Raw genomic sequence first — 72,089 nt, forward strand, 5'->3', positions numbered from 1 at the left:
TGACAGTGTTCATGGAAGTCTCTCTCAGCCCTGGTGGTTCAGAAAGACCCTGCAGGGTATTGAACTCCAGGCACATTTCAGTTGAAGGGGCATTGCTCAAGGCAGGTTAAGTGTTCATGGTGACATGCCAGCTCCTCTCCATCTTAGAGCCAGGCACTCCTGCTGCCATGGCCCACTGAAAGCAGAGGCCGTTTTCCAGCCTGGTCGCAGTCCCTGGTCCAGCTCCCTACTTGGCCATGTCCAGTGGAAGTGGGGTAATGGGTCAGGGACCTATGGCTGCAGCCACAACCTCTGCTGGGAAGTCACTCTGCAATGCAACCCTTCAGGAGCCAGCCAGAGCAGCCTCAGAGCTGTTAGGGAGCTTCAGAGAGCTCAGATAAAAACAGATTTCACAGCAGAGGAAGGTTAATGCTGTTTCTGCCTCTGAAAAGGGGAGAAAGAGGGACAAAGAAATTATTGAGTAGTCAGCTTATCTTGATTTCCTCTCCCAAATCTGGAGGAAATAATCAAGCAACGTGTTACCATATAAAGGAGATAAATGACAGCCAACATGGATTTGTCAATAATAAATCATGGGAAGTTTATTTCCTCCTATGACAAGGAAACAAGCCGTGTGAATTGGAGAGAGGCACTCACTGTCATCTCTTTATTACCTTCACTGCCACTACACACTCTTCACTGGCCTATATAATAGACTCATAAGTGAGTGAAATGTATACTAGCTGGAGGCATTATCAGTGGTATAGAACTGTCTGGGGAATCCATACTTAAGTAATAGCTACCCATAGTTCACAATAAACGTGGAAAGACGTATCAAGATCCCCCAAGGATCTGTCCCCCATCCAGTATTATTTAATATTTTCATTAATGACTTAGATGATGAATTAACAAGTATACTTTATTAAATTTTCAAGCAACACCAGTACTGGAAAGGCTACAAACATGCAGGAGGACAGAATTAGAATTTAAAATATTCTTGATAAATTAGGAAAATATCCTGAAAGTAATAGGCAAAAATTCAATAAGGACACTCAAATTTCTACATTTATTTCTCCACATGCAGAATGGAAAATGTCTGGCTATGCAGCAGTAATGTAGAAAAACACCAAGCTTTACAGTGAATCACAAACTGATCATGAGTCAAAAGTATCACACAGCTGCAAACCAGGCAAACAGCATCCTGGTGTACCTGAGCTAGACTTCTGTCTCTGAGCCACATGAAGGAATTCTGTTTGTACCTGGTAGCAATAAGGGTCCAGTTTTGGTTAGCACTAACTATGAAAAGTACTGGCCAACAGGAGAGGGACTGAAGGGAAATGGAGAGAATGAAAACAAGTCTAGAAAGTAGGACCTAGGCTATGCAAAGAGACTGAAGAAAATGGGGTTGTTTAGTCCAGAGAAGAGAAGGCTGAAGGGAAATGAGACCAGTTCTCAAATATATAAAAGACAGATAAAACCAGAGTATAAATAAACTCTTTTCTGTATCCATCCTGAGAAAGAGAAGCAATAATGAGTTGAAATGAAACGAATTTAGAATTACCAACAAAAACAGTAATGCAAGTAAAGTCTTGAACAGAATGCTTAATGAGAATGTAGACTGTATTTAGAGATTTTGAATGATGATTTGAACACTCATCTATTAAGAATAAAACCGGTCTGGGTCACACTGCCTGGGGCAAAGGAATGCTCTCTTGCTCTGAAAAAAATATCATAAGCTCAGCTTTCTAAGACTTTTGACTGTGGTATGGAAGTTTTCAATTAATGATGTTTGGCACAGATACAACTGGTTTGAAATATTTCTACAAAAACAGTCATCACAAGCTAAAGGAGAGAGACATTGTTCTGCTAATATCACCACAAGTATATTTAAAAAAAAAATAAAGCCCCAGTATCCCAAAATTTTGGATCTGGAATTTGAGAACAGCTAATATTTCAGTCCTCCAGCCTGGGCAATGGTGTGATCCTTACATGCCTCCTCTATCTTTTTCTCCGGAAATTTGGTGCGAGGAAGACCCAACACATTGAATAAATTCTTTCTTGTTTCTTTGTTCCCTAAGTTTATGCCGCCTTTCTAAATTTAAAGAGAGGGATATTTACCATAGTGCAACCTGAGATTTCTTCTTTTTTCTGTTACACTCAACTGAAGTCAGCAGCATCTGGAGACTTTCCTTTGCTGTTTCAAGGATCTCTCGTTGGGGAATATATTTGGATGGTCACAGTGCCCAAAATGCCATCCCTGGCAGCTGTGCAACTCCACTGCTTGTGTAGGTAAGCAATTAGATTTTTGTAAATCATTCAGTTAAGACTGAATAATCAAGGCTAGAAATGCCAGCTGTGTAAGACTCCAGGGAGATAATAGGAAAAAGCAACAAATAAGTTTCTCCTGGTCATTAAAATCAGACACTCTGAAACATGTTTGCAGGAAGCAATCTTTTTGTGCAGGGTTTATCAATGGCCTTTTTGCAAGTCCCTGCTGACCACAGCACAGGGGTAAGCTGCAGGTAAGTGCACATGTACACACACAATCCACTATGGTTCAGAGTCAGAGCAATTTTTTTAAATATCCTGCCACCCCAGTGAACTTTCACAATCAAGAAGAAAAATGGAGGTAACTGGAAGGGCAGGGACTTCTAAACCTGCTGGAGAAGCATAACTTGCCTCTCCTCTTGGGAAGCTGCTCATTTCTCACTGTGCAAGTGTCACTTCCTCAGGTAGGTCCAGGCAAAAGAAATGTCAAACAAATCCTTTCATTAAAAGCGTAAGTCTCTCTTTTCCTTAAACCACTAATCCTGTGTGAACAGAAGACAGTGGGGCAATCAGATTCTGATAATAAGTAATAATCTCTCATGTGTTTATTTATCATGACACCATACGTCTTGTCTTGCCTCTGAAAACAGGAAGAGGTTCTACTTGATGTTATTTCAGATTCATTATGTAATCCCGTCTCATCAGAATGTGATCAACAGATCAATTCCCTGCCAATACTGGTCCTATATTCAATAAGTAGTTTCTTTATTAAATTTATTTACTTTAAAACATTCACTGAAAACATCTGTCTCACAGTAACCAAGTAACTGCATTGGTCAAACTCTACCAACTTGCAAAGCTGAATAAATTCCAAAACCAAGGGCATGCCTACGTTACTTCATTTCAACATGCTCTTTTGCATACTCAACATGACACAGCATTTAATTGCAAGGTCATACAGTATTTCTTTCATGGTATTGCTGGACAACTTACTGCCCTAAATGGACAGAGATCAATTAATGAGCAATTTTATTTTGTCTTAACCAGTACGTGGCCTCTGGCACATGTCGGATCCTGACCTGAATAAAGATTTAATTTTCTCATGGATTTTCTATGAGTGCTTTCTCTTAATGCCTTAGGGTTCAATTCACCATTGCATTTAGGTGCCAAAAGTAGTCTGAGGAGCTGACTGTGGCTGTTGAAATTACTACACTTTAAAGCCTTATTTCCTGTCAGCTGGGTCACAGCACAACATAATTTCTCTTTGCCTAAATAATTTCTTACACAGATGGATTACTTTATAATTCAGGTCACCGAAAGTGCCCAGTTTTCTGTGGGAAGTTCCTAACATAAAGCAACTCCGTGAAGCATGATAAAATCACTTTACCAGGGACTTACGGAGAGAACTGAAGGGGACTTTGCAGGGACCTTTCAGGATGGGTACGGTAGGAGATGATTGGATTCACAGGTGCTTGGAGCAGACCTAAAGGGGTCTGTGGTGTGTAGAAAAGCCTCTCCAAGGGAAACTGGAAGAAGGCAGGTTAATTATCCCTAGAGTTTGGGACAGATGCTATGAGGTAAGTGGGAGTAAGGGTGTGGAGTATATTTTAGCCTCGTTAGCCAAGTACAGTAGGACTTCATCTGGAAAACACCCAGACATTTTTGAAGGGGGAGCCCATCTCTATCAGTATGCTTTATCACTTCTGCATTCACTCCCAAGCACAGCAGACTGTGGCCTCATCCTCAGTGGCAGGACTAGGTGTGCTATAATTAGGTTCAGTCACAGCTAAGTCTTTAATAAAAATTGCATTTATTAGAGAAAGCTGACCAAAAAGCTTCTTTGTTTTGAATAAGATTTAAATCTATATATTCCAATCCTAATGGAGAACTACACAGACGTGTAGATGACAGGTGCCTAGTGATTACAGTGATTACACCAGGGACCTCGAACATGTTCCCTACAAATAGGAAGATGAGTAACAGATTTCATTGTTACACACTGTGAATGCAGCCTTTCAACATGTAAGAGTGGAATTAATGGGGCATTTTGCAGTGCAACTGCATTGCAATATTTAAAATATTGGTTACAGTATTTTATAGAAGTAAGAAGTCACGACTATTACTAAAGTGCGAAGAAACCAACATATGTCATTATTTTACCTTTTGTGCAAAGAAAAAAAGGTAAGAAGCAATTGTTTAGCCCAATTGTTGTATTTGGTTGTGATTTCTATGCCTGTCAGACAGCAGTTACCAGGACTGTTAAAGTGCATTAACTCTCTGCTGGTGTTTAATGACAAACAGACATGGTCCATATTCATCAAGCAATTATTTATATCACGACCTTTTATAGAGCTGTGAATTACCCCTAAGACTTTTGCAGTGAGTGATATTTCTAATAAACTGTTAATTTTTCTCCGTAAGCTGTTCATATTTTTAAGCTGGGAAACTAAAAACTGTGAAATTAAACCTACAGTGCAAGCTGTGCAAATGTGATCTGTGAGACTAGGACACAGTTTCAGGTCACTCTAATGTGATAAAAGTGCATCATGACAACCAAGAAATTAAGGGGAGCTGCAGATATTAATATCTGCACAATAGACTTTTATGAGAATATATGTAAGTGACCTGCCAAGGTAAACAATGTACACAGATTTCTTCAATGTTGCTACCAGGACAGGCTCAGAAATGGCATCTGCCCCAGGCTTATCTTCAGATCTTCAGTTGCCTCAATTCTGTGAGACACCTTTATCCCTCATGGCTGCTCTTTCAGCTGCTTGCCATCAGGATGGAACTGACACATGCTCTGAAGTTTCCTTGTGTTAGCAAGACACTTCTCTGCAATTCAAAAAGTAGAAGGAAATTTTGTCGGTCAGGCCATGCACTTCTCAGTAAGGCCAAATGTTCTCTGATGCTAATGGAGGTGCTGTCTGAGAGAGGAGCCCAAGCTCCAGGCACACCTACTTCTTTTATTTATGTCCCAAATAAAAAACTTGTTTAGGCTTTGTTCAGTTCTGACAAGAGGCCTGATTTAACAGGTACTTCACAAACTAATGTTTCAGACAGGCGTCTGGAGAGCTTATCATGAGCATGTTTAAGCTTAATTTCCCACATTAAGACACCTAAATGCTTTAAGGGAAAAAAATATGGTCCTAAATGACCTTGAGAAACTTTTCCTCATTTTCAGAATTGATGGAGGCTCTGCAGACTGTCTGCCAGCCTGCAGAGAGTCATCTCCTTACAACTGGCTTTCCCCAAGAGCAGCCACGGAGTGCCACCAACATCCTTCAAACTACTGATTGCCACAAAGCACCACTGATGTCCAAACCCCAGCTGCAGGGTGGACCAAGCCACATGTTGTTGAAACTCAAATGGCCTCTGACTTCTAAAGCGGGGGCCACAGAGAAGAATCATAGAGCCTTTAAGGTTGGAAAAGACCTCCAAGTTCATCGAGTCCAACCTTTGACCAGATACCCCATGCTCACTAAACTATGTTGTGAAGTGCCACTACTTGTTTTTTGAACACTTTCAGGGATGGGGATTCCATGATGGAGGCTGACACTGACCATTATATCATGATGGTTGATACTGTTATACATGTTTTTCCTAAACATAATTTCCTGCTGGTAGATGTTTGGGTAATGTACTAATTTAACCAGAAATTGAGCACTTATTGTTTGGCCAAAAGCCAAATAATGGATCTTCAACTAACAAATTCCTACCTTTCTCTAATAAGAATCAAACCCAGAAGAATAAGATAACTTTTCTCCAGGACTACCATCTTTTTTGCTATATTACAACACAAAGCAATTTTTCAGGAATGAGGAGCAACTTCAAAAAAAGAGTTCAGAATAGAAACACTGATTTTACAGTTTTGAACAAGAACCTTATCATTTGCATTTCTCATGAATGTTTCATAGCTTGCCAATTTTCTGTTCCTCAGCAATGTACACCACTAGAAATCTTACCTCATTATGTGATTTCTAAATGGATTTTCCTTTTCTCCTCTATGCAGTATTGCCTCATAGCATGTGACTGATTTAGCAAAATACTTTAAAATTTGATGCAGGGCATTAAAATGTGGGTTATATTGACTCAGCAGAAACTCGTTTCTTTTGTTACCTGATGCCTTGCAGCCATGCAAATTCCAGACTAAGAATCTGCAACATTTCAACAGTACCAGGGCACTGGGACTACCTGGGTGTTGAGCTGAAATAACAAATTAATTTCGAACCCTGTGACTCCTTTTGACAATGTCCTCTGACCCCCAAAAGATGCAGCATAAAGTAGGGCTTTTATTTTACCTTGCTTGGTGCCATCTAGCACCCTGGGGAGGGATGAAACGAAGTGCCACATCAGGCAAAGTCTAAGCACATTTTATCTATGTGCAGAAAGCAACATTCAGGGAGGAAGGTAACTGACGCAAAGCACCTATTCCAGCCTCTCCAGCTCACATAATCATTTCATTCTGGCATTTATTGCTGGCAGAGCTAGCGATCACTTCTTCATTGCTAACTACACGCAACTCTGAAAATAATGATTCAGAAATATGATGTGGTTTTTTTTCAGTGTACCCACAAGGAAAAAATTAAAGTAGTACAATAAAACCTGTAAAACCAGGCTGTTATGTTTTCTAGCTGTCCACAGAGAAAAGTAAAAATCATCTTTTTTTTTTTTGAGAAAAGTGCTTTTGTATAATCTTACAATATCTCGCAACTTAATTTTGTTTCAAATTCCATCTCCCAAGAAAGTACCAATAAGAACTTAAAGAGAGTACAGTACAGACCATATTTCTGTCATGAAGAAAATTTCTAATATGTTTTCAAGGCTGTGATGATTCTAGTTTTTGGAAAGAAATGGAACAATTACATTACATGGTGTTTTGGTGGTGGGTAACTGGAAAAGATTAATACTTTTACCCTACAGTTAATGAAATGGTGTACTCCACTTGCTTAAGAATACAGTAATACTATTGAATGCATTACTACTGGTTTGTGATAACTTCTGGAAATATGAGATTAATTGACAAAGAGGGAAAAGATTTCTCACTTTGAAACACCTCAGGGTGGATGAGGAAGTATCACAACATTTTGTAACTTCAGCAACTGATGTTATTTCCATGTAACAGAGCCTTCATGGCCTTCCTGATGGTATTTTTCAGACTGTCGACAGTATAGGTGTTTGTGGACACAAATGTGAAGGTACATCGCCTTACAGTGATGAGCCTTTTTTTTTTTTTCCAGGCAATTGGCACGTAATTTTTACATCAGTTAATGAGCTATTAGGTAAGCTGTAGTCAGTTTAGCCGATCACTGCAGATAGCCTCTTCCAGATAATTTAGCAGTTGACAAGACTTAAGGCCGTCTACATTGGCTTATCATATAGGTGATCAGTTTGATATTTCACAGGCCCAGAAAGGACTTTGCTTTAGTGCTGGCTAAGAGGCCACCATTCAACAAAGACTTGTATGCCTGACTCAGGGAAGGGAGGCACCAATGTTCTAGTGAACTCAGGGGTGGATAAGGAGGATATGAGTCATAAAAAAATAGAGTAATTTAGGTTGAAAGGGCCTTCCATAGGTCATCGGATTAACCCTCCACTTGAAGAAAGAACATCTTAGATGAGACTGCTCAGAACTCATCCAGTCACACTCTGAATATCTCCAGGAGTGGAGATTTCACAGTCTCTTTGGATAGCTTGTTCCAGAGTTTGACTATCCCCGTGAGAAAATATTTTCTTCCTGCTATCTGATGGAAATATTTCTCTCTGCAATATGTGTCCCTTTCCTCTTGTCCTATCCCTGTGCACTTCTAAGAGTCAGAGCAGAGTCCAAAAAAGACAAAAATTGATAGATCACTTCGAAATAAAGATTGTTTCTGACAAGATGCCTACGTATTTACAGGGTGTATATATTTCCCTCCATCGAGGGAAATTTTTATCTCTTGGCCTTCAAAATGCCTACTACCATATGTGGTAGTTTCAGATGGTCGGGAAAACAGAGATAATGTCAATTCTGAATCTGAGCCGGTAAAAATATTTACAGTTCTAAGTCCACTAGTCATTATTACCATTCATTCTGCTCTGGCATTAGAAAAAAAACCACTATCATAAAACTTTTTCTCTGAGGTGCAAGAAACAGTTTTATTGCAGTCAAGGCCTGTACAGAGTTCACTTTCTGCCAAACCAGACTCATCTGAGAGAAATTGTAGAGACTTAGAGCAGATGATAGATAGATTTCAGAGCAGGAAAGAGAGAGAGACTAATTCACACTCTGGCAACGGTTGTATAAGGTCCAGCTCTCTGAAATGGTAGTGGATCTTTCTGAATGGAAGTGAACAAACTTCTCTCAAAAGGGGTGCATGTATGAGAAGAGGAATCTTAAGGTGAAAATTCACAGCTTCTGTTTTTTCTCTTCGGGGTGGCCAGAAAATAAGGATGACTAGATAAAAGTCTTCCTTATGTGGTATCTTCTCCTGGGTTTTGTGCTGTTCTGCTTACCACCATAGACCAAAACCAAGGAGATATCTACAGTATTTCACAGAGTCACAGAATCATTTAGGTTAGAAAATACCTCTAAGATCATCAAGTCCAACATTTGACCAATCACCACCTCGTCGACCATGGCACTAAGTACCATGTCCAGTTGTTTCTTGAACACCTCCAGGGATGGTGACTCCACCACCTTCCTGGGAAGTCAGTTCCAAAGCTAAACAACCCTTTCCATGAAGGGTTCAGTTGGAGGCTAAGTCCTCTCATCCTGTCACTTGTTACTTGTGAGAAGAGGCCAATGCCTACCTGGCTACAACCTCCTTTCAGATAGTTGTAGAGAGTGATAAGGTCACCCTTAGCCTGGTGACCAGCTAAATAACTCCAGCTCCCTCAGACACTGTTCATACCATGTACTCTCTAGACCCTTCAACACAACACACATGATTCTGAATTTGTCTTGATGTTTGGGAAGATGTCAAGACAAACAACAATGCCTCTATAATCAGGTGTTTTGTGCATTTCTACCCTTCCAAGCCTGAGTAGCAATGCCCCATCAATGCCAGCCATGAAACCTGACACAGAAGCCCCTGCAAAGCATCAGAAGTGCTTGAGGTCCTGGGAGCAGAAACACAGCCTGCAGGGAAACACTATGGAAGGTTTGGGAAGGGAACCTTACATGTGCTGTGCCCTTGCTAGTGTCAGTGGGAACAAGATTGATCAGTGTGGCCTGACTGTGATCAGACACACCAGCACAAACCAGGTAAATCATTGGGTGGCATTGTAAGAAGACAAAAATCCATTCCTAGAGGCCTCCAATTATTTGGTCCCATAATAGGATTAATAGCTATAATTGCCAGGAACAAAGACCACATGTGACTAAACATAAACATGGTCTCTTCTACAGAGACTTCATATCTCCCATAATTTCTCATAGCTGTGGGAAGAAAACAGGCTGCACTATAGGATCATGGATAGCTCTGGGTTTCTGTTCTGGCTTTCTTCAGAGGACGAGCATTTACATAATATGCACTGAAAGGCATCCAATAGCCCCTGATTTCTGTAGTCCCATGATTAGTTCTTTGAGGAGATTTGGCTATTATATATTGAAAGAAATTCTTGTCACCAGTGTTTGAATAGAATTTAACCCTTAAAACTGACTAAGCTGTGAAGTTGCTTTCAGAAAGGCCATTGCAAAAGAAATGGTGTCCTTGAAAGCTGAAGAATTCTAAGAGCATTCTATTGACAATAGAATCAGAACTGTAGCAGAAAAAAAAAGGAAAGAAAAAACCCAAAACAACTGTGGAAATCTTTATGAACAGAGACGCCCACACCTCCCCACATGTCAGACAGTATCCTGCATACTCTGTTTTATGTACTCACAAACAGAGCATGAGAGATAGGTATGAAGCCAGCTTTATGGATCCTGTGAGAAAAAGAAAAATATGGTCTTTAGTGATAGCTACTGAAGGCATATATACCTCACAACAGGAATATAGCTCTGCTTTATCTCTTGAAAATGGAGCTGTTTAAGTCGATACTGGAAATACCTTTCTTCTGAGATATTTTTCTGCCTTGAAATTGTCAGTGAACAAATTCACTCGTTAAAAACACCTGAATGTTAGTTTGTGTAGATACACTTCAGACCTGGAATTAGTTGTAAACTCTTTTCTGGCAGGATTGACTCTTGTAGCCAGATTTCAGCTTTTTAATTGAACCGGGAGCCCTCTCATCCAGTGTGTAGCTCTGTGTGCAGGTCTTGAGAAGCTTTTACTCTTTTCTGGAGTGACCAATTTTAAGAAGGAGTAACAAAGGCCAGTCTTTGAGCACTGGGCACCTGCTAGATGGCAGAATTATCCCTGACAGATTGGCACATAAAGTTTTATTCATCCTGAAGGTTTGTCTACCCAAGAGAAGGTGAGCCTTTTATAGCAACTATTTGATTAGCTGTCATTGTTGACTAGCCAGAGCTTCATATGAGAGATTACAAGTGCTCAGTGTTAATCAAACATCGTCAGTAGCACATCTTGAGAAATGACAGGCTTTATATAATATATGAAGTTGCAAAATTACATGTGCATTTTAAATCCTGTTGAGAAAATTAGCATTTGTGTTGACTGGACATTTTTCCAGAAGAAAATGTGACCTTCCTGTGACCTAGCAACAGGTAAAACATCTCATCATAAAATCACAAATGTACCATGCATTACTGGCCCAGTGCCTGTAAAGGAAGAAGAAACAAAACAGTCAAAGCATAATTATAGAATTTATAGATGTACTCATTTTGTATGAAAGGTTGTTATTTTAAATGTACTGAATTTGAGCAACCTGGTCTAGTGGGTGGTATATCTGCCCGTGGCAGGAGGTGTTGTAACTAGATGATTTTTAAGAACCCTTACAACCCAAACCATTCTATGATTTTAAATATCAGCCCTGGGAGAAAAAAAGTAGTACTACATCTATAAATTTATATATAAATGTCATGGCTTAAGTAGAAAATCATATAATCAATACAGAATGACCTGAGGCACTCAGATATGCCTCAAAAATGTCAACTCTCACAAAAACTCTGTGATATAGAGAAATACACCCTCATCTCCCTTTCACAGGGGGGCAATTGACGTCTCCAGAGTCAGGGGCCAGGATTCACCTTCCTGACCATCAGATCTTTGAGCACCATGTGACTAATGCAGAGACAGGCAGCTCCAAAATAGGAGTTGGTCTTTAAGTAAAAGGGACTTCCAGAGATGATGCTCTTGATTTAAGCAACTCATTTAGGCCCTTAATTATACCTCATGAATTTCAACCTGAAGGGCTTTCCAAAGTGATAGGAGCATGTTTTTCCAATCTCTAATACTTTATTTATTGTTGTTTCTTTCTATAAAAAAACAGATTTCTTTAGTTTCCTCTTTTTTTTTCTTAATCATGTTTCTCATCCAAATACAAAGCAGAAAAACAGATTTAGCATTTAGTTCTCCTCTGTTATTACTGTACAGACTATCTGCTGGAATTACTCGTGTGAGAGCAGAAAAATTATTTAAACGTTTGCTGTTACTAGTCTCTGACTTTTTCACAAAGTATTTGCTGTGAAGGATTTGCTACTGGCTTCTTAGAGAAAATATACTGGTCCAGAAATGGTGTTTTGTTTTCAGCTGCCAGCTCTAAAGTAAAATTCGTCAGGGTGTTGGCTTGGAAGCAGCAATGAACTGGGACCTACCTCCAGTGCATTTCAGTTCTCAAACCTGCATTTCAGACCTGCAATCAATGCATTCCTGCTTCTTCTAACAAGAAGGCCACATATGCTAAGACTGGGTACAGTTACTGCTGACCATCTCTCCATACACAGCAGGATCCCCTGGAGTCACCTTTTCAAACATCCTTGAAACATGCACATGCCATCGTCAGCATTTTAAATGTGTTTCACACTGTGATAGAATAATTCAGGTTAGAAGGAACAAGGAAGAGTGATGTTTCTCAAAGGCTTTTTCTTTCATAGATTTTTGGAAAGATATCCTGTAACAGCAGGGGAAGAGCCTACCCCAGTGTCCCTTTGGACACAATATGAACCACTCACCAGTGCAACCACTTGGCAAAGGGCCTCTGGATGAGTGTTTTTCACTAGACCTGTGGACAAGTGTTTTTCACCGTTGGCAAGGAATTGCCTTGGAGCAATTTAGTTCCCTTTCTTCTTCTATTAGGAGTAATTGCAGTGGGAGTACAGAAGCAGGAACCTCAGGTTCCACCTGAATTCCCATTCGGAGCATAGGCTTTAAACCTAACAAAAAAAATGATGGAAGGGGCATTAAACTTAATTTGCAGCACAAAAGAGCCTTCCAGGAATTTGCAATAAAACACAAAATGCCTTAGTTGCAGGGTTGCTTACAAAGCTAGGAGTGCAACAGGGAGGTAAAATGGAATTGGAATTACCTTATTCTCTTCAATAATGAAGGGTCTAAGCAGCGTGGGCATAAAATTGTGCTGCACTGCCCCATTCCCCCTTTTACAAAACCCAGCTTTGTTGCTTTGATACTATTTGTGTGAGAGTAGTTTCTTCCGCTTTTTATTCTATCTTTTTAAAACATATTTTCCTGATGAAGTACTGAGAACTGTGCACTAGAAACTGAAGCTCCCAGAAGACAAGGAGATCACAGAGTAATACATCCACAAACATATCTAACTTCTGTAAAGGGTAAGAGATTTAATATGTTTTGTGAGTTAAGAAACAAACAAGCATTCATAATCTGTGTAAATCATACTGCTTTCTAAAGGATTGATCCAAAATTCACAGACATCAGTGAAGCCTTTCCACCCAATTAGTCTAACTTGGAAATCAAGATTAAGTGCTATTATTCCTAAAATAATAGAAATAATTTGAAATAACTAAAATGAGTAATCTAAAACTGTTATGAATAATTTTGAAATAATTAGAAATATTAGGCATAATATAAATATTCCAGTTATTTTATTATATTATGAATAGTATAATTATTCCTAAGATAATAGATTTTCTAAACCACAGGAAATATATAGATATATATAGATATAATACTCCCTAAATAAGATGATATCTATAATCATTAATTATAGCCAAATGTTACCAGCTATAAACCTCTTCAAATTCTTTTCAGTCTTGTTAGGAATTCTTCCCCGCTGGTGCAAATTATGGCCTGTTTTGGGGGTAATTTTGTGGTTCACCAACTTATTTCATCTAGGCAATTCAACAGCCATCAAAAGCAGCAACAACTGAATGAAGCACATAATCCTCAAGTGAAAAGCAACACATGTCATTTTCAACCTCCTTAGCCATCTGGTCTCTCATCACCAGATTATTTTTAATATTCACAGACCACAGTAATAAAAACTGCTTGGGGAATAGAGAAAAAGGTAATTAATTATCATGACCCAAACTACTTTTTTGCTGCATGGAGGACAGTGATTGTTTAATTAACATTTTGCTTGATGGTTCTGAAAGGCTGGAGGGATTATTATCTGGACTTAATTACCAGCATTTCATAAAGCATTACATACTCCAATCATAAGTGTTTACAAATTGATGAACAAATGCAATACCTTTGTCTGGTGTATACGTTTGTTACTCCTAATTAGGCATCCCTTGAAAAAGAACGCCAAAACAAAGCTTAGGGTGGTAATGACACAGTGGGCACTCACAAGGATCGGCATAATTGCCTCTCTAAAACCAAAATGACAGAGCAATGTGCTATTTTCTGCTCCTCTGGAACCAGCACATGCAAGGCAAGTGCTCCCTCAGATGCCTAGATGGGAGCAAAGCGTGATCATATACCCATGTGTATCTGTGTGTATGTTTGTGGGTGTGTGTGTGTGCAGACCACATGTACTGCAGAATATCATGTCAAAACATCACAGGGCTGCAGAAATTGCAGGTCATAGGTGGAGTCTTGTTCTAGAAGGTCACCAGAGGGAAAAGTTGAAGGTTGGATCTGAACCAGAAGTGATTACCACGGATGAAGCAGTAGTCACTAAGGGGATATGAACATCCAGGGCCAGACAGATCACTGAAATATCTCCTGCTGGGGCTGTCGGCTGTTCCTGGACATGCACTACCTGAATGGGCACGGATCTCATCTGGCAAAAATCTTTGCATGCCTTTGCACTTACAGCCCACCATCAGATGAGGAAAAGTGACACCTGTGCTGATGCACAACCCAGGTTAGCGTTTCCTTACAGGCCAGAACATGTGTGTGCATGAAGGCAAGAAAAGGAAGGGGCGGATGTAGTAGCTCAGTAAAAAGCCATGGCACAGAGTCTGGAGAGGGCTGTCCTGAAATACCTCTGGTGCCCTGGTCAGCATATCTCATCTTTAGGACCTGAGTTGGTTTCAGGACAGGATCTGGGCACCATGATCATCTCCCTTTACCAGAGCTCCCCAGAGGTACAAAGCAGGAGGCAGCTACTCTACTCACAGCAAGCCCTCTGAACCCAAGGGGAGTTTCTTTCTGCTTCAGACTCCTCTTCATCTCCTGGAAGGCTCCAGTCTCTCCTCCATATCTTTCTCTCAACAGGACACCTTCTCCTTATCCTCCAGGCCGTGGCAGAGGTGAACTGCCCCTTGCAGAGAGTGCATCATGCTGCACAGACAGCAGTCTCTGTCCTTGGAACATTAATTGAGTCCTTGCTGAATGGTTACAGCACCCAGCCAGCAGTGCCACACTGCTGTGAGGGACACTCAGAGAGCAAGAGGCCAGATTGACAACTTGAGGGTGTGATCCTTAGAGGGCCAGATGAGAGAGAACAAGCTACAGCAGCTAGTGGGTGCTAAGATCAGAGAAGGCACCCAACCCATGGGATATGCTCTGGCAGCCTGTGGTGAGCTGCTTGGAAGGTGTATGGGCTCAACTGCATTGTCAGGAGCATGTACCACAGACACACGTACCTCCCAGCCAAGACCACACTCCAACTGTTTGCATCCAAGTAAGATCCCACGAATTTGGAGACAAAGCCTGCACAATGGAGCTGACTGTCCCTGACACTATAGATCCCTGATGTTGCCACCTCCTCTTCTGGGGCTCCTAGAACTCAGCAGCCCTCCTTGCTCCCAGCAGACACTGCACACAGCCATCACTATTTGCACAGGCTCTGCCACACCTCGGGCTCTGCCTTGCTCTTCAGAGATGGATGGGGAGAAGGGGAGGAAGAGTGGCTGTCCTCACTGGTCTCTTTCAAAATACTTTGGCAATTTTGGGGGCGAGAGCAGCCTGCAGTAAGCAAATCTGAAGTCAGATGTGTTTCTTAATGAACTCTTCCATGGCCTTAGTAAGGCACTTCTGGGAAGAACTGATTAGACATAGTAACTCAATTTCAAATACTAAGATTAGACAATGATCTAAAGATAGCTATAGTTACATGGCTCTGTGGCATATCAAAGTTAAGTAAGGCAGAAAGGATATTTTTGTTAAAAATCAATATTATGACAAAGAAGTTAACCACAAGGAGACTGACAAAAAGCTGTACAGCCCTAGGGTGCAGCGAAGTGGTTAGTAATCTGATTCCCTTCAGGGGGAAGGGAACAAAATGATTAAATGATGTTTGAAAATAGTAAGATCTATGGTCTGAATTCCTAGAATAATGTGATTAATACTTTTTCCTATTTATTATTAATATCTTCCCTGTCCTTCCCCATCCCCCCAAAAATAGATATTTTAAGCTAAAGAATATAAAATGGAGGTTAAGAGAGTACACCTGAAGGAGGGAAGGGAAGGGAAGGGAAGGGAAGGGAAGGGAAGGGAAGGGAAGGGAAGGGAAGGGAAGAGGGAAGAGGGAAGAGGGAAGAGGGAAGAGGGAAGAGGGAAGAGGGAAGAGGGAAGAGGGAAGAGGGAAGAGGGAAGAGGGAAGAGGGAAGAGGGAAGAGGGAAGAGGGAAGAGGGAAGAGGGAAGAGGGAAGAGGAAGAAAGAAAGAGAGAGAGAGAAAGAAAGACAGAAAGGAAGAAAGAAAGAAAGAAAGAAAAAGAAGGAAAGAAAGAGAGAAAGAAAGAAAGAAAGAGAGAAAGAAAGAAAGAAAGAAAGAAAGAAAGAAAGAAAGAAAGAAAGAAAGAAAGAAAAAGAAAGAAAGAAAGAGAGAAAGAAAGAAAGATTTATGAAGTGTAGAGCTGCTGAAAGCAAGCCACTCCTAGTTTTTCTCCAAAACTCCTGAATATTGCTCTCATTGCTTTCTGCTGCCAGACAAAGCCTCCTCTCTTTCACCTGGGGTAGGAAGGAGAATGGGAGCAGTTGCCTGCTAACCCTAAAGCAAGTAAGAGAAGAAGAAAGATTACAAGACCAAACAGAAGCAAAACTATATGCCCCTTAAATGCCAATAAAACAATATTTACATGCATGCAAGCATGTGTGTGTGTCTGTATACAGATATAGGTATATATACAACACATGCTTGCACACCTGTACATGTGTACACACTGAGCACAGCTAAGTGAGCGATATTGGAGGTACAGTTCTGATGTCATAGATTGCTACACAGTTCTATATATGGTCAAGTTATGTGATCACCACAAGGCTCATGGTTTTCCTTACCACCTGTTAAGAAATACAGCTTCCTCTAGAATGAAATCTCTGGTTTTGTAAACAGTCTTTCTGATGCCCCTTTCTGATAGTACAACTAATGGCTTCATTAGCACAAATAAGCCTTTATTTCTTTTTATTATGCTCTGATCAATATGTGGTCATCTGTGTTTGCAGTCTTCTGGCCTGGTTTCATCCTGTGTTTGTTCACTGTAGTGGAAGGGATATATATAAATATGTGCATATAATCCCTTCTTCACTATAGGGTTTTGATACCTGTTTACAGCAATGGTAAAGGTAGTTATCAAGCCTATATACTTAGACTCATTCAATTCTCTTCAGACTACTACACGTCTGAGAACCCCAGCTGCTGCAAACCCCTCTCTGCTTTTTTTGTTTGTTTGTTTGTTTGTTTGGGTTTGGGGTTTTTTTGTGGGGGAGTTTTGTTTGTTTGTTATTTGGGGGCGTTTTTGTGGAAAATTTATACAACTTAACGAGAACGAATCCTTCCAGAGTGGCTTTGTTCTACTCAGAAAGGAGTGACTTTGTTTACAGGCAGCTGAACAATTGCTGCACACTAAGAACATCAGTGGATCCTTTGGGCACGTTCAGACCCACACAAGGTATCTGGGAGGCTGCCATGCATTTCCCATGGCCTACAGGCACAAACACACAGTCTGGCCTTTTCTGTAGGGGATCTGAAACGCTGGGAGTCCACACCCTGCTTTACCTCACAGCACCCTGGTCGTCTGTCCCTCCCTTACCACGAGACCAGCTTAAACAGTGTAACTGTGGGAAGCAGCTTGCCCCAGTCGATCAAGGACACTGGAGAACCCATGTTATAGAGAGACAGTTTCTTAATCATGCTATCAGCACACACACAGATTTCAGTAGATATAATTAGTGATTTGTGGACAGATTTGATTGAAATTGTGCCGATTTAGGTTTAGGTCAAATATTCATGATTGGGACTAAGAGTGCCTTAAATAAAATGGAGATTCTCTACAGAGGAGACTGCAGCAAGGTAACTAAATCAGACCCAAATCACACATGGAGGCTTGCTTAACTGAGTGAAACCGAGCTGTAAAGCTGACATTAGGCTGTGATTCACACTCATTTAGCAAAAAAAATTTGCCTTTTAGTTTGCTACTTCAGTTTTCTTTTCTTCCTATTTGTATCTTCTATCTTCCTATTTTTTCCGTTCTTTGCAGCATTTTCCCCTCGGTGGCTCACTGACGGGAGAAGTGCTGTGCCAATTATCTAATAAAATGCTGGCAGAAATTCAATCACACTCACTATGCATGACATTATAAAAAAATATCTGAATTGAAAAGTCAGGAATCTGGTTATCCCAATAATGATAAAATATTAGACTTCCTTTTTTTAACACTCTCTTCTTCAGAAAGGAGTGGGAAAGGAGATGAAGGTGATTTGGGTAAATGCAATTATCCAAACACATTTATAAAAGACAGATCTTTTTCTCCCCATCACCCACCTCCTGTAAAACAGCATATCTTGGGCTCAGCTTGTCAGTACCCAGAGACTCACTGCTGACAGTGCAGATTACAGCTGTGGAACCCAAAACTGTTTTAAAGAATTCTACTCATAGAACTAAAACTGCTGGTATAACTCACTACGAGGTGCCTGACATACAGTGGTGAAGAGGAGACAACCCAAAGTTTACAGGTGGCTGTTTGTGATGATGTGATGGGCACCAGAGGGAGGGTGGGGTTTGTTCCAGAAAACACTGCATACTCAAGTATTCATTCAGAGATTGTTATTTGTACTTACAGAATACTTCAAGTAAAAATATAGCTTAAATAGACAAAAAGGGTGTGTCAAAATGGTGTGACTACCAGCCATCACAGCTTTCTGATGCTAAAGAGGTCTTTGCCTGTCCCTGTCCAGCTCTGGGTGAACCTGAGTGCAGGACTACCCTGAAAGAACCCTGTCTGGGGCCAATCAGGGAAGAGCAAACCCTTCTCCACCCCTCTGAAACCCTTATCACACCACACTAGGCAAAACATGTGGCCCCAGACAAGAAGCAGGCAGTTTTGTGGGCAGTGGAAATACATGTGGTGCTCATGAATGCTGATAGTCCACCTGGTGCAGTGGAGGGGCTTCCCACTTGCTTGTGGCAGAGCTCTAGCACGGGAACTGACAGAAGCTTCTCTGCAAAGTGTAAAGCTGTTAAGAAAATGTCAGAAAAAGACAGCTCAGTGACCACATTTTTCAATCTTAACTGGCAAATGAAAAGAAATATTAATTGTCTGTTTATGTCATCTCCTCCCACAGCTGACTGATGCAGAATACAGCTTAAGGTGGCATTAAAATGTAAGGTGGGTGTTATAATTTGCCTGAAGTACTTTAGCAGGTTTTAGGTTTTGTTCCAGAAACTGTCTAAAGATTGCCATTCTACCTATGTCCTTGTAAGTCACCTACATCCCCTGCCATTCAGGATGGGAGTGTACAGCCCCGTGATTTACGCAGCACATCCAGCAATGACAGTGCTGAGTACATGATGTTCATAGTTTTGCATAAAAAAGCATATCAGAGGTGGGCAAGTATCAGTCTGTTACTCTGCAAACCTCAGAGCCAAATTCTCCCTCGGTTTGATCAATGCCTTCCACCCACACCCTGCTTTCACCTCTGTGGTAACCATGCATAAGCAGTGATGCTCAGGCTGCAGAGGCTGGTGCCCACCATGCCTTTCTGGAAGTAGATTTCCAAATTCCTATTTAAAAACACAGGAACTTGATTGATATTCCTTAAAGAGTCATGTTTCTGGCCTCTTGGCTTAAACTGATTAGTAGAAACACAGCATCTTGCTGCTTTTTCCCCCAGCAGTGATGGGTTCTTTGCAGAATCAACACAGCTCTTCAAAACCCAAGGATGACTGTGCCTCCTCCTGCAGCACTGAGATGCTCTGGCTGAGTGCCCCAAGCTTGCCCATGCCATGGGGAGTGAGGAAGGTACAAAAGAGCAGCTTGCAGCAAACCAAATGCAAGAGTGATCTTTTCCCGTCCATGAATCACCAGTCCTGCCAGTGCTCACACAAAGGAAACAGCTGCAGCCACAAATCAGGCAACTTAATAGGTCATTGCACTCTGCAAGTATTTCCCTTCAAGCTTTTCTCTAAACAGTACAGAAAAAGGTCTGATCACATTCCCTTCATTAAGGGGCATAAACGAGTTAATCTGCCAAAATATGCCATCCACTCGCTGGGCAATGAGGTGTAACATCCAGATCCTGTTAACATCACAGTAATATCACCACCAAAAATATTCAGGTTTGTGAACTGACTGGTTTTTACAGGCAGACAGCAGGTAATGGGGGGATTTGCAAAAATCCTACTTCATGTGAGTGTGAAGTCTATTCGATCTAATTATCTCGGTGGCAATAGATTCACCACACTGTACTCAGAAAGGGGGGAGTGCTCCCCCTGAGGATCACCTGGGGCTGCCCAGTGCAGTGCTGATTAGTGGTGCTGTGCCAGCTGAACCAGCACTGATGGGCTTCATCTTTTATATTCACCCTGAAGTTGTGTAAAATTTACTTTCAGCTCCCTACTAGGCTGCTTTTCACCATTTCACTGCTGGGCCGGGAGCTGTATTGGCTTTGACAGTTCCCTGGCAAGTGAGCCTCAGGACTGTGGTCTGCCTTCAAGTAATTTGTGCTCCAGGAAATGTTGCATCATTGCCTTGTTTAATAGAATCATAGAATGGATAGGATTGGAAGGGACTTTAAAGATCATCTAGTTCCAAACCTCCTGCTACAGGCAAAAGCACTTTCCACTAGACCAGGTTGCTCAAAGATCCATCCAGTCTGGCCTTGAACACTTCCAGAGATGGGGTATCCTCAACTTCTCTGGGCAACCTGTTCCAGCATCTCACCAACTTCACAGATCTTTCTAATATCTAATTTAAATCTACTCTCTTTCAGTGTAAAACCATTACCCCTTCTCCTGTCCCTACATGCTCTTGTAAAAAGTCCATTTCCAGCTCTCATGTAGGCCCTCTTTAGGTAGTGGAAGGTGCTACAAGATGTCCCTGGAGCCTTCTATTCTTCAGGCTGAACAACGCTCTCTCTCTCAGTCTGTCCTCATAGGAGAGGTGCTCCAGCCCTCTGATCATCTTCATGGCCTCTTCTGGTAGGTTGACCCTGGCTGGATGCCAGACACCCACCAGAACCTCTCTATCACTCCCCTTCTCAGCTGGACAGGGGAGAAAAAATATAACAAAGGTTCATGAGTTGGGATAAGGTCCATGAGAGATCACTCACCAAATACTGTCATGGGCAAAACAGACTCAAATTGGGGATATTAATTGAATTTGTTACTAACAAAATCAGAGCAGGATAATGAGAAGTAAAACAAATCTTAAAAACACCATCCCCTCCCATTCCCCTCCTTCCTGAGCTCTACCTCCTCCCCCACAGTGGTGCAGGGAGACAGGAATGGGGGTTATGGTCAGTTCATCACACGTTCCTGCCACTGCTCAGGGAGAAGAATTCTTTCCATGCTCCAGAGCTGGGTCCCTCCCATGGCAGAGTCCATGAACTTCTCCAACATGAGTTCATCCCACGGGCGACGTCTCTCCATGAACTGTTGCAATGTGGATTCCTCCTCCATGGGCTGCAGTCCTTCAGCATGGGTCCCCCACAGGGCCACAAGTCCTACCAGGACACCTATGCCAGGATGGTTTCCTCTCTCCACGGGTCTTCATGTCCCTGACAGGACCCTGCTCCAGCATGGATTTCCCATGGGTTCACAGCCCTCTTTTGGGCATCCACCTGCTCCAGCATAGGTTTCCTCTGTGGTCTGCAGATAGATCTCTTCATCCCCATGATCCTCCATGGGCTGCAGGGGGATAGCCTGCTTCACAGGCTGCAGAGGAATCTCAGCTCTGGGGCCTGAAGCACCTGGTCCCCCTCCTTCTCCACTGGCCTGGGGGTACACAGAGTTGTTCCTCTCACATATTCTCACTCGACTCTTCTTTGGCTGCAATTACACCTGCACAATAACTTCTTTTTCCTTCTTAAATATGTTATCGCAGAGGCATTACCAGTATTTCTGGTTGGTCTGGCCTTGGCCAGCAGTGTGTCCATCCTGGAGCAGACTGGCATTGGCTCTGCTGGACGTGGAGTAAGCTTCTAGCAGTTTCTCAGAGAAGCCACCCCTATAGCCCTCCGCACTACCAAAACCTGGCCAAGCAAACCCAATACACCTTCTCTGGACTTGCTCCAGCAGGTCCACATCCTTCTTATGGTGGGGGCCCCAGAACAGGACACAGTACTCCAGGTGGGGTGTCATAAGAGTGGAGTAGAGGGGGAAAATCACCTCCCTTGACCTGCTGGCCATGCTGCTTTTGATGCAGCCCTGGGTACGGTTGACTTTCTGGGCTGCAAGTGCACATTGCTGGCTCATGTCGAGCTTCTCTTCCACCAACACCCCCGCATCATTCTCGCCAGAGCTAATCATGATCCATTCTCTGCCCAGCCTGTATTTGTGCTTGAGATTTCACTGACCCAGGTGCAGGACCTTGCACTTGGCCCTGTTGAACTTCATGAGGTTGCTTTTGCACAGGACCACATCTCAAGCTTTCCAAGGTCCCTCTGGATGGCATCCCTTCCCTCCAGCATGTTGGCTGTACTACACAACTCAGTGCTCTCGTCAAACCTGCTGAAGGTGCTCTCAAACCCACTGTCCACACTGCTGATAAAGATGTTAAACAGTGCTGGTCCCAATACGGATCCCTGAGGAATGCCACTTGTCATCATGCTCCTCTGAAATCCCCCTCCTTCTGCAGCCCCTGAGGGGGTCAGGCTGACTAGGGACTGAGGAGTGAAACAGAAATTTCCACCCCTCTCCACACACACTCTTCCCTGTCTGCTTGTAGCCCTTACACTCACGCTCAGAACCCCATGGGGCAGAGGAGCTTTGCCTCCACTGAGCAAGGAGCAGTTTTAGGACACTGAGCAGAGCAGGTCCAGCCTTTGGTCAAAGCAGAAGGGGTATGGGTGTTCAGTTGCAATGGTAAAAATGTAAAAGGAGAAAGCATTGATGTGTAAGTCAAAATCAAGTCCACAATATCTAAGACTGGGAGTCCTAAGAGGTTCTTCCTGAGAAAACCTAAATCTACTACATGCTCGCCGGGGAGAGGGCAGGGGGGAGCTTTTTAAATACAAGTTTGAGGTATCCTGTTATTGAAACCTTTAAGCTGCAAAGGACATCTTTGCAGTGTGAGGTGCAGTTTCATACCCATTACGGTCCAGCAGAATGCTAAATATTTGAGGGCATGTAAAGTTATCATAAAGTGGCTTTTATTTGCCATTACACCTGGCTTTCTGGAAGCATCTCTTCATCATGGAAATGTTCCCAATGCCATTTATATTGCAGCCTGGCGAGAGGTCAGTTTTATGCTTTATATTCTTCTCCTGAGCTGTGGTTTTAGAACCAGCACTTACTAGAGCAGAGATAGGAAGAAAGCTGGACCATTTACAGACAGTATACATGGTATTAATGAAACTGCTTACTTAGACAGAGATAGGAATTGCCACAATGACACTTAAAAATGGTCAGCTGAATTTAGTTCTATGTCTCTAATAGCATCCTATGCTAGATGGATTAAGAAAGAGGCATAAAAAACCTGAGGTGTGCCAATATGTTTTCATTTAGTCAATTCATTGAATGATCCCACTGGGAATTAATTCTTTATTTTATTGCACAAAATTATTTTAGTTAGCAAACAGTAACATAAGCTAAAAAAAAGAAAAAAATCCCTCTATTTTTCATACCATATTCTTAGCATACAACCCAGCCATATGGGATCCACAAAAGAAAGAATGCTCCTTTCAGAGGACACATATTGATTATCTGGGGGGCTTTAGCTTTTACTTTTGTGCTTTTCACTACATCTTTTCTGGTGATATTTACTTCTGCACTCTAGGCAAGGATAGTTCAAAAAATCCGGGGAACCAAGGTGTGAGAACAGAAGTTGGTATCACCATTACTGACAAACTACATGGATTCAGCAGCAGCCCCAGTCTGGATACCAAATACCTGGGCTTGACCAGCTGAGCTGTCTTGGTGAGGTGAGAGCTGTGTACAGTTTTCTCTTGTGCTAGCATGGATTTGATACAGAAAGAATTCTGGGGCCCTTTGTTTACAGCTGACCAAAAGCATAAAAAGAGAAGGGGGAAGAAGGCAGGATATCTGTCTTGCAGCGTAGCACCCAAAAATCATGAATCAGCTCTCTTTTCCCTCTTTCCCCATTCACTATATGGAATTATACCCCAAGCTATTTTAGCAAGTAGCAGGCCAGGTCTTTTTATAAGCCTCTCCTGCCTGGGCATCCAGGTGTGCATTTCACAGTTTCCTTCATATGTAGCTAGAAACATCCTTGCTGAGAAAGGAAGATGAAATGACTAATTGACTGGCATGTGCTCTGTTCCCATGATTTTCATAAATCCACATGAACGCAGATACTGGTGTTACCTGGGGGCTTGTGGCCCAATAAAAGTGCATGGGAGGAAGAAGAATATGGGGGAAAAGGGCAGGGAAGTGGCTGATATCTGTTGCTGTCCCTCAGACTTGGCAGTGGCTCAGTGGCTGCTTGAGGATAAAACCCAAGTTCACCCTTAGTCTGATTTCATCTTTGATATTTCCTGACTCTCTTTCAATAATATGTTCACCTTTTGAGTTTACACAGCCAAAAAGATGTGTGTTCCCCAAAAATCATGGGACATAAGGGTTTCTTAGAATAATTTTTTACCTCTCCCTAAGCACCAGTGGGTTTTTGCTCAAAAGGTTTCCATGGCCAGCACAGCTGCTGGGTAGAGATGGGTCATGTGTTGTATTAAAGCTCAGAGGACCTTTGCCAGCCCCCACCAGAATCTTCATTATGAATTTCAAAGTCTTGCTAGCAACCTGCATTAATCAGTTATCCCTGTACCTTGCCTGAAATGTGCAATTCCCACAGGGAGACTAAGCCAAAGTCTTGCTAAGACAGTAAGGTGGTATCTTATCCAGTACAACAGTGAGCTGATTCTCTGTTATGTCTGACAACCATCACAATTCAGCATTCACCTTACAAGTCACTTCTCCCCATAATGAAAAGAGGAAAATACAGGTTCCTAATTGCTCTTTGACACACCACACAGATTTCCATTCACCCAAGATTTATGTTAAAATCTTCTACAACTACTTAAAAAAAATCCTGTCCATTAACTAATTTCTGGTATTTCCAAATAACAAATTTTCTATCTGATTTAGCTTTGCCCCACATTATCTAATTAGATCACCTAATGGAAATTGTTATTCTACTGTAAGTTTAACAGAGATGTCTGAGCAGAGCTCTCAAAGGAGAGGTACAGCTTGGAGGGGGTCACAGTACCATGGAAAAGCTCACCATGTTGCATTGTATGTGGAGTAACGTACTTCAAGTTCAAAAGAACATGTCTTTAGCATAGCAACTTGCATGGCTGCCAAAATCAATGCTTCCTGCTTCTAAGTTACATTAAAAGAGGTTAAAAAGTGCAATAAAAATGTACATTTTCCATATAAAAACTGGTTTCTTTGTTGGCAGCCGTGTGACTATGAACAGGGAAGGCAGAGTGCAGGGTAAATGCAATCAATGCCTGTGAGACAGAGTCGCTTGGATAATAGCTATCCAGCTGGTGAAGAAATGAGAAACATCAATCTAAGGTACCTTAACTACATTTTAAATATACCTGTAGACCCTCAGGTACACTTCAAGAGGAAGGGCTTGTATTTTTGCATGTTTGGTTGTTGTGCTGTAGGATAGCAGACATTTCTCTGTGCAACTCAGCCTGAGGACATCCAATACCCCTTTGAAAACTTTGAAGTTTGGGGTTGGTTCTCTGTGAAATGATATAAAGGACAAAAAGAGTGTTAACAGTCTAAGGAAAGAAGGAGGGTGGCATGGAGAGAAGCAACATTAACTGAGAGCTTGGAGTAACAGAAAGAAACATGCTTTAGAAAATTTAAATATAGTAGCACATTGTCTCAGCCCGTTCCCTTGATAGAACATTAGGCTGAACCTCTTTTTTTGTTGCAGGTGGTTTTCAGGAGGGTAGGCTTTGTTGTTTGTTGGTTTTTTAAAGAAGCTGGTAAAACAGATCTGATAAATGAAATGAAAAATCATTTCTTCCAACTTAATGCAGCCTATTATTAATACCCAGGTCTGACTCACAGTACAGGAAATACATTTTAATCCTCTCAGGCTATTGTGACAGTCACAATGAGCACTGAAGCACAGACACTGACGTGGGCCGAGCTGCGGTGGACCCGCATACCACCGTTCATTCACCTATGGAGAAATGTAAAATGTACTGCCGGCTAAGGCAGGTAAGGCAGCCAATTTAAGATGTGGTTTTAAGCAGTTCTAAATGCATTTCATCTTTTAAAAGCAGATCTGAGTTAAGGCTCTGGTGTAGCAACAAAAAGCTTCACGTCAAAAGTCAATAATTTTCTGCCGTTTCTGATTGTTGATTTGAGAGCAGCAAACAACTGATGTCAAAGTTTAAATGTTTCAGATGAATGCATTAAAAGCAAGTCGACATTTCTGATTGATCTGATTATTTAACATTAACTCTTCCTCCTTAGAAAAAGCTGACCATACCGAAAAGTGTCCAAATCTCTGGACTATTCAATTAATAAAGTTTATTTCCTGGTTTAGATGACTTAATTAGAATCCACCTTCAAGGTTTATAATGCAATGAAACAAGTACTGGAGCTATTGTTCAAAAAATAGACTCTGTGTCACTACTGATGGAACAGGATTTGTAAAAGGGCATGTGGAAAGAGTATTTCCAGCTGACTTCAGTGGGAAGATAGCTGAACCAGAGTAATCATCAGAAACACAGCAATGTGAATGAATGGGTATAGTCAAGAAAATCATCCCTGGCAGAATAGTTTGGATCATAAATGCAGAATAACATCAAATTGCAGTCCTTCTTTTCTTCCGTATAAAAGAAAGCAAAACAAGAACAGAAAGTAAAAAGATGCTTTTCAAAGGAAAAAAAGCTTAAAAATGGGAAGAAATTCATTATTGTGAGGGTGGTGAGAAACTGGAACAGGTTGCCCAGAAAAGTGGTGGATGTCCCATCCCTGGAAGTGTTCAAGGCCAGAGTGGATGGGTCTTTGAGCAATCTTGTCTAGTGGAAGGTGTCTCTGCCCAGGGCAGGGGTGTTGGAACGAGATGATCTTTAATGTCCCTTCCATCCCAAACCTTTCTATGACTCTGAGAAAAAAGAACACAGGAACCTGTGGAAAAACAAATAAGAGAGCTCTACTGAAGAGCCAGTCACTTACTTAGCACAGAGTCTCCTAAACCCTCATTCTTATTTGATACTAACATATTTATTTGACAAAGAGCATTTCACACTCTTGTACCTCTGGGAGAGGCAGCCACTTTCCATCTTACCAGGAAAGTTGCTGTGGAAAGGCTATCAGTTCAGTATTAGTCACTGTCCACTCTATCTGCAAGGGCACCTCATGACTCCCGCTCCCATCAGTTCTACTCCTTTAAAGGTGGAATGACTCCAGGCACATTTCCACAGAACTTAGACACCTTGAGACTCACACCTGTAAGGCAGAGACATGGACAGCCTCGGCAGCCCACAGCCCAGGACCTTCTATCCAGTGCACAGGAAAATGAGATAAAGAAAGAATCCTTAAATCTTCTAAGCTGACAACTATTCTGTGTGAGAGTTTGTAATGTGGATCCTCAATCCACAAAGCTTATTGTGAATTTAGGTGCAATCATATGGCTAAAGGTGGTCCGTGGTATTTTCCCAAGCATTTAAGCAGCTGGGGCTCATTAGGAATTAGATAATGTGTTTTAAAAATCCCACTGCTCCTCCATCTGCATGACTGGGCATCTAGCAAATCTAGGACAGGAAATAAGCCTGTCATCACACACCATACACTAACCTTTCTAAAATGCAGGTCCAACCTTGCCTTTAACACATCTCTAAAAAAATTGATCACAGATCTAAACAACTAGCCATAATAATCTCAGAACAGGCTAAAAATCAAGCACAACAGTTATCTCCAGCCAGTTTCTCCCATTCAGAGTATACCTAGTTTCCACCACAGTCTAGTAGTAGTACCCTCAGTAATCAGCAACAATAGCTTGGCCCCAGGCTGAAGTTAAAGCGAGTGGTCAGCTCACTCTGTAACCTCTTAACCAGATTGGCCTAGGGTATGCTTAAAATCTTGAATTTAATAAGAGTTTAGAGGGAGTTCATGTTCTGCAGCAAGTGCAAGACTGGAGCTGGCTGTTCATTACAAGCAGGCATTAGAGACAAGCAAATAACTTAGATAAGGGATATCTTAGCAAACACCCATATTAACTGGAAACAAGATAATGTTGCGCTACCTGTTTTATAGCACATGCTTAATTGCTGTAATCGAAGAGTCTATAGGGGCAAGGCTGCAGGTGCTGTAGGACTATAACCTACTTACCATTTTATTTATGAGCACAAGTTTCCTTCCACTTTCTTTCTTTGCACATGGATGGAATATTTCTGTAGTCTAGGCTTATTTTTTTATTATGGTCTTACAGACTGGAGCACAATGAGCCCCATATCTGGAGTCTCCAGGTGCTGCTGTAATACAGATAAATAAATGACTGATAACAATACAGCCAGATAAATAAAATACACTGATCTGATATGAATTACTGCATTAGTTAGGTGACTTCCACTCAGTAGCACTTTCTTATTCAGTGTACTAACCCACCAAAACAAAGCAAGAGTATTTTAAAATTTTCACTACTGTGTGATAAATTACTCGTTGATAATTTTTAACAGGAAAACATTTATAAATATTAAACAGCCAGATCTGACATAATGTCAGATTGTGATGTGATAATCCAGTATTTGTGAATTATTGACTGGAAGCCAGAAACTGATTTATAAAGTTGGGGCTCCTGAGAACTATCCCAGGCTCGTAAACTGGTGATAGATTTAGATTTAGTTTTCTGTATGGAAGCTCTTTTTTCTTTTCTTTACTCAACTCAGTCCTAGTCAGGCCACACCTGGAATACTGTGTTCAGTTTTGGTATGTGCTATCAAAAAAAAGATGTGGACATGCTGGACACAAAGGAAAAGTTGAGACAACAGGGTTAGTTCAGCCTTGAGAAAAGGAGCCTTTGGAGTACCTTATCATCATGTTCCAGAATTTAAAGTGCGGCTAGTGAGAAGATGGAGTCCCTTTTTACAAGGAGTCAGAAGGAAAAGACGGGGGGTAATGGGTACAAGTTACTCTTTCAGAGATTCCAGTTGGACACGAGAGGAAAAATTTTCGGAATAAGAATCAGCCACTCATTTTTCACAATGAGAAGAATCTCCCCAGAGAAGTGGGAGATTGCTCAATGTGGGACACTTATGAGATTCAGCTGGACAGGTTGCTGGGCCATCTTGTCTATACCATGCTTTTACCAAGAAACGTTGGACAAGGTGACCCTTGAGGTTCCTTTCCAACCTGATATTCCATGATTCTGTGATTGATTCTGCTGGATTTTGATTTTAAATGTTTGTTGACTTTTAGTGGCTAATGGTCATCAGGTGATAACAAGCATGGCAGTGGGAAAAAAGATCCTGTGTTGGATTTACACAGGCGCTTCTGAAGGTCATGTGGCCACGCAAGTGCACGTGCAATCCCACAGGAAACACAGGGCAATGGTCAGTTCAGCTTAAAAATACCTCTCCCACGTGTGCTGAGTGCTGCTGGGCACCTCACTCTTAAGCACCAGGGCAAGGGGGCAGCAGAGCATCAGGAGGTGGCACAAACCACTTTGGAAAACATTTGATGCTGCAGCTAAAACTTGGTATTTATTTGCCATCTACCAAGTAAATCCCATCTCACCCTGACACACTGTGATGTGTTGGAGCAGCGCTGCCCACCCTGTACCATGATGGAGGGTCTTTTGATATAGAAAAATTTCAGAGCTGAAAGCATTGCAGTGAGCTAGGTTTGTAGGGGTGAAGAGAGAAAAGCATAGAGAGAATCTCCTATCCTAGAAGAGAAGATACATGGGATCATCTAGATTTCTTCCTTGGTTAAATCGAAGTTGGGCATAACTGTGATTTATATTACAGAAATTGCCAAAGGTAAAGGTGAACTGTCTTTTAAATGTTTTACACAAATAAAGGAGAAAATACTATTGCCTACTTTTATGGTTCTTACTTCTTGTTTTTCCTGGTGCTTCCTCAGATTCTAACATAAAATTCAGCCTTTGTTTCAGAAGCAAGGCTCTGTTTCTCATGATTAGAGAGAAAAAGATGAAAAGGTTAACCCTGAAGTCAAAATGCAGAAGCCATGCCAAACAACTCCAGTATTTATCTTCATTTCACAGCTCATTTTTTAAGTCTATCCTGTGATTTGGAGAGCTGATACAACATTTTCAATGTCCTGGCCTGTCAGGAGTGGTATATGAAGTACACAAGGAAGTACTAAGCACACTGGACTTCTATGGCAAAATTGTGTCTACCCCAGAGAACAGAGGAAGATTTTAGAAAGAAAATAATAGCACAAAGTGGATAGATAAATATTGTGTGAGTGTTTTGCCTTGCTTCTCTCTTTGCCAGCTCATGAGGTAATAAACCTGGATTTTGTTAGGTTTTTCTAGCTTTTCTATACAGATGAGTGTTCTTGAAGTTCCAGAAAATTGAGGTAATTGAGTGGAACAGCTCAGCGCAAGCATTTAGCTTGCACTAATTCTCCTTTAACTCTTTCTTTCTCCACTAAGTCACATTTGTAATGATAGTACAAGTAACTTTAGTTTTTTATAATTATTGATACTATAATTCACATGGTCATTAGTTTATAGAGATACCAAGAATTAGCAGGAGATGCTGTATATCATATACCTCAATAACTTCCAATTTTGATTTTAATAATTACCCAAAGCAGAACTTATGTGTATTCTACCCCAACAGGTCCTGGCCTGTGGTGACGGCTCCTGGTAGCTCTAGCAACCTGTGGCCATCCTGGAGTCCCTGTGAACCTCACCACCTACTGCTGTGGGTGGAAATGGTTTACACCATTGGGGGCTCCAAACATTTTTGTGAACCTAGATTGGTCTTAAATTTCTCATGCAGCAGTGTGGAACCCATCACCAAGTCTGTAAGTCAAAGTAATGCTGCTAAAAGCTAAATTTGCCAATTCCAATAACACCCATGTGTTTTATGAAAAGAAAAACTACGTTGTGCTTCACTGAAGACAGTGTGACCAAAAAGCTGGCCAGTCCTAGTAAGCTGGTAACACTTTGCAAAAATATGTATAGAAACCTGGAACTTAATTGCACTGACACATCTCTCCTGGGGACAACAGCCATGTGGAAACATGTGAAAAGCGGAAAGGAGATGTAAATACATTAAACCTTCACACTGATTCTTTTCCAGTTTGGAACTTTCTTATGTGCTGCTTTATACAGTGTTTAGTCACAGTGTCTAAAGAAAAGAAGTTGCGTATCAGGAACCAAAGACCATCATTTATGTTATGCACAGTGTGGGTGTGGGTCCTGACCATACTACAAGATATGTATCTGTGAACTAAAACCACTTAAGAACAAGGTGCTGCCATTTTATCATGTTACTTTGAATAAAAACTTTGAGTGTGTCTAAGTCCCCCATTTGGCTAGTGAGTAAATTTATAAAATTAAAAAATAAGAAAATGAAAACGTGGATATAATTTGCCTTGCTCTTGTTCTGTGTACCTTGGCATGGTAAAACAGAAACCATGAGAGAGGCTCCACATGTGAGAGGCTCAGAGTGCAAGTACCTTACAAGGCCTTATGCAATGTTAGATGTCTCTTTTCTGGTATAAATAGTTGTAGTTATGTCTTGGTTTATGAGTTATTTTAGATAGTATTTTCTGCTACTTTGCATATTGCCAAAACAAAGATGTTACAACCGTTTCATTTAAAAGTACTAATTCAGGCTTACAGCCAAGCTTCCAACCAGTTTTGAGGAGTTAGCAGAATTAAGCAGTGACTTATTCCTTTGTATTTTGAAAATGCCATTAACTTTACTACATTTGTCAATGTGAGTGCATTCATTCTGAAAAATTGCCTCTCAGAACACTATTTTCCTAAGTTATGCAGTCTGTGATAAATTATTTTAACAGTTTTGCATAAATCAAGCATCTGAGATGAGTCTGAGGCCACAATAAATGATGTCTTTATCTTACTTTGCAGAGTAATTACTATAATAGCTGAGACACTATTGTTGTCCACACTACTTCAGTCTACAGGGAGGTTATAATTCAGTTTTAATAGTTTAAATCAATGCATTGTTATACCAATGACATGGTTGTTTCTTTTCATTAAGTATGTTATATTTTGGAATGCACAAATAATTTATTTAAATAAAGATATATACAAATATGATGAAGGAAAAACTCTACAGAATTCAGTACAATGGTTGCATGCATTGGGGATGATGCTATGATTTGCTTCATAGGCATGGAGTATGAACTGAAAACTAGGAAAAGTTTTGAAGGTGTGCTGAAAATTCCATCACCACATCGAAGGGTCTTCAAACCTGTAATACATTTTAGAGAATATGTATTTAAAAAAAAACATTAAACACATGGAAAACTCACTCTGGAAATACTCATCCCACTGATTGATTGCAAAGGCAGTTTACACAAGTACTTCACACTAGGTATCTAACTTCTAAGAGGCAGTATTATGAGACACATCCTCTTATTGAGTATTAAACATTTTCTTATCACTCCACAAGGAAGACAAGATCAGAAATATGCCATATCACATGTTTCTGTCATAAGAACTTACCTGTACTCAGGTCAAGGCACCTCTTTTTTTATTTTTCTTTTTAATCTTTATCTTCCTATTTTGTAACAAGTTTCTGTAAGAATCTCTCTAAAATTTCTTCATATGGTCAAACATACACTTAGACTACAAAATATTTTGGGGCGTATTTTAGTCAGTAAAAGCAAAATGTCAAACCAGGCCGGTCAAGCTGAAGACAATTAATTAATTTATTAATATCCCACTATTTAGTTACAAAGTTCAGTTCCCAAGAACTCAGGAAGTATCTCTCTATGTCACTGATTAACTGAGTGCAATTTACATCTGCTCCTTAACTTGCTTCATATGTAACCATTTCTAAAACATTTACTTAATTTAAGCTCAGAATAATAGCAGCCTGCCTTTCATTCATTCAGCATGGCTTCCTCCATGAGGAAGGCTTAGGCAGCTGTGCTGCACCTGAGTATATCTGCTGTGTGTCCAGCTGTCCACTCCTGTGCAGTTCCCCTAACTTCCCCCCCAGCTTTCACACCCTCTGGACAATTTCAACCAAGTCGGGGTTTCAGATCTCAGAGCTATTAAGCTCCCAATGTGCCATGAAACACAGGACTGGATAGAAAGAAGATTTAATTATGTCCTCACACGGAGGAAAAAGCTGGAGTGGAGTTCAGAATCCATACTGGGTTTTATCCTAGAAAACATGTCCATAGGAAACTAGAAATCATTGTTCCCAATACTCCCATAACTGTCACTGATGAGTGACAAATACCATACTCAGTTTAAAGTGCCGTTACAGGGGGTATGAAACAAGAATCTGCTTCTCATCAATTCTTGATCTTAAATGCAGACAAGCTGGTTATTTTGCTGATGAATTTTTGCTCCCCGGTGTGTTATAAATAGCATTATTGAAACAATAATAATAATCATGAAGTTTTGTTATGAAGAGGTGAAAATTACAGAGAATATTAGACTTTATACTACCCTGTGTGTTGCCTCAAATTCATGGCAGTGGAAATTTCCCATTATGTGAGGGCTCTGCCTTGTCATTACCAAACACAAAATAGTCTAATACATTTCACTGCACTCCATACAGTTTTTTAGATAAGCATCTGCAGAGAAAACTGCATCCCCACAGCTGCAGTTAGTCATCAAAACATAAGTCAACGGTCTCCCTATATGCAGAACCACAAGTTTCATGGAAAATGTCTCTGGATGACAGTGGAAAATTTTGCTTATCTTTCAGTGTCATGATCATGTCCTGAATTCAGTGCTACAGACTATTATGCTTAAGTACTTAACTAGTCTAATTGAGCCTTTACAGAGCTGATGAGAGTGCATAGCACTTGCTTGTAGGCTCCTGAGATGACAATTGCATAAAATATTTATTTCTGCATTAGAAGTATTACCAGCAAACTTCAGACTATCAGTAAAGGCTTAAACTGAGCTCATCTATGTTTGATTGTGAGTAAAATTGAAAGCAATATTTTCCTTCATGAGCCAAAACTCCCCCTGCATCTTACCTTTTCAACATACTTACTTTTCAGCTGTGTAAACTGTAGTCACTACTACAGTATCTTACATTACAGCTAAAGTGTCATTACCTAAACTAGATAAATACATTACGTACATTTGAAATCCCTGTGTTGTTTGAAACACCACTGTTACTCTAAACCAAGTGCAAGTGGAAATATAAAAGCCTTTTTTCCCCTTTGTAAAATATTAGATACAAAGCCAATGTGAAATACTGTATTTTAAAGACAAGTCATAGCCATGCATTTGTGTGTGAGTTAATGTATGAACATATTTACCACCTATGTGAGTATCAAATGAGTAGAAATATGTTGTCCTTGGGGCTCTAATATGTAAGGAATCATCATCAAACATCAGCATACAATTTTGCATAATTAAGTCCAGAACGGGGCAAGTGCCTTGGGAATGCTTCCCTTCCTCCAAGTAACAGGTATGGCCTGCTCCCAAAATCATGGAATATGGACTATATCATATTTGGTAAGACGTTTCTTGCACTCATAAATGGTGATATTTCTTTTTTAAAAAAGGAGTTAAAAAAGTTTTTTAAGGATATGTCTAACCAGTTATTGGTGGCACGTTTTTTTCTCTGTGAAACATATTTACTGATAACAAATGAAGCCATTAAATCTAAATGAGAAGTGAAAGCCACCACAAAACCTCTTCATACATACCTGGATCTAGGAATGTTTTCTGTGCTTTCCCTCAACAAGAGGTCTGAGATCAGTGTATCTGGGCTTGATCTCTTTCCATATCTAAGGAAAAATTTTAAAAAGTTGCATTTTTGTATATGTCAGTTTTTACAAATGAAGACTAAGCACAGAACCATCAGTCTTTTTTTTCCCCCAGAAAAAGTAACAGAGAAGACATAAATACCATTTTTCAGCAAGTATTTTAATTTAACTTGACAATGTGGGGAAAACATTCATTCTTCAGTACTCTTCCCCCCCCCTCAAATTTTTCTACGTTTTTTCCATAATCATTTTACATTGTGGTATTGAGAAACTCTGAATATTTCTCACTTTGATGGCTGTTCCTGGATACTCTAGGACTTTGTACCTTACCGATGTGAGCATGGAGGAAGAGGGAAGAAGCTGTGCATGCCGTGACCTCCAAGCATGTCATTCTTGCTTACAAATCCATTTCCATCATCTCTTTAATTTTCTCATTGGTTTAAATGATACCCTATCCTTCATCAGAAATTATTCAAATGAGGAGTGAAATTTATCCATTAGGTTAATAGAAGAGAAAACCCAGTGTGCCATACCAGCCAAGGAATCAAACAAGATTTTTTTAAGATAATTAGTACATTTGGGGCTGCCCAACACATAGCACATTAGGTTGTCAAAACTGAGCTGTCTCAGGGTAATCATCTTGAACTATGTGGTTATGGGAACAAAAACTTACTCATTCAGAGTTCTTCAATTAAATGGGATGTCATGGGCTACCTTTGTCCTAAACTTACACAGCAGCCAGCCTTCTATTTGCCTTTTTTTTTCCCCTAATTCTGTATACTGTACATTACTCAACAGTTAAAAGCACCACAACTTCTGTTTCTTGGGAAGGAATTCGATCTCTTTTCCTGAGAAAACAGAAGCAACAACATCAGCCTGCTTGACAGACATTTCATCACTGTAAGGATTCATTAGCCTAAGAGTGATAACTATGAGCAAATGATCCCTCAGTTGGAAAGAATTAAGATCGCACTTTGCAACTTGTGTATGCAATTATTCTGAATCACAAAGTACATGAACAGCTTTCTTTCTTAATGTCACTTGAGTGAAATTCTGACTCCAGAGAAAACGAAGGTGTGAAGACTTACATTACTATCCAGTGACCACAGTCATTTCAGTGATCTACATTTGGCAGAAAACAAACAAACAAACAAAACCTTCCCAAACTACATTTAAAAAGCTAGTAGTTTCAACTGTTGATTACATAACTTCTTGAAAAGTGGAAACATATCTCACTTTTCAATCATTTTATTCAACTCTTTGTAGTTTTGCATCACCTTAATCATTTTAGTGCATCACCTGTGCTCCAGAAAGACAAACCAGCAGTTTCAGAAAGTTAAGGTAAATTTCTTAATCTAAGCAGATTGAAAGCAGGTATTTGAAAAGAACCAGAAATTTACCACAGTAAAATGCTATTACAACAGTGCAATCAGGCATGATGCTGAATCAAATACCTTGCACTCCAGCACCACAAAGGGATTTCTTTCTTTCTAGTTCCCTACTCTGATTAATATGGATGTGACCTGCAGTTCAACTGAGGAGGAATCTAATTTTCCATTATGTTAAAGAAATTGATTTAACAGATCAACAACTTGCTCTAATAGCTCACACTTGGACAAAACTCCCACGAATCTCTCAGAAAGTTTTGTCTGAGTAAGAAATAGGAAACAACCACCTGGAGTGCAGAGATTTGCTCAAGTAATGAAGATGACTGTGTTAGGGAGATATCTTTTATATGAGTTCCTTTAGCGTCTTGGCTAGACTAGCGCTGCTACCTGTGCTTGTGCTGCATGGATCCACCTTGTCCTCACACAGCAAAGCTGCACACAAGGTGTTCACTGGCTGCAACCAACTGGGCTGGCCAAAGAATAGCCATTCTTCCTGTGACAGGAAGACGCCCGAGTCTCCTGTCTACCCTGGAATTTTGTGCCTGGGAAACAATCATGCTACAGACATACTAAATAGAGGCAAAAGACCTCTCTTGTCAAAGTTAAGTCTCTTCTTTCTGATGCAAATGACTTGAGAAATCTTTGCTCCACTCCAGCTGCTTCATGCTTTGTCTCCTTGTCTACCCTGCCCAGCTCTGAGATAACAAGAACACAGAAAGCCAGACTCTTATCTTCTGTTTGGGAAACACTTTTATCAAATATCATGGTTTTTTTAAAAGGACAAGGCTTGAAAGCCAGGTGAAAATACCTGGTTAGTTTTTTGTTCAGTTTGAGACATCAAGGCCTATTTTGGGGCATGCTGATAACTCACAGCTCCAGCTGAAGTCAAAGAGATCTGAGGAGTAAACACGCTTATTCTGATTAGAGACATATTATTGCAGACTCAGCAAAATCTCAAAGCTTCCTATGAAAACTTGGGTCTTGGGAGTCAAATCCCAATGTCCAAGGCTGGCAACAGGAGCTGAGGGATCTCAGAAACATGTGTGTCTGATTCAGAAAACTGGCAAGAAACCAAAGCTCTTGAGAGCTGCTCCCTTCCCCATCAAAGGGTGTTGACATGAAGCAGGAGCATCAGCACTGCCCAAGTCAGACAGCCTTCCAGATACTCTCTGCTCTGTCTATAGTTCAAGCCATTTCCAGCAGGAATGGCCTTACTGTTTTGCTACAGCACACAAGAGTCATGGATTCATGAACAAGCTACAAAGGACAAGGAAAGAAGGTGGCCTGTTCTCAAGAGGGAGTACAGGTAGTAGCAAGTAACAGAAGGAGGAGTGATTCAAGTAAAAATGGGCTGTGAAAAAAGCTTCCTGAACAGTGTGGTAGAGGGATATGAGGCAAGACCACAGGATGGTTTGGGAGACAGAGGTGGAACTAATCCAAAGACACACAGACATCTATAGTGCAGGAGTCTGCATCTGTGCTGGTCATCTTGAGTTCTCTTTCAAGTCAGAAAGACTGTCACACAAGGAACAAGGGATCTCATCAGAAACAAGAATCCTGAAACAGGCCTGGTGACCTGCATCACACCAGTACCTGTTTCCCTCAGCTAACCTCAAAGGGATATAAAAGCTGACACTGATGTCTAAAGCTAAGTAAGATGAATCTGAAGGAGGAGGATTTCAAAGGAGAGTGGGAGCAAAACAGCCAGACCGGCAGGGTCTAAAGACAAGAAGAGAAAGATGGTCTGGAAGGAAGAAGTTTCATGGGAGCTGGGATGAAGACCCTGTGGGTCACAGTAGCTCGGAGGGAAATGGCACTCAAATGTTTGGGTCAAGCCAGAAGCAGAAGGCAGGACGATGAGCCAGGAGGTTATTCATAATCACAGAAACATCAAATAAGGCAGGACAGATGAACCTGAAGAGAAAAAAAAAAATCTCCTCATCTTCTCCTTTGCCAACATGCTCTTACTGCTTCATCTCACTGGCTACAGGCACCAGGCGAGAGGGCAACAGCTTGCTCATTCACCCTCAGCAGGAGCAGGAGAGCCCCTGGACACCTTGTCTCCCCCCTGTCACAGTACTATGCACAAAAAGCAGAAGTAAAAAGCTGTAAAAAGAGAGAAAACTTTGAGCACATCTGCTGAAACCAACAAAACAACCAGTCCAAAGTGCTTCAAAAATTATTGATTTATTTTGCAAATGACTGTGTCACTGCCGAAAAAGGGAACCTCCAGGAGCTCAGTTAAGCTTTCCAAAGGGAGGAGGCAATTGCTTTATTTCTGGACTGTTAATTCACCACACAGTGGAAACAGTGTACCTTTTTGGATTTTCAGTTAACCTGTATAGTCAAGTTTTAAATGTGTATCACTAAGTTGTCATTGCAGTGCTTTTTTCTGCCAACTTTCTTATACTTCTAGGTCAATTCTGTTCCTTTAAATATGAGGGTGGGTAGGAAATCTGGGTAAAATCTAAAGAACAAAATTTAAATTTTATCCATCAGCAACAATCACTATTTCACTTCATTTCAGACCCCAAATCCACACATAAGAATTAAACCAGTCTCAATCTCTGAGTTGTATAGGTACAAACCAGAAAATAGGGGGAAAAAAGCTACACAGTCAACATTAAAGCAAGCATACAGGGTACACACCAGAAGTGGTGTTTGAATAGAGAAAGGAGGGTTTGTTTGGTTGGGTTTGGATTTGTTTTGTTTTTAAATATGACCTGGCTTTGGACAGGAGCCACTTTTGAAATGGAAGATGAAAGAAGAAAAGAAGGGATGAAAGATCAGCCTGGAGATCCCACCACATGCAAGAGAAAAGGGTAGCAGAGGCAGAACTCGAGGATCAGATTATTTTAGCAGTAATCTAGACAAAAAGTTATCTGAGCACAGTCTGCCATCCAGAACCATGCCATACACATGTGCAATCTGTGAATATTGCTTTAAAAGTTCAGGACTGAAGAACTGTATTTCTATCAGCATCTTCATCTGTCTTATACTATTAGTGCACTGGCAGACAGTGTTATGGACTTGCTGAGAAAGGCCTCAGTTACATGTTAGCCTCCCTTCTAATTTAATTCTTCAGAGTTCTAGAGGGACAAATGAATGCCTAATTTTAGACCTCTCATCTGGTTTTGATATTAACAAATAGATAAATATGTCAAAACTCTTCTGGGTCACACATTGCTGTGGTACCTCAGGGGAAACTTCTCTCAATCAGTCTAAGTGGACAGATGCTTCCAAAGAAGATGATTTTTTTATAATAATTTGTCAGGGTTTTTTTTCAGACTGAGCCTTTACTTCTACTTTAACAAGCACAGTCAAAACCAGAAAGCCGGTTTAGAGCCAGGTAGGCTTGGGTTCACACTCTTTTCTCTTTCAGATTGGGCTTGAGTTCTTATTTGTGATCTTGAGAGAGATTTTTGTTAGGACTAGTGGGTTTTTTGGCAACCACAGCTGGAATAGGTAGCTGGTAAACCACAAAGCATCTGGACTATTACGTTTTCTCAGAGGGCACTTTTTCTCATGAAAACCTTCACCTGAATGAGTGGCAGCAACAGAAGTGGAAAACTGCTCCCACTGCCCTGTCTAGCTTTCCCCAGCTCCCAGGTTAGTTATGTTTTCTTTCCCTTTTGGGGGGGGCTCTCCCCATGCATGCCCTGTGGTTCCTGCTCCTGATTACCAGCCTGTTTGAGCTAGGAAAAGCTGATAGCAGAGGTAGCCTTGACACCCCTCCCTCTACTGACAACTTGAATGGTGGAAATTCAGCTCTAGACCCAGAGGCAATTCAGGGGCTCGTGGGTGTTGCTCTCTAAAGGGAATCTCTGCAACCACGTCCTTCTCCGTGTGGGTTGGGAAAGCAAGGAAAGACACCCAGTGTGAGGGGGCACCCCACCTTCCTCCCCTGAGCCTCGACAAGGAAAAATCTGCCCGGGGAGTAGGAAGGGGGGATGTCTGCCGTCCCGCTTTGCCTACCTCTGCCTGGTGATGAGGTTGATGTAGTGCCTCAGCGCCGAGTAGTATCTGGCCATGTCCTCTGCGGGGGCGTCCTCGCCGGGGCTGTCCGGTTTGGATGGGTACGCCTCTGCCAGCGTTCCCAGGCAGACCAGCAGCGACAGGGCGAAAGTCAGCACCGACACCCACAGCCTCACGGTGCCCTGCATCATGCTATGGCGCGGGTGACATGAGGGGTAAGCCATCGTCAGGCACCTGCCCCGACGGCGAGCAGTGCGCCCAACCAGCGCAGGCCCCCGGCCGGTCCCGCCGCCCCACCGTCCCCCGGCCTCGTCCCATTCCCATTCCCGTGCCCGCCCCGTCGCGCACTTCACGGCATGGTTGCAGAGGAGCGGGCTCCCGGCTCGGCGAGGCGTCTGCCCGTGCGTCGGGGCTCCCGAGTTGCGGCGGCTTCCGCGCCTCGCCGGGCGTGTTTAAGGCCATATTCCCCCCCAGCAGGGCAGAGGGCTCGGGCATCACGCCTCGCCAGCTCCGATCCCCCACGCCCCGCTCCGCCTGCTCCCTGCCCCGGGGAGAACTGGGCACGCGGCCGCGGCCGGGCGGGGCCGGCGGCACCGATGGGGGGTCGCTGCCTTAGCCCCGCGCCGCGGCCCCCGCACCGCCCCCGCCGCCCCGGCGGGTCCCACCCGCGGGCTGCCCCCGGACTCTCCCCCGGACTCTGCCCCCGGGCTCTGTAGGCGGCTCTGCGTGCCCGGCCGTGGGAGCCCGGCCGCCTGTACCTGCGGAGCCGCCGTGCTGCCCGGTGCCCGCAGGCGGCGAGGGAACTCTGGGGAACGAATTGGACCCGCTCCTGTGGCACCAGAGGTGCCCAAAGCTTGAGCTTCGTATGAGTAGTGCCGCCAGACATAAAGCCATGAAAGCAAGCCGGTTTGAGGCAAACAAAAATACCAAATCAGTGCCACAGGCTCAGACATCATACCCTCAAAATGGGTAAATCAAAGATTCATAGGATGGTTTGTGTTGGAAGAGACCTTAAAGATCACCTAGTTTCAACCACTCTGCCATTTACAGGGATGACTTCCATTAGATCTGATTGCTCAGAGACCCATCCAAACTGATCTTGAGCACTTCCAGGGATGGGGCATTCACAACAAATCTTGAGGCTTAACTCCCCAGGAGACTGGCAGCAGAGCTGCAAATTGTACCTCCCTCCATGCCCACTCTGCCCCCCTGCTCAGGGCTACCTTCTGAGTTTCTGTGCTAAAATTACTTTGTTCTGTTCCATTTCTGCATCTGAGCCACATGTCACAGAAGGCAACTCACCAACACCATGGGAGCACAACAGCCTTTCCAATAGCTGTCCTGACCCAAGGGAGCCACTGCTGAATCTGGGATGCTTCTCCCAGCAACATGGGACTACAGAGACTGATCCAGCTAAGGTGTCAGACTTACATGTCTCCCTAAACTTGTCCTGACCTGAGTCAGTGGAGAGAGATGGGCACCCTGATTGTGACCTGATCCCTCATACAATAGAGGTCTGAGATAAGCACAATGGGCATCTTCTGGCAACATACCCTTTGCTGATGACAGGACCAGCCTAGGTGATTGGGCTAGGCTAGATACCTGACTACCAGAGTGCCTGAAGTCAGGTAAGATGAATCCAACTCAAATAAAGTTTCAGAATTTGTCAAAGAATTTGGTAGAGTTGGGAACAATCCTTATATATTAGTAAAATAAGGTTAATTCTTTAGAAACAGATAATTTCATTAGCATCTTGATGACCAATGACTAATTCCAGTTGGAATGACAAATCATGACTCTCATCATATCTTATTTTTACTTTAATTTGAAGGCAAAATAGCAATCACCCAAGCAGGAAAATTTGACATACTGACAGAAAACTTTAAGACACATTCTAAAATCATATCATTCATATGCTACTGTAATTAATTTCTATAGTTATTAACATATGCAGTTATTGGCTTAATAATAATACAGCAGATTCTGAAAAACAATATTCAGTTTGCAAGAGCAAAGTCAGAAATAGTTTTCATCACTCCAGAAACAGAATCTCAACATTATCTAAGAAAAAAAAATGAAGTGGCAAATAAATGGCTCTTGTGGTGTACAATTAAGCTCATGGGACTATGTCCATTTCAAGCCATTGAAGCAAAGAAAATTCCAGAACTCTTAACATCAAGAGATATTTTGAAATCTTCATGACTCCACAGTGGATTGGCCACAGACCTTACAGCAAGATTATAGGCTGCCTTATATCACATACTGAGTGAAGAATTTTAATGTGTGTGAATAATCTTCCATGCCACAGCCAGCAACTCCAGCTCCTAATTTCAGCAGGTCTGTGCACAGGGTGATATCACGTCATACAAAGTGGCCTCATGCATCCCCATGCTCTCTGTCCTCCCACCAGCACACTCCTGCACATTCGGTGTTCACATTGCTCTCATGTCAGCTCAAGAGATGCAGTTCATGTGACAGCCTGATACATATGACACTGCAAATGCCCTAAAAAGCAACTGGCTCCATCACTTTCCCTTGGCTATGCTGAATCCAATAAGCTGCCTATTCCAAAGCTTGCACAGATCCAGTTTATCAGTTTTTATGGGGTGTAGGGAATAAGTGGTGACAGCACTGGAGACTGAAGCATCTGGGAAGGTGTACCACAAGGACAGCTGTCACCAGCTTCAGAATGATTCTGGCACAACCATCTCCCACTGGCTCACAGGACCGGGGGTGACTCTCACTGTTGAACTCTTTCACTGCTTCTCTCCCACTAGCACCGCTGTTTTTACACTATCAATCTTCAAGGCATTCCAAAGAGGAATGAGCCAAGAGACTAGCAAGCAGAGCAAGATAAACATGAGGTCTGGCATCTACATGCTTACTTGGGCTATAAGGAGGCAGTGACATCCCCCCCATCCCAGGTATGTGTGTATTCCTTGACAGAGCAGTATGACACGCTGACACGTCTTGGCACAGAGCACCACCTGGGCAGTTGGCTGTCAACATCTCCGGAAACCCTGGACAGATCCCTCCTCTATTCCTAGTGATGAGGTACAAGCAGTAAGCTGCTTCCTCCAAGAAAATGATTAAGGAATCATACTGGCTAAGTCCCTCTACACAATGCTGGGTCTGGAGCAGCAACTCCCCCCAAAAATAAGGTGTGGTCCAAACTAACAGTCGGTTTACTTGACAGTATGAGTGAGGGAAACCCTCTCTCTTAGGCAGGAAGAGGAATAAAATTTGCCTCCCATATGAGACAGCAGCTCCTGCAACTACAGACTGCTTGACAGGGTTTGGGAAGAGATTTTCTTCTGTGGAGCACCATGACCCCATCAACTCATCTGTTGTGTCTTACCTTTGGATGAAGTAGCATCTCCCAGCTTGTGCCGAGTTTGGACTCACACCTCCACTCTGAGTGGCCTAAAGGTTAATGACATGTCAAAACTTACCACTCTCACTGCACCTCCAGGAGAACACTTCTTTCCATACAGTTCCAACATTTAATTTAGAAAGCCCAAAACACTGAACCCAAAATTTTGATTATCCTGCTTTCCCCAGTGCCTATAACAGTATTGAGGCACTGTGTGTCTATGCCCCGTTTCATCATTTAGGATGAAGCATAAACCTTAGAGGTTTCTTGAGTTTGGAAATTTTTATGTTTGGAACCATCTTATAAGTTCTTATGAATAATTCCTCTCCTCTGTTTTTAAATATTTAAATCCATACAGAATCATCCAATTCATACCCTTATAGGTAAGTATTATATATTACTTATGTTAATATTAATGATTGGTGATTGATAATTAATAATTAATAATTATATTAATATTAAATAACATGGATAAAACATAACTTGGATGCCTAACATAATCATCAGCATAATCTCAATGAAAAAAATACTGGCATTTTTTAATTGATTAAACAAATCCTATACCTAAAATTACAGATATATATAGGCTCAGGTGTACCAATGAGACCAAGTGTCCCTGAGTCTCAGTTAACTTTATGGGGGTTTTACAACCGGTTTCCAGAGTCAAGATCTCCTGCACTTCCATTTCACCTGTTGATGATTCCTCCATGTGGATGTTTGCCCAGTGTTGCTGTCCCTTCACAAATCAGGCAGACCTTTGTATTCTGGCAAGTGGCAGAGCTGCTTTCCACAAGTAGCTTTAGGGTGGGCTATAAGAGTGAACCAGAAAGGCGGCAGTGAGTAAGACTCAGAAGTGGTCGATGAAGAAAGTCAAAAAGAACTGAATGGAGTTGAAGATTGCAGCCTGGGAGAGAGAGAAGAAAGGCTCAGGCATAGCTCAGGTCTAGCAGCACTTAGATGTCCACATTTTGCCTTTGCCAGGTAATATGGGCTTGCAGATGTGCAACTCCTCGTTACACCCTAGCTAAAGAATCAAAATCTAGAAGAGTATTTAACTACATACAGAGAGAAAAGGGTGTTTCAAAGCTCTGAGCAGGTATCAATGCCAGATACAGAACTGATGGTTAAAAAGTGAAAAGGAACATGACAGTTAAATTTTGCCTACATTTTAGTGTTATGACATTTAAAGATTCAACAGACAGCATTTTAGCCTACAAATTTCAGACTATACTAAGAATGGAAAGACTCCGAAGGTATCAAGATATTAAAAGGTAATATTGTTCTACAAACCGCATAAATGTGAAAGAAAATTCAAGTAATTTATTAATGGTAATATATTCGATTGAATTAAAGAGGGGTATGATATTTGCCTTAATTAAGACAAAATTTAACGTGATTAACTTTGGACAGAGCATTATTTATAGCATGCTTTCTGTGGCAGGCACGGAATTAAAGCCGTTCTTTATTATTACAAATATGCCTAATGTCATCTTTTCACTGCAACCAAGTAAGGTTGTTTGCGTCAGTGACCCTAAACTAACACCCCATAATAGCTCATTAATAGCCCTTGTTTTAAATAGAAGAACAAGATCAGTCTCCTAGTAAAGAGAAAGTGGTAAAAACTGGAGCCCCAAGAAGAAAAGATTCATGTGGTACTAGAGACATGGAAATAGCAGCTTTTATCAGCTGATGTTGCCTATGCTCTTGTAGTTAAAATGTCTCAATAAAGGTTTCCATAGCTGAGCAAACCTTCCAGAAATGCTGTATCTTAGGACTGGAAGTTCAGTCAGATAAGCAGTGCATAATTATTCAGTAGCCACATGAATTTATCTGAACCTATTTGGTCAGAAAATGGAACTGTTAATCTCACAAAATGAGACTCTCACAAACTTTACAGTATTCCTGATTTCAGTCTGCTTAGCAATACTTTCAGAAAAGCTTCTCATTGCGCTTTGATACATCACACCACTATCCACATTTCCAAACTTCTATGTGTCCCTTTCAGTACTTCTGTTTGCCTCCACCTGTACCTACCGGTAAGAGTTGAACAGAGCACCCTCTAATCCTAAAGTGACCCCCATTCCTGCCTGCTCAGCAGTAGTACTGTTTTCAAGAGGCATCCTTGTGAGTCCAGCAAGCATTAAGCAGGTTTGTAGTATACCACGAAAAAGCAGGGCTCTGGCTAAGGACAAACAGCATGAAAATATAAGAGAAAAGTAAATAACTATTGGATCAACCTATCCTGCCCTGAATGACATCTAAAAGCTTATTTCTAGGACTGTCAGAACAGGAAAAGCATACAGGCACCATCTAGGTGACTACTTGTGCCTGTATGTCATCTTTGCCCATAGCACCAGGACAGTCCAGTGTTGATGCCAGGGAGGTGGGTGATAGGACAAGGGAGTAATGGTTTTGAAGTGAAAGAGGGTAGATATAGATTAGATATTGGGAAGAAATTCTTCTCTATGAGGGTGGTGAGGACCTGACGCAGGTTGTCCAGAGAAGTGGTAGATCCCCCATTCCTGAAAGTATTCAAGGCCAGGTTGGATGGGGCTCTGAGTAACTTGGTCTAGTTAAAGATGTCCCTATTCATGGCAGGGGGGTGGAACTAGACGATCTTTAAAGTCTCTTTCAACACAAACCATTCCATGACTCTAATTCACACACTGAGGCAGTGAGTGCCTTCACAACGCATGGTGATGTGACACCACAGGCACCAAGCTACCACACTGAGCCAGACCCATCTGCATGACACCTCCTGCCCTCCAGCAGGGAAAGAAAAGGCAGTTCTTGACTTGAACTACTTCTGGTGGTGCACAAATGGCTCCTGTAAAACTACGCGACTATGAGCTGCAGACCCAAGATATAATACAAATAAATTCTTTGCTATTTAAAGCAATGTTGTTCATAGCTTCACAGCAAAGGCCCTGCAAGCATTTGACTCACAATCACAGCAACATATGACTGGAAATCAGAAAAAGTTGTTGTTTTCCTTTTCTAGAAAACACAGCCAAAGAGACTTCTGAAATGCTGTAACAAGGTCAGAGGGGCATGAGCAATTGTCCTGAGGACACATGGTGCAGTGCACAGTTTTGACAGGAGCACAACGATACTCAAATAAGCAACAAAACCAAACCAAACTCAGTATTTGCAGCTGTAATGACATTTGTTTTTCTACACCTTTTTCTCTTTCCCACTCCCTCAGGACAACAGAAAAACAAAGACAGATTAGTAGGATAGAGATCAAATTGCTACTTCTGGCAAAACAACTACTGTTGAGACCAAAGTCAGTAAGGAGCAGCTTATACAAAGGTAGTGGTTTAAAGCAAATGAATCAAGTATTTATAACAGAAATAAATTCTCCACACTGAAAGCGATTTTTCATGTGCATGACACGAGGAACTTGGCAAAGTTGTCATGACTTAAAGACAACCAGAATTATTAGAATTAACCATTATCTGCTTCAACACGTCTTGATTTCAACCTTGTTAAAGAGGGAAATAGGAGGAAAAGTGAGACAAATCCAGACAGGCTACACAGTAACATTGAGCTGAGTGACTCCGCCTGAAACTGAAACAACAAAGACTTGCCTGAAATGCGAGAGATATCAGAGGTGATGGGATTGTGCCAAGGACTGAAGAATCCAATCCCACTTGCATGGAAAACTGTCACACTTCTTACCTGCAGGGAGTAAATCAGAGAGGCAGATATAAGAAAGACATCTGCAAAGGCTTCTGAAAAAGCTTGCTATGTGTGTTCATTTGCAGAATATTACCACTTACTGATACACATACAGAAAAGAATTCATCTACATCCAAGGCACTAGAGCTGAAAAACATCCTTCTGCTTAAAATGTGGATATTATACACACACACACAAAAAAATATTCTCTTCTAAGAGACTCCCAGTCTATGCACAATCAGAATCATTTTTTCTTCCTGTCCTGCAACACTGACACAGTTGAGACTTAACTTTCTCCCTTATGTTTTAATAATTTTGTATGTGTTGAATGCTTTATTGCTTGCCATGGCACACAGCATAGGAAACCTTAAGTGCCAAAGTTGAAGCCCTTTCTAAAAGCAGGTCTAAACTCAGAGACAGGGATGGTTGATTAATTTCAGGCTAATATTGGGTGGAATTTGACTCTACTAGCTGTGGCTGTTCAAAAGTAGGCTCTTAGTTTAAGCATAGGTCCAGGCTCTCCTTATCATCAAAGAAAAATAGAAGGCGGCTGCAGAGCAATTCACCTAAGATAAATGTCCATCACAACTGGGAACCCTCCAGGAGATCCTCCTCTCTCCCTGTCATCTTAAAGCATAGAGATCATAGACTACATAACTGCACACAGTCAAAGAAACTGAAGAACAAACCTCACACTGGTGACAGGGAATCTTCTCCATCACAAGGGCTTGGATACCATAGAGGACTACAACAGTTGTCCATACTAGAGATCATTCTTCGTTTATAGCCTGACAGGCACATTTGAAATTACAGGCACAGGACTTAGGAAAGGATCATGTATTTAAGGTAGTGTCACACCAACTGTATTGGTCTCACAGAGCAGGGACACATGGAATTGTCTTGAAACATGCCTAAAAACATGTCTAAATGTCCTTAACTGTGCACTGGCCTTATGCAGTTTGAGTGTGTCTTAGCTAATGGCTTTTCATTCCTGCTGACTGGATGTGTTCCATCAAACAAACTGCATGTTCAACCATTAATTCAATAATTATGAAATCAGGAAAGGAATGTTTATCCATTATTCTGTGGGGTTTTTTCATTACACGTTGATGCAGTGTGGAGTAGAAGACCATGACAGCTGTAACAGTAAAGGCAGGCTTGTTTTGGATATGACAAGCATAACAAGAATATGTATCAAAATCTCCAACATTGAAACATTCCTTCTGAAGCCCTTATGCTGTTGAAACTAATTATTTATTTCATATTTTAGTTCTCCTCTTAATCCACTCACAATACTCTCTGTCAGGCACTAAGTTCCTGGTAAAGTAAATTAAAATACATCTTTAACAAACATGACTGAAAATGGATTCTGCCTGATTGAAGTTCATTTGCACTTCTCTCCTTTGTTTGTATTTTGGCAATATGTTCTTATTTGCTAATAGCATACATTATTTTATTAAAATTAGCGGTGATATTATTTATGCAAATAGAGGCCACCGACCACATTGTGATATGGTACTACTGTGCTATCTGTGGCCTCACTTGTTAACTGTTGCCTGCTGAGAGGTTTTTTAAGAAAATATGGAGTTACCCACTTTGTAATCATCATGATTATATTTGAGTTTAAGATCTTGGGGAAATGTCTTTCTTTCTACACTCTCCCATGAGAGAAGGAACAGACCGGAATACTTTAAGCATTATGTTAATCTCCCCACAAAGCAGGAAAAGACAAAGAGTCTCAGGAAAGCTGTAATGCTTGAATAGGAACCAAATTTTGGGAAGCATCAATGTAGTTGGATGAAGGGACAAGCTGTAGGCTGGAAGACAAAGGTAGCATGCTGCCAGCCTGTGCTACATATTCAGTAACAGGGCTCTGCTCATAGCTGGAAAGATGGTCTACAGAGAAGAGAGCAGATCAGGTGTCCACTCTACTCAGATGTTCAAAACCTTCAAGCAATAGCTGCGCAGGAAAACATGCTGGTACAGTTTTTGGCCTTTGCTCTGCAAAATGCACCTGGCAAAGCACAGATTTGCTCCACAGGGTGTCCATCCTTTGAATCTTGAAACGTCTGGATGTGAGATAGCACTGTTGTTATTTATATAGGCTTGATCCTTTCATTCCCATTTGTTGCACATGTCTCTTTGAAGCAATTGATGTGATTAAGCTGTCATCTGCCAGCACTTTGCACAAGCCCCCCAACAATTTTGTGACTACCTGGTAATGTGAGACTGTCACCTCACTGCTAAAGAGTCAGCACTCATTCACAACCAACATAGTAGCAAAAAACTCATCATTTTTACACATGGATCAAAGTACTATTAATCAAATAAATATAATGAGAAATCAGTGCAGAACAGTATATTTCATTGAGGAGGAGGAAAGACATTAAAGATACCCACAAATCTGATTTTCCTCTTACCCATCCCCACAGTATTTGTCTACAACCATATAAACCATGCATATCTTTTAAATTAGCTGTACATCTGTTTCTGGGCATATAAGAACTTGCCAAACCTATGATCACTTGCAAAATTCAGTGTGTTCAAATGGAACCAATAAAACATTGTTCTCAGGAAACAAAATCTCAACTGCACAGCACAATTCCCCAAATCTTGTTTGTTTGTTTGTTTGTTTCATAAAAGACTTGATAGAGATTTGTAAAATCAGCTGAAAATTCTCCAGTTATAAGAACTGATACAATCACAAAATTTATTGCAAAGATTTTCTGGCATTTGCTCCGATATCTGTTCTGTATTTCTCTTATGATCATAACTGTTTAGAGAGGTTTCAGATTTCTCAGAAGTTTCCAGACAATTATTTTTTTTATCAAGTAGAAGAAAATCACATTCAAAATATTATTTAAAGGTGTTAGATCAAACCAATCCCTACTGTGACTTTTTCACACTCAGCGGTGCTGTTCAGTTGTGGTAGTTTCACCATTATAACGAAATAACACATTTGCTTTTAATGTACTGACTTTGCAATTCAAAATTAATATGACACTATTTTTGCATTGTCACGATGTTATTATTACTGAGTTCATATTCCCAGGTTTTAGATTACTCTTTTTTAAGTACATGTAGCAGCAACATATGGGCAAAAGTCAAACCAAAAGTCAAACAAAGTCTCCCTAAATCCAACCAGATAGTTGGAAGCACACATGAAATCTACATTAGCAACTACAGTGACCCAGGGCAGTTCTCTGGCCATGAAGGCAAGGTACCGGCACAGCTTTTGGCAACACACTAAACTGTTTTCTCAGCCCTAAGACAGGGTAGTCTTTTCTGAACAGTCTCTGATAAACAGCTGGGTTGTCTCTGACACATGACACCCCTTGGAAGCTTACTGTTTGCAGAACTTTTGGCTTTTTAATTTCTTAATTGGGTTTATTTTTAAGGAAGTTCCTGGTCCTCATGAGTCCAAATCAATGGGTGAATGAGCACTGGGAGACATCCAAGACCACATCAGCTAAAAAGCAATCCTTGCTTGTTATAAAAGTAAAGGTCACAATTGAAAAAAAGAAGTGCCAAAAGAAAGAATATTGGTGATTATGTAGATTCGAACAGAGATTACAAGCTAAGACTTTTAACACAAGAAAACTAGTAAGTGAAGCAAAAGAGTGAAAATCTATGGTAAACAGAGTTAACAATAGTCAGAAAGAATTTTGAACATAAAGGGAGAAAAAAGGAATCCTTAGAGGGACTGGAAATTATAAAACTGCCAAAAATAATCCAGAAAAGGCAGAAGTGTTCAATAAATAACTGATGTATCTTTGGCCAGGGATCAGATGATGTGATCACTTCATAAGAAAATTTCTTTATGATTTTCACTTCGACAGTGCATCAGAAGAAGTCAAATAAGAGCTACTGATTTTAGACATAAGTGCTAAGTCTCAAAATTAATAAATGGGAGTCTAAAAGGAGCTACATGTAAGTCACTCCAGACCATTAATGTTGATTTTTTTCAATAACTTGTAACACTGGGAAAGTCCAAGAAGATGAGAAAAAGTAAGGTAACACCAATATTAAAAATAAAAACAAAATTAAGAGAGAATAAATGATACAACTTACACAACTTGGGTAATTACAAGATCATCAGACTGACTACCATCAATCCCAGGCAAAATAAAGGAACGGTTGATATAGGAACCAATTAATAAGAAATAAAAGGGAGGCAGTATAATTATTACTACTCAGTGGGGTTTTTTGGCAAACAGATCCATCAGAATAACTTGATAGCTCTGAATGATGAGATTACAAATTGGCTGATAGAGCTAATAGTGTCGCTATATTTGGGTTTCTACAAGACATCTTTTGCAGTTCAGTACCATATATTGCAAAAAACATTGATTAAGAATGCTGTGAATCAACACTGCACACATTAAATAGATTAAAACTGGTAAGTGGTTACATACCAGAAAGTCAGTGTAAAGATACGTGCTTTTAGTGAGGTTCGGGGGGATCCAGTCCTGCACCAGCTAACTTTTTTGCCTGAGATGCAGAAGGAAGCATAAAGTCATTGTTGATGAAAACTGTAGATAACACAAATACTGGGTGAGAAGTACATAATTAAGATGATAGATGGCTTATGCAGAGGGATTTTATGATGCATTGGTGATGTATGATATTACTGCACATCAAAAATTGCCCCCTTTTTCTCACATATACATAGATCAACAGAAAGACACATAAAATGGGAAATACAAGACCAAACATTTGATGCTTAGCCAAATTTTACCACATGGCAAGATGGACATAAATAAAATCCACAGTATTAAGACCAGCTGGTGGTCATATGTCTAGAAACAAAGGAAGTAGGGCATCTCTGGGGGCTCAATTTGGAGAAACAATGTCCCTTATGAATATGACATCTGATCTAAGCAGAAACATAAGTCTTAGGAAGAAACATGCATCCTCAGTTCAGTCCTGTGGCCAAAAAAGGAGCCCCAGATCTCTTAAAAAGACGTGAAACTGGTCCTGCTTTTGCACTGAACATTGATGTAATCACAACTGGAATTCCATGTCCTGGAAAGGACATTAATAACTGAAAGGAATCAAGGCAGCACTGAGAAAGATTAAAGAACAATAGGAAGCATCTGTTAGTAACACTGCAGGAACTCAATCTATTTAGTTAATGAAAGAAAAGGTTAGAAGGTAATTTGATGAGTTTGTAAGTATTTATGTGGGAATACAACTTTTTAAATGGGTTATTCAGTTCAGCAGACAAATTAAAGCAGGTAAATGAAAGTTAAGGCTGGAGATACAGTGGGTATGTGATGCAAAATCTGGTTTTGGTAGAAACAGTCTTTGAAGTGCATTTTCTGGCAATGTCAATTTTTAAACAAAGACTGAATGTTGTTCAAAAGCCAGTAGTCTAGATCAAACACAAAGTAATTTAGGAGAGTCCTACAGCCTGCAACACACAACAGGTCAGACCATAGGAACTACTTCTACCTTCACTATATATTTATGGGGCAAAACTGAGTATAACTGGCACAGGGATGTCTGTCTGAGTCTGCAGAGAGCCTGAAATAAGAAATTGAAGAGCTCAACACTGCCACCAGGCTCAGTGGTGTTAATGTGCCAAGTCTTGCTGAGCTGGAGTGCCCAGTGTGACATCAGGAGGAGGTTGTAAATCTGATGGCAGAAAAGTGAAGTGCAAGGCAAGCTCCTGCAGGTGTGCTGCAGCTGGTTGTTAAAGCAGTGGGCTGCTCCATACCAGTAATCTACCACCCCAACAAGGTGATATACTGTACTGGGTAAAGGAGTCAAGCTGTAGAATGGGATTCAATAATTCCTAAGATTGCAAGATGGTTTAGCTTTCCCTGAAAAGTTATGCTATCATGAGGCACTCACCCTTACAAATTCCCTTACAAGAACTGTGAATGCTGGATCAATCCTATGTCCTTTCTGTCAACAACACTCTTATAGCACAGGAAGGGGAAATACTATTAGCTTTGTGAGAATAACATGCTACAGATAAAGAGGAAGAAAGCAAACCCACTCTATAAATTACCACAACATTTTTTGTAAAGGTATATGCACTGAAACTTATAGAATGATGTTTGTAGAAAAGGTGTGAACACAGGAATCATGTGAAGATACAGAAAAAGAAGGAGTAAGAGGAGTAATTCTTCACAGAAGCAGTTTGCAATAAAAGGAAAAGCCATATCTAAGACTGTGTTGTGTGGTATATAATTCAAGATTTAATCAGAATGTACCAATTTCCCTCACAAAACAATAGGTGATAGATATTCTAAACTGTCAAATGAAAGGAAGGAAAAATATTATCTGCCACCCACTTCTTCCTCCATTTTGATAGTTAAAATCCTTCCCTTTACTTGCAGAGTGCTTTAATTTGAGCCTTACGTTTTCAATTTCTCTCAGATCAACCTCCTCATCTCCCTGAATTCTCCATAGATTTGATACTAGCATGTGAATAACAGAGGCAATCACTCGCTGTTAACAATGGCAGGAAGGAGATATATTCCTTGTCAGGCCTTGTAATTACAAATTTGGCGTGGTTCATGCAAGTTCAACTCCATCCAGATTTTTCTGTAAATGTTGAGCATCCAAATCCAACAGAGAAATGTTGCTGGAATTACTCGAAGGATGAATTTAACCCAGACAGATAATGCCTAAGTGTTTCTCATGTGCATGTCTCTGTTTGGTTTTGTCATGCAGGAAGTGAATGCACAGTTTCTAAACCATCAACAAAAGCATTTTATGAGGAGCAGCTGGAAATTTTTGCCAGTTCTGAATACGCTGCAGGTACGGGTCTCTTCAGTCAATGCACAGATTTTTTTTTTGGTCTCTTGTGCTAAATGATTCAGTGCAATGGCACAATCCATTCATATATTTTATGTCTTTCCTTTGATTCTGCTTTGTGAATTATTTTTTTGCAACTCCACCACAGGGAAAGCCTCCCTTACCCTTGCCCCAGCAGTACGCAGTGGATAGGCTGATGTGAGTAAAATGATCACCAAACTTGTTTTCACCAAGAATTTGATTCAAAAGTAGGTGGTAGATACTCCCAAAAAGGGACATTTCCAGAGCAGTACCAGATTCCAGAAGCAAACAGAGGATTGAGGTAAGCCAGAGATGTCCTCCACCCCAGAAGGTGATGTCACTACGGCACATGATATTTTTCAGCTTCAAATCGGGATGTTTGGTGTTGCAAATGAAGGGTGCAAACTAGAAATAAATCCAAGATACAAAGATACAAAGCGCATGTAGGGTAAAATCAATGAGCCTTTATCAGTTGTGTAAAGGCAAAGCCATCTTTAGTCACCTTGTGTATGCTTACACCTTTTCTAGACTTGCACTCGCATGAGTGTGGGCTTATATATGCACTCTCTAGCACAAACAGTATAAAATTTCTTCTGGATGCATGAAAGTACCAAGATTATCTCCTGTGCACAAGCTAGTTCTTTAAACTGTTTCAGCTCCTTTTTGACATCTTTACTGTTTTTCTTTGACCAAGAAGAAAAAAAAAACATTTTTTCCCTTTGTAGCACTTATGTATTTGGTAGAAAGAAACTACTTTTTTTTCCCTAGCCCAATCCACCATATAAGTTACCTCCTGGATGAGAATTTTACAAAATCAATTAACAAATTATTTTTTGACTAGTAACATTGTCTCTTAACTACCTAAGGCAGGAATTAGAAAGGCTATGATTTTTAAGGAAGTAATCAATTTCCACAGTATTAACTGGTAATGCAAAGGTGTAGTTCAGCTCCTTTGTATTCTGGAGAGGTTTGTTAATGCTCTGAGAGTCTTTGGCCCTGTGTACTACAGAACATACATGGTCCTTGAAAGCAGATCTATTCTGTTAAAACTTTGGAGAATTTCATTATCAGTCCTTTTTTAAGTTAAAAGTGTCTATCATCCTCTCTGTGGTCTGTTAAGTCTTAGAAACTATGAATGTGAAACAGGTAAGGAACTTTCTTTAGTTCTGTTTTTGCAGCATACAAATCTCCTCATTTTAGTTCAATGTCAGTAAGCCAGATCACCTCCCAGATTTTTTAAGAAAGGAGTAATTTTGAATAAGTCACATCCTTCTGGTCTCTTGCTAAACCAAAGGCTAGGGACATGCAGATGAAGCTGTGGTCTCCCTGTAGGAGAGGTATCTGTGCTCCTATAGCTCTACAGAGCTTCCCTGTAGTGATGCCACCTCGGGGCCTCATTATCCACCAGTGGCTGAAAGTGACCCTGCACTGAGGCAGATGATAAGCTAACATTGCAGATTTGAGAGGCCACAGTCTCAAAAAACAGGGTAATGAGTGCATGGACAGCTCCATCAATAGTCATTACAAAGAGGGTACCTAACTGATTCTGGGAAATTATATTCAAATATTTAAACAAGACTCTTACCATCCATAATGACCGTAAAAACCCCTACAATGAAGCACTATCCACTTGTAATTTCTGATTATACGTTGGGGTTTTCAACTGAGGCTTTTTCCTTATTTGCCTTATTATCACAAAATTGGGCAGAGATAGTTAATATAATGCATACACAAAAAAATTAGACCTCGCACAGAGCAATCTGTACTTTCATTCCTCATTTTTAGGTTTATTAGAGACAACACTAAGCAATTTTTTGTTAAGGCAGAGTGAGACATAATTGAATACATTTTCTCTCATGTTGTGCATTGTTTTATATAGCAAAAATACGAAGAACATGTTTTCCTTGAAATACAAGAATCACTTCATTAACGTCTTAAAGCGATTACCAAGAACAGAGGCAGATATGCACCTGCTCAAATTCTCTCTTGGTTTTTTCTTTTGTGCATTTTGTTTTTCTCCTCATAGCTTGGACATCCACTTAAAAAGACGGGTTGAAAAACAGCTATGCTTGCAAAACATCTCCTCTTCCGGGACAGAGAGCTGTTTACATTATAGCAATGTTTACCCAAACAAAGTACTCTGACACTTCATACAGCACACAGTCAATGGTATCCTGCCATCTACTCTCAAGATGCATGAAGACAAGGCTCTGGTCCTGGTGCTGCAGGAACCCCCTTTCACTCTTCCCCTCACATGTTGGGTGTCCCCCTCAATGTGTCTTCAGTGGCTGAGCTTCAGAGGCAGCCTGGAAGAACAGAGGGGAGATGGGGTTAAATTTTTTATAGATGCTCCCTGTCCTGGCCTAACAGGTCTCAGTGTTCTTTCTGAGAGACCTGCAGAGTAGGAGGCTATGGTGGAAGCCACAGGCTCCCCATGTGCTTTCATTCCTGGACTGAATGTTACCCTTTTAATCAACTTCTTAATGACAAGAGTTGGGTTCCAAGGTTGCAACTGGCAGCCTATGAACTCTTTCTGTTGCGCAACAATATCTGCAGGACAGATGTGTTTGGATATAAACATACCAGAAAGTATTTTTAGTGAGTGTTCATGAGCTGTTTGCTGGATGACAGCCCAGCTTGCCTCCAGGTTCAGCTCAAATAGAAGAGAGAAATGGGGTGCTTCAGCAATGTCAACAGAAACATGCATGAATGGCCAAATCCTCAGCATGAGAAAAGAGAAGAAAACACAGGCATTTGGTCTTAATCAGCACGTTTCCTTTGGGAGCTCTCTGCATCATTGCCCACTGTCCCCTATCTACTTTGACACCGATCAAGTGGTTAGAGAGCAAAAATATTCAACCCAAAGTCACTGTGAAGCTTGGTCCAAGCCTGACACCAAACACACACCTTGATCTCTGGGTCACCCTTTCTGAGAGACGGTGAAGAGGTGTGGGCAGAACACAGGGAAGTTCCTGTCCTGTTTCCTTCTAGTCACTAGTCATGAATTCATGAGCAGAGGAAAGTAAAGTTCACTCTCACAAGTGTTGCAGTAACTTGTTTTTCCTTCCTGAAAGAAAAGAGGATCTGTGCCTGAGAGGAAAGGTTGAAACAAAATGGGTAGTGTTGGTATGTGGATGAACGGTAGACAGATATCCTCTCTCTTAAGGATGGGCAGTTGTTTTGCTGCCTTGTATTGAGTGTCTTCGCTGTAGAAAATGATTATTTAAAAGGGATCCTCTTCCTGAACTAACTCATCTGGTTTTCAGCCTCTCTTCTACCTGTTCTTCTTGATCTCTCTCACATTTAGCTGCACAAACAAACATGTTTTGCTAAACAATCAGTGTGATTTCACATCAGGGAAATATTTCTCCTCTGTTTCCTATTGATTCTGTGGTGGAAAATAAAAGACTCTATATTATTTAGTATCCATGCACTGAAAGAGTAACTGAATTCTTTATACAAGTATAATTTTAGTTGAACAAGTCATCTGAAAGCTGGGTAAAACTCTATTGTTTAAATGGTTTAGACACTAATGCATTAATATACTAGTATGTCTGCATCAATAACATACAGGAAGAAAACAGTACATTCAGCAGTAAAATGTTCTAGTAAGCTGCTAATAAAAAATAAGTCAGCATGATATAGCAATTGTAATTTGATAATCTTCAGCTTTTCATGATATACATCAGAGTAAGCAAGCCTTGATTTTTGCTTGCACATACACGTTTTATATGTATAAATACATCTGACATCAGTTTATATGCACAGCTATGTTCTTTCCCAAGGATTCATACATCAAATGATATTCAAATTATATCTGGCTCCAGAAAAACCCTGCTGGGATATCCAGCAACTAAATGAGTTCATTCAGAACTATTAGTGATCATTTTCAAACAGGAGTTACAGAAATAAGGGGATACACATATTTTGTGTGATTAATCGGGACATTTTATCTGCCAGTACTTCTTAGAATAGCTAATTGGTTTTCCAGCATCTGTGCATGGTAGATCTTGGTTAGCTCTGCATTAACAAAGGCCAACTCACTGGCCCTGCACAGTCAGACATCATTATTTTCAATCAGACCAGTCTGTTTCTAGGGTAAATTACAAATCCATTGAATATTTCTGTTTCTTGTGCCAGTCACGGAGCTCATACATTTGACCCAAATGGAATCTTCCTTGCTTTCTGGCAGTGAGAGATAAAAACTGAATTGAATTTCTTGTTTGTTTGATGATGTCTTTTAGAAAAATTGCCACCTGTCTTTTTGTTCAGAAAAAGTCCTTTCTTTTTTTTTTTTCTTTTCTTTTGGCTCAAAGTGAGAAGATACACCTCTGATAATACCTGTGAATATTGCCCTACCTTTAAAGATACCACTAGAAAGGGCAAACTTAGCCTTGACTAACTGACATATTTGAAATAAACTACTGCTCTAATCATCTATTCAAAACCTGGTATTGAGTGAAGTAGGTCAGGAATAGATTCTGGCTTGGAGCACGCATGTCTGCCTGCAAAAGTATGTGAAGTCACCACTTCTGCCTTCAGGTACAATTATCCTGGTATTTTGGCTGAAGTCACTAAAAGTAAGTGGATTGCTTATGTCTCAACTCTTCCTGGGAGCAGTTAAGCAGAGAGAATGAAAATATCCTTTAAAATCGTTCAAGTCATAAAATCATAAAATGGTCTGTACTGGACGGGACCTTTAAAGGTAATCTTGTACAACTGCCCTGCAGTGAGCAGGGACATCTTCAACTAGATCAGGTTTCTCAGAGCCCCATCCATTCTGACCTTGAATGTTTCAAGAGATGGGGCATTTATCATCTCTCTGGGCAAGGAGTGTTTTACCACCCTCATTGTAAAAAATTTCTTCCTTACAGCTAATCTAAATTACCCCTTTTCAGTTTAAAACTGTTATTTCTTGTTCTATTGCAACAGGCCTTGATAAAATGTCAAGTCAACTGCAAACCTACTCTTTCCCTTCCTCTTCCCACTTTCCCCTCATTTCCTCTCTCAGAAAATAACTAGGGAAGAAATTACGATGAAGGCAGCTATTTGTTAGGCAAGAAATGACCACAACCTTCTGTTTATAATGCTAACCTTAAAACAAAAATAATAATACACATGTGTTAAGAGTCAGCTATTTTTCCTCAAGCACCTGGTATGTTTTTTTCAATACTTGATTTAAATTATTTGCAGATTTTCTTTAAGTATATCAAGTAAGCCTTGGAAATAAAATACTATAGTACATGGAAAATTATGCTGGTGAGCTATCAGAAGTCTGGAAACACCCAAGTCAAGGTTTTGCTCTCCCAGCTCAGGCACATGCAAGGTGTTCTCTCCACTTTGTCCCATTTCACGATCAGTGTAATTCAGACATTTGTGGCCAGGTGCAATGCCTGTGTTCCCACAAGCCAGGACACAAACAGCTTGCTATTTATGGACCCCTGAGGACAAGAGAATCAGAAACCTGAATTTGGAGTTCTCAGTGAAAGAAGAGACACCAAAGTATTTTGAGTGTTTGTGGGTGCATCAGCCATGACATTACATGCAGCCACGTGCTGCTGTCATCTCTCCAGTTTGCATCCCAGAGAGAGCTACATAACACACCAGGGAAAGGAATGACCTATCACCGGCATCATAACTTATGTAGAAGCCTAACTCAGCCACTGAGATGTCTGTGCTTCAGAAGCCTTGCCCCAACATGAAGTGATCAAGAAAGGTCCCATAAAGAAAGGTAGCCACACGTCTCCAGATAGTCAGGGCCATCCAAGTTAAAGGTTCACCTCTCCCCACTGACTTTCTGGAGAAGTTAGCCTTGAGGTTGTCATCTTCCAGCTTCAGGCAGAATTTAGGAAAACTGGACCACACAGTTAGTTGTTCTAATAAACCAATACTTCCTTCTTCATTGAGATATGTTGAGGATTAGCTGACTTATGAGCAGGACTTATGAGCAAGACTTCTACTAGCCTCTTCCAGTACTTTTAAAATGTTTCTTCAGAGCCTATCTTCTCAGTGTAGGCCAGGAGAAGCTGCTGCATTAGAGATGGATGTTACTGCCTGTAGTGTGAATGAATTAGAGCCAAAGACCAGATCCAACAGTTTCCCAGGGAGACAACTGGCCCTGTTACCTGGACATTAGCCTGGGGTTAAGAACAGCCTGTTTTCCCTCTCCATTTCACCACAAATCTCCTCTGTGACTGTGAACAAACTGCTTGATCCAAATCAAAGGAGTTTAGCCTCCCTATTTTCAGATTCCCATTGGTAAAATCAGTCATGGCTCTTCTCCACTTCAGAGGGAAGTTGCAAGGATATTACATGAAAAATTGTGAAGCACTATGAACATGAGTACTTAGGAGAACATCAGAAGGTATAAATCTCTCCATGCTCCCAGACTAGCCTGCTCCTTCGTCTTTTTGTTGCTGATGAGTTGAAGTAGAAATTGTAGCTGACAGATATATTTCCCTTAACAAGATGCTAAAGCCATTTCTTTCAGAATGATGATTCCTTCACAAAACCCATTTTCAGGCTCCCAGCTTGAGATCCAGGTGCAAACCTATTTTTATGACTGAATTTCTTTCGGGTTTGTGAAGACACTTGGAACTTTCAAAGGGCTACCACTCTGTTAAACCACTACTATTGGAAAGATTCCCTATTTCTACCTGGGAGGGAAGCCTTCTTGCAATGCAAATATTCATTTCCAATAGTATTGGCAGTTAAAACATTGAGATATTAACACAGTACCACAAACCTAATAATGCGACATTGTTTTTCAAGCAAAAAGTTAGTCTGATTTGACTTTTAAAATTACTTGCATCAGAACATAAGTCACTGTCAATTAAAGAATAATGCATTTCATAAATATATAATTTTTTAAACTTTTTCCTCCCCTTTTATCAATATTTAAAGTTGTCTTTACAGCTCGATCCATTTTTTTTCAGTCCAAACCTGTTCTCCCCCAGCAACTGTAAGACAGCTCTTGTGTAAAGCCTTACTCATATTTGCCAGGTCTGTGCTTCCCTCCAGTGATGGAGAACATGGCCCACTCTTTCATACTGTTGTACATATGCATTAAGCGAAATTAGACTGCTTTTATGACTTATTTTTAAAACACTCAAATTTATTTACTGTTGCATTTATAAAATTGTGAGTAACAGGACCCATATTTTGAAAGAAGATGAAGAATAAACAGGTTTATTAGTGTATAATTATTGTGCATGAGTTTCTGGTTAGTTGTTTCTATTTCACAAGCAAATAGGAATCACTTGAAAGCTTTAGCATCTATTTAGCTCAAATACTGGTACAGCAGGTGAATACTTTCAAAGAGGGGTAGAAATGTCAAGGCAAGCAACAAATTTACACTACAATATGGTGAAAGAGGAAAACAGTGTTTATAGATTGCTTTCTTCAACATGGTACTGTTTATCCTCCAGAATAACACTTTAAAAGCACATTGACAAAATGTTTCTCTTCTCACTGAACAGTCCATATTTTTATGTTGGATGCTTATTATACATGTGTATTTAGATTGATCTAGAAAAACTACACTACAAATTACAGTGAGAGAGGGTGAAAAATGAGGGCACACTGCAGAAAAAGAAACCTCATCCTCTAAAAACAATTTTTCCAAACCAAGATTATTAGCTTGAGTCCTCTCTTAGCTGTCTGATCACTCAGCTCTATGCAGTTTTCCACACTGGCTGCCACTCTCTGGAGCAAAGGCTGTTGGCTCTGACCTGGCAGGACATGAAGCAGCTCCAGACCAAAAGCTGGACAACTATATGTACCTGCTATGTTTCAGTCATGATGCTGCATATTACTTGGGGACAGTGCTGCACCCTCAGAGTTTGGCTCCTGCAGCCCTGAGCCAAGGTGGAGCACTAGTAGTGTTCAAAGAGCCTGAGCCCAAGGATATGCCCTGCCACCACACTGCCTCTCTGGCTGCAGGGGTTCTGCTCTTGATCCATATTCCTACACCAACGGTAAATTATTGCAGTAGCAGCAAGTACAGAAAAACCAAAGGGAGGATGTACTCAGAAGAGATGAGCATAAATAAGCGCCTTGGAATGACAGAAAGCATCATCCAGATCTCTCCCTGCTCTACAGAGTAAGCTCCTGCATCTACCAGCCCAGCAAGGGAGCCACCATCTCAGCGAGCACCAGTAGAGACATGAGATTCAAGCCCCACAAAGACACTCAGAATCCAGGATGAGATTGCCCTTGTAGGGAGCTGATGCAAAAACTCGTTGCTCTTTCAGTGCACAGCCTACGTTATCCTGCCTAAATTTCAGATTTGGACAAACACTTGGCAAACCAGCCATATAGGTTTTGAACATGAAAGCATGCCGGAGAAAGGGAGCAAGCAAATTTAATCTTTTGAAGTCCTCATCACACAGGATTAATTCATCAGGCCACACTTCCATTCTGTTTGCATTATCTCAAAGTCTTTGACTGGCTTTGACATTAGAGTGAAATAGATGGATATTAATAAAAGGATATGGATAAAGAGCTAAAGAGACAGATACTGGGATCAAATTGTTAACGCTTTTACACTCACACTTGTCTATATATAAAAAATGGCTTTTGCAAACATCAGAATGTTCATTACACTATTCAGAAAGGGAGTTTTACTGTGACAATCTGCTGAAAACTGCCTCTGTGATGATAGCAGAAAATCAGTCACTTATTTTGCTGGATTGTTCATAAAACTGACAGGCAGGCTCTGACTGAATCCGAGAAGCCTGCACCTGGTCAGATCTGCGAGATCTGACAACAGTCTCTCTGTTGCTAATAATTATGCACCAGTTTAATCACCAACCTCGTGCTTAGCAAATTGAAAGCATACAACTGGGTAAATGATGAAGCTATAGGTATTTAAATCATACAGCAGTTTTTGTTCAATTGGCGTGGTGATGAGTTGCTCTTTTTTCCTAAATTCTGGATGATGCTGACAGCATTTAAAACTGAGGTTAGAAATTACAGCAGAAGAATTTGACTTGTGACACATCTCATAAAATATGTCATTGTGCCCTGAACCAAATATAGATTGTTGATCACTTAAATGTATAGCTCAAAACACCTGCAACGCAAATAGAATTAAAACTCTCTTTGTTCTTTCCTATGCACAATGGTCACTTGTTTGATTCCTATCTTACATTCAAATTAGTTCAGCTGAGAAGCACAGAGTACAGATGCAAGTTTGATTATATCATTAGTAAAGTCATATGGATCAATTTAAATCTATTACACTTCAGAAATAATTGAGAGAGGACTCTGTGGGAGGATAAAAGGTATTTCCAGGCACAAATCTCATCTACTGTCAGATGTGTGTGTGGTTTTGTTTGGGATTACTTTTATTTTCCTCTACAGGGAAGATGCACTATCATTTCTTTTAAAACTTTATGTTCTTTAACCATGTTACTCCATCACAGCAAACTGTCTTCACTAGCACCATGCCTCACATTTGACTGGCTTTTGGTAACAGCAAATAGTCATAGTGAAAACTTAGTTAAGTACACCAAAAAAGAAGGTTGAAATGATCTAACTTCAATCTTGATGTTGAACTAGCACTAGCAAGTGTCCAAGCACCACTTGCCAGTGGCCTATAGAGACACCAGAGTGCTTTGATGCATGAACTGCTGGTGCAAGTCCTGTCACTGTAAAATGCAGAGTGCTTCTAACAGAGGCTGCCCTGCACCTGAACTGCACCCTTCCTTTGAATGTCATGTACCTGATACTTCCTGAAATCTGTGGGGTGCTACACATTTTGCTCTTCTGTGGTCCTTGAAGGGACAGGTGAATCCAGCAGCTCCCAGGAAAGAAGGGGATGAGGAAGAGAAGACAGGAGACCACCCATGACATTCACTGCTCTTGGATCAGAGGATAGCTGAGCCGGCCTCTTCCTGCACCAGACAAGGGAGAAAAACAGAATATCAGGCAATGTCTGCTGTCAGAACAGGCTGAATCCAGTCATAGTCCTAACTCCCTCACCCCACCAAACACACACAACTTCAAACAGCAGCAGCAAGACAGGCTCTGCTCAAGGCTGTGACAAGCTGGACAACATCTTCAGCTGTCCTAGCAGCATTTGAAAATAATCTATCAGGTTGTTTAGTGTTACTCCCTCTCCTCCTATAAAACTATCACATATGCAGAACTGGGGCTATTTGACACTTGACAGACAGACAGGTTGAAGTTTAGATAAGCTAAAATATGCATGCCAAATGAAACTTGCTTTATTTACCTTAGGCCTTCACAATACACAAAATAAAAACTTAAATGAAATTAAAATATACCTCTATCATATGATAAATGGCTAAATTTGTCCTACTGAATTGCCTTCCAGCTCTGAAAGGCTACTGGACACAGAGCTGAGATCCATTAATTACATAAAATTATTCTCATTCTTCTTGAATAATATGTTTCCATGTGAAAAAGAAGTAGAAAACAGCTGGACATTTCCAGAGCACTGTGTAAGAGAGACAGAAACCTGCTTACATATAAGAGTCCAACCTGAGCTAGAAGGACACACCACTGCCACATTTTAGAAGGACACAGGGGTGAAATGCTGCCCAGGTACTCAGGAAATGAGGAATGCCTCCCATCTCTTGTTATTTTCAAGAATATATAATTAACAATGCTTTAGGCATAATGTCTTTGTGGCACAGAGATATATTTAGTTGCATCCTCTCTGTTCTTTTATGTCTTTACCAGATAGGTTAAACTACCAGCATGGAGACTCCTTGACCTAGAAGATTCCCCAGGTAGGTTCCAGGAGAAATGGATGTGCACACTGTAGAGTTCCGGTGCAGGATGCACTGGGAAATCTCCACTGAGGAACAAGTCGGTGGTAGGTGATTCTCTCCTGTTTTTAGGATGCCCAACAAATACTGAGAGGTTGAGAGCAGATCCTGCAGTCTCAGCGCTAGAAGTAGAAATTAGGCTGAGTAGGCTTCTCTGTCCCAGAAACATGTGAAACCTAGAAACCGTCACATCAAGAGATGACTATTCAGAAGCGTAATGGACCATTTTTACCCTGCATCTGCAGTGAAGAGAAAGATTACGATGTTGCACTAAACTGCTAGTGACTATTCTCTATCTGGTTCATCTTGTTTACCACATCATCTGCCACAGTGCTAAATGTATCAAAACCAAGGAGCACTAAGAGGTGTTTAACCCAATTTTAGTAAATACAGCTTTTTAGAACATGGGCAAGATCCAGTGAATTTTTCAGTATTCACTATATTTCATGTTATTAAAATTTTCATTGTTTAGGGGAAAATCTTGAAGGTTTAGGAAAATCAAGAGTTCACGCACTACATAGAACATATATTTTTTTAAGCATTATCACAACAGGTTCAGCACAAGACATTTATAGATTTATTATGATTTAGCAGAGACAAAGTTAATTATTGTTATCCATAATTATAACTATTTAGGATCAGTTTCTTTAAAGGGGTGCTTTTGTTTCAACATCAGGCTGCTCTCAGCCCTCTTCACTTCTATTTGAAAGTTATCATTAAATGGCCAAATCAAATACAGTAGTTAACTTTAAAGACTTGCTGTTCTATTAATTATATTGCAGTATGTAACATTTCTGCACAGGGACCTTTTCATAATATCTATTAACCCACTACCTCATGAATTTTAATTATGTGTGGCAAAGAAAAGCCCACATCATTAAGACCATAAAAAATGTATCGTATTAGCCTTTCTTGCAATTGCTACCACCAACCAGGACCTTAGAGAAGCAACAGTCCCTGCTCCCACTCCAATTAATTAAACAATCAGGATCTCCAGAATTATTCTGTTATCATCTGGTGACGGATGATAACAAGCAAAGACAACGGAACAGCTGGGTACACACGTGAGAGATGTCACAGGCAACGCTGCCCTTCATTATGTTGTTTTCAAATTATTTATGGACACCTCCTCTGACAAGAAAATGAGGAGAGGTTTACTGAAAACTTAAATAAGAGCAAATCTGAAATATACATGAAAACAGGTTAACAATACATTGATATTATTTCTTCAGTTTTGCAAAACCCCCTCAAAAAGTCTATACTAGCATCATCAAAACAAAAGAAGGCATTTTTTCCAGTGGAACATCTACAGGGACTACAGCATATGATAGGAAAACATAGCAAGGATGAAGAGTCTTTTCAGTTCTCATCTGCAACAGTATTCATTTATGTATTTTAATGTAAATTATTTTATAATTTTAATGACCTTGCCCTCTTACCCATTTATGGATGTCTATATTATATATCTTATATATACATCTAATAATTTCTGTGAATGAACTAAGAACAAACAAACAAGGAGAACATGTGGGGTTATTTTAAAACAACAACCTACAGTCTTTGTCCTATCTCTTCTAATGGTTATTTATAACTATATTTTTACATATGACCCACAAGGTGTTACGGCCTTCCCTCTGGGGGATACTGCAGAGCTTTGTGACTAGCTTTGTGAGCTAGTCAAGATGAGCCCCTAGGCTCTGTTTTCCGCATTTTTATTCAGTCATATTAAGGAAAACTGTGTGTAGCAACAAGAGGACAAGATCTTAAGCATGACCAACATTATCACATGCAACTGCAGAATGTGATGTGATTTAAACAGAGCTTTTCAAATTAGCACTGAGTTGTTTATACACAAACATGTTGAGGGTTTTTTTCACTAATATACGTGCTGATCAGTGCATTAGCACAGCACAGAGATATCTTTTGATCTCTTACCACTGACTTCTGCTGGTGTGCAAGAAGAGCATCCAGAAATGGTAATCAACAGAAAGGTAATTCAGTTGTGCCTTCCAGCCTTCTCATCCCTCATCAGTTTAGCTGTATGCTTCATAGGATGCTTATGATATTTCTGCCTCTTGTATTAAAAAGGAAGCAGAGTTTGTGAAGAGTCCAACAGAGAGAGCAGATGAACTCATATGTAGATGTGCTGACAGACAGGTCACACAGCCAATGTAAATCACTGTTATCAGAACAGTTGATGTGAGCATGTCTTTACAAGCACAAACATTTCACAGAAGGTGCTGTCTAGGCAAGCTACATCAGAGATTGCTAAAAGGGTTTTAGACCTTAAAAATCTGTTGTGTTTCTTCTCATAATGGAAGTGTAATGTTTTCTACTAATAGTTCCATTTTGCAGTTCACAGAAATTAAAGGTATTCCAGTTCCAGATAATTAATTGTATGGCATATTATAACCTCTTCAGAAGAGATAGGTGGTAGATTTACTGTCTGGGTGTTTAATGGATTAATACTTAATGCCACATTACTAAACTTGGTGTGCTTAAAGTTCATCGATTTAGTGTTTAATGAAATGGAAGGGGCAATATGGAGCTCATCTGAGTAGAATTGTAGAGAGGTAATATATGAAATTGCAGAAAAAAATGAAATGGTACCCTACAATTATGACAATTACTAACAAAGGTAGAGAAAAAGTAGGATATACTTTTGCTCAGAAAGATGCTGGAAACTGGCACTCTAAAATGTAGACACAGTGAATGTTCATTATTTGAATTCATCTTTCAAAAGGTCTAAAACATTGCATTTCTTAAAATTAAGCCATATAAAGACAATCTGTTCTTTTGCATATCTGGCAGTACAAGGCTTTGAATAAAATCTTATCTGAAGCATCAGTACTGTTTGGTATGCAATTTCACAGTGCTGCACAGAACTGGTGAGCAGAAGCCCTCTCAAGACATTTCTACACCAAAGCTGGGTAATAGGAGTTCTAATCAGAGTCACCCCGGGGGTTGAACGTCTGCCCCATAAGTGATAGCTGTTATTTACAGCACGCCGTAAGGTCCGTAAGCTTAATGGTCTTGTATAGCTAAGAAATAAATGCCATCCCAAGAGTTCAGAGTAAAAAAGACAAAATATTTATCATCTCCATTTTTTAAATTAAAATGATTAAACGAGGCTGTGGCATGTCAAACCGGACTTCGAATCATCCCAGCCCAAGCTCAGTGTCATAGCAGCACATCCATCCTTTCACAGGAATGAAAAAGGTGTCCAGCTGGAAAAATACAGGAGATGTGCAGAGATTTAGTTCCAATCTGGCAGCATTTTCCAGTGCGTGATTAAGAACAAGAAGTTTGCTTGATGGGGTATACAGTGCTCAGCACTTTGTAAGTTCTGGTATATAACTACTACTTCAAAGAAACAAAAAAACAAGGACAGAAAAAGAACAGCTAGTTGTAGGGCTTAACAATTTGCAAGCTGAGTTAATGGATGAAACTTTCCATGAAAAGATTTGTGTGTGTTTGAAGGAAAATTATGGTAATGCCCTGAGAAAATCATCTTCTTCTCTATGGTTACAGTTCCAAACTGAACAACCCACCTTGGTGTGCTCAGCCAGTTCACTCTGTAAAAGTCCCTCATGTAAAAGGGCTAAAATGCTCATGTTTGAACAACCCAGTGAAGCTGCTAAATCCATGCTTTGTGACCTTAAGCATCTTTAAGTGCACCTTGAGCTTCTACGGGATACAGCAGGATTTCTAAAGAGAAAGTCATTAAATGCCATTTTATCTATCTAATTATAAGATAAATAAGCAAGCTTGCAGATTACTACCTTCAGGTCCCACTCTACTCTGCACTGGTGCAGCCTCACCCTGAATACTGTGTGCAGTTTTGGTCACTGCAATATAAGAAAGGTATTAAGCTGTTAGAGAGTGTCCAAAGGAGGGCGACGATGACGATGAAGGGCCTTGAGGGGAAGCCGCATGAGGAGCAGCTGAGGGCACTTGGTCTGTTCAGCCTGGAGAAAAGGAGACTGAGGGGAGACCTCATCACAATCTACAACTTCCTTGTGGGTGGAAGAGGAGGGGCAGACACTGATCTCTTCTCTGTGGTGACCAGTGACAGGACCAGAGGGAATGACCTGAAGTTGTGTCAGGGGAGGTTTAGGCAGGATATTAGAAAGAGGTTCTTCCCCCAGAGGGTGGGTGGGCACTGGAAGAGGCTCCCCAGGGAAGTGGTCACAGCACTGGACAGAGTTCAAGAAGTGTTTGGACAATATTCCCATGCACATGGTGTGACTCTTGGGAATGCATGCAGGGCTAAGGGTTGGACCCACCCTTGTGGGTCCCTTTCAACTTGGCATATTCTGTGATTCTGTGAAATAGTATAAGCACAGTCAAGGCAGTGAAAAACATAAGCCTTGGCAGGTTCCAGTCAACGAACTAGTTGTAAGTGCATTGCAGGAGAATCAAGAAGGAATAAGGGTTTAAGTTAATACAAACTGAGAAAATATCTGAAAAAAAATTTAAATAAAAATAGGCATTAGTAGTATAAGGATGACACTGAAGAGTTGGATGAATTCTCCTGACTGAATAAAAAAGGTCAAAATATTGCACAAAAATAAATTAATTTAAATTCATTGCTCTGATTAAAAATACCATAGAATCTTGGGGGGAAAATATAAATATTTCAAAATAATGATTTAGATAACAGCATTTATATTCCAGGATTTATATTCATGGCTTTTCTCTTTAAACACAAAATCACATGTAAAAATGGTGCTTACTGTCAGCCTAGAAGGAGCCAGTACTTCTTAGATCAAACATTCAGATTAAGTACTTTCTTATTTTATCTGATGATTAAGCTTGGCACATTTGAATTTTCCAATAGGCTACAAACTCGGTAAAGTACCTCTGGGGCCACATGTTATAAGACTGGAACATCAACATGATTAATTTTGCAGTGTATGTATCTCACAGGCAGATCCATGCCAGGTGACAAATAGGAAATGCTTTACATATTTCCCTTCCCACAAACTATGTTTCAGGTCCAATCTGTCAGTCCTCCTTCCATGAAAAATTCCCTAAGGGTTCACCATTTTACCTGCAGATGCATAACTGGAGTTACTAATAGCAACAATAAAAATAAGAATTTTATAAACTTCGTGATGTTCATTTTCATTTGTCTTCCCAAACAGCAATTAATGTTCACATAAAGAAACTCTGCTTTCTCCCCATTGTTAGGCTCCAGAAAGACTTACCCTGGCAGAACTAACCTTAGGCATAGCAATGTTGTTTCCCTTACAGATTTCTGTCATGGTCACGCTAAAACAAGGTTTGTTCCAGTAGCCCAGAAAAGAAATGCTTTTCAATGTCCCATGGCAAGCAACTGCTGCATGACACAAAGTAGCAGGTGGATTTTAGAGCACACCTTGGCCCATATGCAAAACACTGTATGAGCAACTAGATAGTGTTAATTTTAAAACAATGCTGGCTTCAGCAGAGAGGATCAAAAAAACAAATATTCCTAAATTTGAGGTGAATTGGGTTGCCAAGCAATTATCACAACAAGCAATTGTCACAAAACCTTCACACTGCCACTAAATCTATCGGTGAAGCAAGAAGCAGCTTGCATTTTTTAAAAACATAGATGCCAGTAAAAAGAGAAAAGCAATTTTCAGATATTTTCTAGACCTGTAAACATTGGTTTTTATTTTTCTTTCAGTGAAATAACATGGCTTTTTTGACTGTTTGAGTGTTAAATTTGAGTATTAAATTTGATCAATAAAAATCTCACCAGATGTAAAATGAAAATACTCTACAAACTCTGCTACTGTTTCGTTTTGGCATATGGTCATGTTGCTGTGTTCTGATATAACTGTAAACATTGAAAAAAATAAAAACAGTTCTCTCTGGATATTAATTTTGTAAAGATTTGTTGTATTTCCAGATGCAAGCAAAGAGATGGCTATGGTTGTTCAAAATAATCAAAGTGTGAATGAATTTTCTAATTTACCAGGTTAGAAGGATTTGACATTATGCCATTTTGCACAAGGAATGACACTTGATTTTGAAGGGAAATGCATTTTTTTTAAATACATCACTTAACAACTGATCAAAGACTCTGAATATGTCTTTCAAAATATGCCTCCTGTTTGGATAGGATACAGACTTATAAGAATAAGCAGTTATGATACTTTGCAATTATCTATTCTCTCCTGTATTACATGAGGGAAACAACTTTCCCTCACTACACTGGTGGTGGCATTGGTTCACATGAGCAGTCCCAGCTCCTGCAAAAGTAGCATCTGATTTCTCCCAGAAAACTCTCAGTGTTGCCATATGATGAATAACTATGTCTGAAGGTAGAGAAAAGTTACCTACAAGTTCTCCCTGGGACAAAATAAGGCAGAACATTTCATTTTGTCAGGCTGTAGCTCTCGAGTCCCTCTACACATAAAGATCTCACTTAAGGCTTATGAAGCAACAACGAGATGGCATGAGAGACAGAAATCTCCCAGGATACAGTCATTCACTTCCACATGGATTGTTAATGAATCACAGAATCACAGAACTGCTTGGGTTAGAAGGGACTTTTGAAGATCACCTAGTCCTACCCCAAATGAAGGGTCATTCAAAGCAAGTATATGTAGAAATAGGACAGAAATTCTTTCCAAACCTCCAGAATCAATGCAGTGGTAGTTTCAATTTAATCTCTCATCAAAGTAAAATGAATACAAAAAATTGGTCACACTTGTTGTCTCAAGATCTCAATCATCATGTCCACTGTTTATATGTCAGGAGGCTTCAAAACCAGAGATCCTGTGCTTATCTTTAAGTGATGTATTCAGGTTTAATTTAACAGACTACAAGGTCTTAATAAAGTATCAGGATTATTACTGCAGCTGTAGAATTGAGCAAAAGCAAAATATTATCACTTGTATTACCGCAGTATGCAGAGACCCCACCCTCAATAGAGTCCCATTGTGCTGGGGAGATCCAACCTTTGCATGCACAGCCTGAGCCATACACCACACCAGCAGTGCCAAAGGGATTCTGAAGCACAGTTAGAAGCAGTGTCCTAAATTCTATGTTCTTGTGAAAACCTCTTTCTACAGAGTGGGAGAAAGCAACATTTTTTTACAGCTCTCCTTACCTGCAGAACAGTTTGAGCAAAGAGCAAACCAGATCATCATCATCATCTCCCACCTGGTGTTTGAGCCCACCATGACACACAGTCAATGACAGCAGCAGTTGCAGCACCACAGCTAAGCAGTGCCCAACAAAGGCAGAGACAATACTTCATCCAAGTC

The 72,089-nt window shown here is 40.7% G+C and overlaps 1 protein-coding gene across 1 annotated transcript; it reads right to left on the reverse strand.

Moving 5' to 3' along the window:
• Positions 1-32,042: 32,042 nt before the first annotated feature.
• On the reverse strand, positions 32,043-40,376 carry NPY (neuropeptide Y). Its single transcript, XM_029961860.1, has 3 exons — positions 40,189-40,376; positions 34,766-34,846; positions 32,043-32,334 (listed from the first exon to the last, which is right to left on the reverse strand). The coding sequence occupies exons 1-3, from the start codon at positions 40,374-40,376 to the stop codon at positions 32,310-32,312; spliced, it is 294 nt and encodes a 97-aa protein (XP_029817720.1). The 3' UTR covers positions 32,043-32,309.
• Positions 40,377-72,089: the final 31,713 nt, after the last annotated feature.

The sequence above is a fragment of the Manacus vitellinus genome, unplaced genomic scaffold (assembly GCF_001715985.3).
Source record: "Manacus vitellinus isolate BGI_N305 unplaced genomic scaffold, ASM171598v3 scaffold_3_pilon, whole genome shotgun sequence".
Classification (NCBI taxonomy): domain Eukaryota; kingdom Metazoa; phylum Chordata; class Aves; order Passeriformes; family Pipridae; genus Manacus; species Manacus vitellinus.

Coding starts and splice junctions, on each gene's coding strand:
- NPY (XM_029961860.1), bottom strand. CDS start 40,376: ATGCAGGGCACCGTGAGGCTGTGGGTGTCGGTGCTGACTTTCGCCCTG. Junction 34,847..40,188: donor AACCTCATCACCAGGCAGAG/GTAGGCAAAGCG, acceptor ATTTTTCCTTAG/ATATGGAAAGAGATCAAGCC. Junction 32,335..34,765: donor GAAAACATTCCTAGATCCAG/GTATGTATGAAG, acceptor AATGTATTACAG/GTTTGAAGACCCTTCGATGT.